Source organism: Solanum stenotomum, chromosome 8 (assembly GCF_019186545.1).
Source record: "Solanum stenotomum isolate F172 chromosome 8, ASM1918654v1, whole genome shotgun sequence".
In the NCBI taxonomy this organism is placed as follows: Eukaryota; Viridiplantae; Streptophyta; class Magnoliopsida; order Solanales; family Solanaceae; genus Solanum; species Solanum stenotomum.
Window position 1 is genome coordinate 30,351,157 of NC_064289.1, and position 61,718 is coordinate 30,412,874.

Sequence of the window (61,718 nt, forward strand, 5' to 3'; positions counted from 1 at the left end):
TGTAACTCAATCTCTTTATCTATTCAGATAGCTCATACCTTGAAGATTTTTATGAATTCACGTATCTTAACTTATCATCGATCACCTCTTCATCGATCTTGTCATACCCTTAGCTAAAAATCCAGCCGTAGTCATTAATAAACTCAAAACAATAAGAGAACTTATCATCACACTCGAGCTGAAAGTATGTACACTCATTTCTTAAGTCTTTATTACCATACAAAAGTTGTTTAACCAACAATTTGTATTCTATAGTTGCATCTCAATCACAACCCATCACTAACTCGTATTACCATCATGCTCAACAAGCCTTTGTCATCACCACGAAGTGAACATTTTCCTCGACATGACGCCTCAACCCAATTATACCAATTAGATCCAAAGGACTAACCCAATTTTATACACACTTTCTAACTAAAATCTCCAATTGCATTCACCCAAGTATAATCAGTGACTCTCTTTATCCATAAATTTGTCATTCCAGTATCAATCCACTCCTTTGGAGTTTAAGATAAAACAACCAGTCCTCCTTTAAAATCATCAAGATACATTTCACAACCTAAATGCATTAATACCGTACCAAATATCCACCATTCTTAAAAATAATGCTTAACCCAAGCATCCGTAGTAACAAATTAGTTGATTTCTCAAATATGAATGCAACACCGTATCTCATTATCTGAATATGTCATACAACTGTTAACTCCTTTAGTAGTTAGAATTTATACTTGTCAATTGATGTATTAGTTTCCACATACCAGTGGTACCACACCGTGAAAGTTCGTTAGATCCATCACTAAAACACATCATACCTATCGAGAAGATTGTACCCAAATAGCCACACATTTCTATCCATTGAATAACTGAAAAAAAACATTATCTAATTTGCTCTGTCTCTAGACCAAGCGATTTGCATTCTTTCTTATATCAGGTCAATAACAAAAGTAACACATTTCATAACCCTATCCAAGTAAGCATTGATACGGTTGTAGTAATGGTACCATGATCCTCTTTGATATACACATCTATGAAATCGTAGTAGAGATTCTGACCACAATTGGCGCAACCTAATTTCATCATTCGCTAAACAATCCAAACATGTTATGACCACTTTACTAACTGTATTTTCCAAAGTAATGGTGTTCATTATCTAGTCATTCCTTACGAAACTTCTTGAATGTTATCACATTGACAAAGCCATCCGACTTCACCCCCTTTATCTTTATTACAAATCAACCACTTCCTCAAAGAATTTTGCTAAAGCAGCCACATATAAAGCTTGAATCTACAATTCAGACCTTAATCCCTTCACAATGTAGCGAATCCACTCTTTCGTACTGAAGCAAAGCTAAGTCCCACAACTAAAATAAGCATAAAATTTGGCTTCATAGATTGCAACAGATAACTTCCGTTGCTCTATATTAAGGAACTCATCTCTCCTCATATTCCTCATAGTATGGGGTATATATTTCTCCATCAAAAGACTAGAAAATGCTTTTCAAGTCATAGGTAGTGTCATTACTGGTAGGACTTAACATGAGGCCGCCACCACATTTTTGCATCTCCTCAAAATTAGTATGTCAAAAAATCAACGTCCAATCACTCTACTATATCCATCTTATGAAACAACTCATGACAATCAACAAGGAAATCATAAGCATCTTCATATTCAGTACCCATGAAGAATGGGGGTTTTAACTTCAAGAACTTAATATAAAGATCATCCTAGTCACTAGTCATTACATGCCTATAGTGAATCGGGGAAAAATATCTATTTCTAAGGACATATCCTCTCTTGTTGGCGTTGATGTTTCCAATTATACTACTCTAGTACTAAACATATGCGAAGTAGAGTGAAGAAGATCAGATACCAATTTGTATCACCTAGATACCAATTGGATTCAAGTAGTAGCATGAAACAAAGAAGGAGAAGAGTTTTCTAAAGTCGTATAGCCTCTCGAAGAAAAGTAAAGGCGTCCCCGTACCATTCCGCAAGATTCTACTAGACCTGTCCTTGTCTGATGAGATCATCGAACCTAAAGCTCTAATACCAAATTTGTCACGACACAAACTGATTCATGAGTGGCACCCACACTTAAACTCCTAGGTGGACGAACCAATGAATTCAACCCCAATATATATTTACCATTCAACTCACAAGATACTAACCATAATGCGGAAACTTAAATCTTATTAGTGTAAGAAACACAAATCCATTAAGTCTACTATATGTCATTCCCAAAACCTGAAAGTCATCACATCAAAGACATCTAATCTTCAAATACTAAGTCTAAGAGTATTAAAGACATCAAATTAAATAAAATAGTTTATGTCCGAAAACTAAGGACATCATGCCATGACCAAGAGAATCCAACACGAGCTTGAATGAATAGCTCATCGTAAACCTAATATGCTAGAGATTGGCTAGAGCTGAGGGAAAGTCAAAGTCTTTGGTACACTCGCTACACTCCACAAGAAAAACAAAGAAGATCACAAGTAGGGCTTAGTATAGGGCAACATGTACTGAGTAGATATCATCAGCCGACTCAAGATAGTAATTTATATGCATAAAGTAATAGTATAAAATCAACTATAGCACTTAGCAAGTGATAAACAACAAACAACATGAACAAGTGACAAACGAAGCAAGTACGTAATCAATCACAATATCAAGCACACACACGAGGACTTATGCCTCCACACCACGCTCGTTTGGGAAATGAGTTCTTTGAGATTGAGTACATTCAGTTAATTCAATATGTTTTCCTCTTTAATGTTACCGTGTCGGAACGTGACACCCGATCCAATAATACCATATCGGAATGTGACACCCGATCTAATAATATCGTATCAGAATATGACACCCTGATCCAATAATACCGTGTTGGAACATGACACCTCGATCCAATAATAGCGTGTCGGAACGTGACACCACGATCCAATAACACCGTTAAATTATCACTTATTAACACCACTTTTCACTTCATTAACAATAGTTCATCAAGCCTTCTTTATTCAAGGCATCACTTCGGTAGAGAGGGTTCAAGATTATAAATTTCACGGTCTCAAAATTTCAGACCAATCACAAACCACACAACCAAGCCACACAACCACACAATCAAGTACATAGAGGACTTCACAATATCACTGAATGCATATCAATCACTATTAAGAGTCTATCTATCAAATAAAATAAATCATAACCTACCTCTATCGTCAAGCAAACTACTTCTCCAATAGTTTCCTTTCCTCAATGCCTCCGAACCTTTTCAATCTATATAGTGTATATGCATAATTTGTAAGTTAACGAGTCTATAGACACCCCTGTTACTATATGTCTAGCATAGACCCAAAAATTCAACAAGCACAAATCTATATTCAAGTTCTTAATCTTGAGGTCAATTAATATGCCAAGTCTCCTATTTCTTAAATTCAAGCCTAGGGTTAAGTCTTAATTCATCCAAATAACATAACCTTAATAGTATTCAAATACTACAATATACCTAATATTTAATTACCTACCTCAATATATCAAAACTTGAATTATAATATGATAAACGTAAGAAAATTTAAAGGTCGAAATGACATATTTAAACTTTACTGTAATCAACAATTGCCAAACTCATATTCCATGTAGCCTATACTTCTATAAAGTATTCCCAACAATCACTACCCCATCATTGGTCACAATCATTATGAACTAAAAATGGCATCAAGACTTTGTCATTAGTTCCTAATTATACTTTCTATTAGCCGTAGCAAAATTCTAACAATTATAAACCTAGCCCCTCAATTCATTAGCATTTATCAATTTTATTTATACATATATTTGTTGACACAAATTTCTACAGAAGCCCAATTGAAAATTTGATGCCACACATATGGCCGTGTAAAGACAAATTTTTTATGAAATCTAAACATACTAAATATTAACCTACTAATTAAATTATGAATCCTCCTCACCATCACACAGTTAATGCTTTCCATATATATATACCTCTGTGTTAACAAATTACATTCCAACGAACATTAAGATTTAAAAAACATAGTTTTACCTTGATCCAAACTTGCTGCTCCTCATGTCATCTTCAGGTAAGTCTTATTCTCAATTTGATTTTAACGCTCGAGCATTACTGCCCTAATTGTTATATGTAACTAATTATAAAAGTAGACCACTACTAATTTTAATTTTATCTTCTTTAACCACCAACTAAATTAATTATTAAAACCGCCCCACTAATTTCATAATTGTAGTTACGAATAGTCTAAAATACCCATTTTGAATCTATCGAAAGAGTCTTTTATGAAATAAAATGTTCTACTACTCAAAACGACCAAACGGGTCGTTACAAAAACTTTTTAAGATATTAAAAATAAAATAAATAAATAATGAAGGAAAATGGTGAAAAAAAGAAGAAATTGATAAATATGAATTGAATCTATAGAGAAGTGTCACATTACCTTCTCTATGTTTCTTCTTTATATATATATAAATATATATTAAATTCAAGTTTCTTTTTTTTTCTTGACTGATTATCTGTTCAACTAACCTTTATTTCTTCCATTCCCATCTCTTATATCTCATCTATATTACTTTTGTATTGTTTAATTTCGCATTAGATTTCAATTAGTTTCATCCCCAATTGGATTTCTTATAATTTGGTATCAGAGCCAAATCTAGGTTTGTTTTCACAAATCAAAGTATTGATAATTTGATCTACTCAAAAATTTAAAAAATCCATATAAATATATGTATTAATTTATTGCTGTTGACACTAGATCCTTGTTCACTAGTATTTTTTGAGTCTAGATTTCAAATTTCGTTCAATTTGAAGTTGTAGAAGTGAAGTTGCTATTGAACAATTTTTAGCTTTTGAAACATTTCAAATTTTGAAAGTGGATCTTGTGATTGAATAGAAATTGGAGGTTAATAACCATTGGGGTTCGTTCTCTAAGACAAGGGAAGATAATCCTAATGTTTGAGCTAATTTAAAGTTGTTTTAAAGGTATTGAGAAGTAGTAGGTGTTCTTAGTGTTCTATGTGTTTTTCTAGTTGTTGTTGAAGAAGAAGAGGAAAGAAAGTACATTTGATCCAACATTTTCAAGTCAAAGTTGGTTAAAAGTGTTTTTGGTCCTTTAGTAGAAATTTATAAAAAAATACAAAGACAAAAAAATGTTAATTTGAAATTTCAGGTGGACATGCCACGTAACTGTCAAAGGTAAAAGTCAACCGTTGACTGTCGAATCAGCCGGCACACGGGCGCCAAGTCAACTCCAACACAGGTCCACGCTAGTAGCTGCATGTCAAGCCATTTTTTATATACTACGTGGCACTTGTATAACAACTTCAGAGGCTGTTTCTTTATGAAAGAAGTGTCTTCTTTATTTTCTTGATATAAATAGTAGTTTTTATCATTTTAGAAGACTTAGATTATAAAATTTTTGAATGTTGAATGAAAAAATCTCTCAAAGTGTAGTTTAAGGGTAAAACCCCTTTGTTTAGTCTAGCTTAGTGTAGGCTAGTTTGAGGGGTTAGGAGTTTAGCAACACCCCTAGGCCTTATCATGAATAAACAAAACAAAATACATAGAGGGGGACATAAACCTTACCTCTAAGCTTATGATGGTTCATAAGTCAACCTTCTATCTAAGGATAGTCAACTCATCCCCGTACAAGAGAGATGCTACCTAGCTTCTATGCACCTACAGAGAGGATTCCTCTCAATACAGAGATTCTAGGAAACATAAATAAGGGAGACTCTCCCTTTACAGATAGAAGAAAAGGCAAAAAACCTAACTAATTACTAATGAACAGGAAGCCATCAAGGTGGTTCTTTTATTCTCTTAGTTTTTCTTCTTCTGAAATTTGCCATCTCTATCATGTCCAACTAATGATAAGCTTTTGTTTCCTTTGGTAATTGCTGCTCATTGAGATAAAGTTGGGGACTTGTAATTGTATGACTATGCTTTGAAAGAGAGTCATCAACAAAATTAGCTTCCCTGAAGGTATGTTTGCATCTGCTATCAGTGTTGAGTTTAATCTAGTGATCAAGAGGTTTTTTGCCAGAAAACAATAGTTATCTTGGTCTCATGGACATACTTCTCTATCAGCAGAATAAGGTCTTTCCAGTTGGAAGGCAATTTGATGTGAGGAAAACAGTACTCATAAGCTTGTAGTTGTCCTTGTAAATAGCATACATAACTCTAGAAGCATTGGACTGGGTCCCCCATACTTACTAGCACACCTATTTTTCCATAGGTTTCAACAAATGAATATTGGAGTGGCCTGAAGAATCAACTTATGAGCCTCAGTTTTATATTTAGTAGACCACCAGCAGTGTCAGCAAAATATTTCCACACATATGCTGCAAACTTTCCATTATTGAAGGTGTGCTCAATAGTATCCCAACCTAGTGTGTTACAACAAAAACATGTAGCAGGATCACTACCAAATTTGGTAGTTTTTTCATTAGTGGGTAATTTGCCTCTTAACATTCTCCAAATTATAAAAGAACATTTGAATGGGATGCTTCTATGCCAAGTGAAAGAGTTGACCTGAGTTTTGGTTTTCTTTTCCCTGATTTCATTCCATGCTGAGGAACGAGTAAACTGTCCATCAGAATTTAGTTTCCACACTGCCTGATTAGGGGTTTCATGTTGAATCTGCAATTGGGTAGCTAAAATGTTAGCTACTTAACTTTGAGGGGCCTGTTGAGTTACCATTTCTATGTTCCATTGTCCCTCCACCTAGAATTCTGCCACAGTGCTGTTGTTGAGCCTATTACAGTTAGCTAGTGGTCCCACTCCTAGCCAATTATCCCACCAAAAGGAGCAATTTCGAGAATAAATTTTCCATTGTATGCGCTTTTCAACTTTGTGCTTATTTTGTGTCAAGTATCTCCAAGTTGAGGAATCACAAGGTCCCTTTTTCCTGCTGATAGGATCAGACCTCTGACAGTATTTGGCCTTTAGAAAGTCACCCCAAAGAGTGTATTTAGCTCTAAATATCCACCACTGCTTGTATTGGAATGCCATACATACATCCTTTAGATTTCTCACACCAATTACTCCTTCATCAAAAGGAAAGCTCAAGTTCTTCCAAGAAGACCAATGATATTTTTTCCTATCGTTTCTCCATCCCCAGAAAAAATCAGCCACGAGGCTTTGGATTTGCTTGATAATGGTAGAGGGAGGTGATATAGAAAATATCAAATAAATAGGAAGAGATTGAAGCACATGTTTGATAAGAGTTGCTCTACCTCCATAGCTTAACACCTTTGTTTGCCAGCCTGTAATTCTGTTAATAACTTTCCCAATAAGGTCAGAAAAGTAGCTAAGTCTAGGTCTACCAATATACAGTGGGCACCTAAGATAGGTGATAGGTCCCTCCTTCTGTTTGTACCCAGTAATTCTCCTGATTTTGTCCTTTGTGCTATTGAATGCATTGGAATGGACCATGAAGTGGCTCTTGTCTTTGTTTACCAGCTGACCTGAAGTCTCTTCATAGGTATTCAGAATGTGCATAATAAGCTTGAGAGATTTTTGTCTGCCAGAGGTAAATATGATAATGTCTTCTGCAAAACTCAGATGGTTAACTTGTGGTCCTCTCTTTTCCATGAAAAAGCCATAATACTCTGGGTTGTTGTGAAGTCTATTCAGTGATCTTGAAATAATCTCTGCTCCTAAAATAAATAGGGCAGGGGAGAGGGGATCACCTTGCTTAAGGCCCCTAGTAGAGTTGAAGAAACCATGCTTTTTTCCATTGACAATAATAGAGTACCAATTATTATCCATGATCCTTCATACCATATCAATGAAAACTTCATCAAACCCCATTCTTCTCAGAACTAGACATAAATATGACCATGAGACCCTGTCATAAGCCTTTGCCATGTCCAGTTTAATAACCACATTGATTCCAATATTAGGTTTTTTAATTTGATGGATAATCTCTTGAGTAAGCATAATGTTTTCAACAATACTTCTACCTTTGACAAAGCCTGCTTGATTAGAAGAAATCAAGCTAGGTAGAATAAGACCCAATCTCAAGCTCAAGAGTTTAGAAATGATCTTACTAGTGAAGTTATTCAAGCTGATGGGCCTAAATTTATATAATTTATTTGGATTGTTCACCTTGGGAAGCCACACAATGCAAGAATGAGAGAAGTATTTAGGAATCATCTGACCACTGAAGAATGCCTGACTAACACTCAAGAGATCATGTTTGATAATGTGCCAATATTTCTGAAAAAAATAACCATTCATTCCATCAAGACCTACTGCAGAATTGGGATTCATAGCAAAAACTACCTCCTTTAATTCATCAAGACATGGCATAGTAGTCAGACTGTCATTCTGAGCATGAGTGAACATTCTGGGAATACAATCAAGAGGGCCTTCATTAATGAACTTGTCCTCCCCTGTAAAGATCTCCTGAAAATGGTCACTTGCTGCTTCTGAAATAGTCTCATCACCTTGTATCCATACCCCATCCTCTCTTAAAATTTTGTGGATAAACAGTCTCATTCTTCTTCCTATGATGATAGAATAAAAGTATTTTGTGTTGCCATCACCCTCCTTGAACCATTGAAGCTGAGTTTTTTGTTTGAGCATGGAGTCCTCAAGTTTCAAAAATTTGATATATTCAGCATTCAACTCATGCAGAGTGATTATGTTATCTTCTGTATTGTTCTGAATAAGATTATCTTTAGCACTTCTGACCTTCTCTTCATACTCCCTGACCTTGATAAAAATGTCAACCAATTCTCCCCTGGACCAGGAGCTTAGAGTACCAGCCAGTCTCTTTAATTTTTGGTGGAATTTCCACACACTGTTCCCCTCTACAGATCTCTCCTAACAAGCTTTAACTATATTAATAAAGTTTGGCTGTTCTGTCCAGCAGTTTAGGAACTTGAAGTATTTAATGTGATTATCCTCTCTTGCTTGCATTTCCATCAATAGAGGGCAGTGATCTGATCCCACAGAAGGGAGGTGAGTAATAATAGTTTGAGGCATTTTCTCCACCCAAGGATTATTAACCATTGCCTTGTCAAGTCTCATTCAAACTCTAGAATTTATACCCGTTTTGTTAGACCATGAGAACTTTTGCCCATTAAAACCTAAGTCCATAAGACTACAAGCTTCAATTACTGCAATAAATTCTAAGCTTTTCCTCATGTTGTAAGGGACCCCCCTTAGTTTCTCTTCAATGGAAGTAATGACATTATAGTCACCTAATGAGCAGGAGAGTTGGTTTTAGCAGTAGCATGATGTAGCATTCTATCCCACAAAGGTCTTCTGAGTTGTTCTTTACACTTGGCATAGACAAAGGTTGTAGTAAACTGAGTATGGAGTACATTATGAACTATATCACACGTAACTTGCTGATCATCCTCCTCTAACACAGTGTAGTCAATGTCCAAGATCTAGAACAACCAGATTTTGCCATTACAATTACTAACAACATGATCCAAAGCAAGGTGGTTCTTAAAACTTTGGACATGGATAGTGTCTGAAAAAGGTTGAAGAATAGCTATGATAGAAAGGTGATGCATCTTTTTGAGCATTTTGAGTCTTTTAAGGACACTTTGGGTGTTGATCCCCCTAATATTCCATATGAGTGTACTTATCATTGGGATGATCTGGAGGTAAAGAGTCTAGTGTTTGGTCTGCCTGCTGTGACAAAGTTGATGTGCTGAGATTTGTTGGCTGAAAATCTATCATAATGAAACCCTCTGGGAGATAATCCCTGCTTACTAGAAACCTGCTGAATTTCCTCCTCCAGTCCATTATCATTCTTAGGACTGAAAGCTTTGATCAGGAGTTCACTAGTTTCATCATCATCTGTATCTTTTATGGATTGATTATCCATATCCATTTCATCTTCAGAATTATCCACCCCATATTCATTAAACTCTGGAATTATGTTGACATGGCAAACTGTTGGTCTTTTGTCTGGAGGTACATTTAGGGGAGGGGAAATATATTGAGTCTGTAGAGGAGTAATGTCCATTCCCTATTGATCATCAATCATAATAAACTTTTTGCATGCACTATCTTGACACTCTTGTTCACCCTACTGCATTTGATCATTGTTCTGGTTTTCACCCTGTTTTTTCTTTGCTGCATCTCTTTTCTTTTTACTTGGTTTATTTTTGCTCTTAGGTGTCATTTCCAGGTTGCTTGTGCTAGCTCTAGATCCCAAGTCTTTTGCCATTGATCCCTTATTTTGTTTACCATTTTCCTTGTTACCTATTTGCTGCTTGTTGATTTCATCTTCAGAAGCTGACTTTTTCTGATTGTTGTGCCCCTTGATTTTCTTAAGTCTTTTCTCTGCATTTACAACCTTTGTTCGTTCATGTTGATGTTCATTAGCTTGTCTTGGACTGTTTTGCTGAGCTCTAGGGGTTGCAGGGGCTCTAAGGTCTTAACTATGGTCTATGTGAAAAACCTCATGCAGAACATGAGTCAAATTCCCCCCTTTGGTTACCCCTTCCAGCAGGTTAGTATGGTTCTCCTGACATCCCCCTTCAATCCCTCCTTCAACTTCAACATCAATGATAGAATGATACATAACATTGGGGTTTGTGGGAATTGGGAGCATAAAGTCAATACATGTGCCTTTGGTAACCTCTTTATTCTTATTTTGATTGCCCTTGTCATGTTGATTTTGCTTTGATTCTTGTCCTGTTTGTATTCCCTGTGGTGGTGTCCTTCCATTTCTAGTAGTCTCTTCCCTGTTTTCACTGTGGTGTTCCTGTGTATCTAAGTTAGCATAATAATTTTGATGAGAATCGATAGGCATACCTGTTTGCTGTGCTGTTTTTTGTTGATGATCCTTGGCCATCCTATTTTGTGGTGAGGTTGGTCTCTATACTGTTTTCTGAATTTTCTCTTCTTGTTGTTTGTTTTGTCAACTTTTTTGCATCTGCCATCCTTCCTCTTGATGATGAGCTGGTTGCTCCTGTTTCTTTTGGCTCTTACCATTTGGATAATTTTCCCCTTCTTTGCCTTTGTTTGTAGTTTAGCTAATAACATGTTCTGTTTGTGCATGCTCCCTTTTTCTCTTATTCTTTTTTTTTAGCTTCCAGTTCTTTTCTTTTTCTGTATTTTTCATCTCTTATTTTGTTGTTGCATTCTTGTATCATATGGCCCTGGTATCTGCAATATACACAATAGTTTGGCGCATCTTCATACTCAATAGCTTGCCATCTCCCAATAGTAAGGTCTTCCTCATCTAGACCCAACCATACATGTGGGGGTCTTTCCTTGGTGAGATCCAACTGTATTTTTGCCTTTGCCATGCTACCTCTGTTTTTTTGAACAAAGGTTGTGTCCATGTATAAAACTTTGCCAATAGGGGATAATAATGTTGTCACAAACTGTTTCTTATAGCAATGCCATGGTAGATCAGGCAACAGGACCCATACAAGCACTATAGGAATTTCTTCCTCAGGTCTAAAATTAGGAGTCCAAGTCTGTATCCTCATTAACTTACCCTCAATACTCATCCTTTGTTTTGTCCATACTGTGATATAATCTAGTTCATTTTCCAAGTCTATATAGACATGTCTTGTATTGTAGTGAGCTATGCCCACTCCCCCTGTTAGTTGAGTTTGCTGAATAAAACTTTTCCTTGTAAGCTCAATCTTAGGCATAGTATTGGTGAACTTTCCAACTAAGGTATACTTACAGTCCACAACCAGTTTCACCATAAAATCATCCATATCAAATATGACTGTAGGTAGACCTTGCTTAGTGGTATCCTTAGGAGTGACCATGTCTATAGGAACCTCAGTTTTAGCCTGATTATGCCTGAGTTTAGCAGCAAAACTTTGCAAGACCGTATAAGGAGCTGGTTCATTGGTCTGGTCTTTTTTGGTGGTTCCTTGGGGGTTGGGATTAGGGATTGCAGTAGGTTGGGTATTTTGGTTGATCTGCTGGCTTTTTTGACTGTTAGGAATAAATTTCTCAAAAATTACTGGATATTTTTGGGAAGGCATTCTGGTAGCTTTGTTGATAAGGAGAGGTTCTTTGTTGAGCCTACTGAATTTGAACCTTGGTACCCATTTCAGTACCCTTGTTCTCCTTATCAAGCTGTTTGGATTTTGAAATATCAATTCCCTGGACCTGCTCATGTACATTACCATCTATCTGTCCATTTGCATTGAACTGCATTTAGACTTCACTACTACTAAGACTTTCAACATTAGGATCAGTTGATGCAGAGTTAGGAAGCTTACTTGATTGTTCCTTTTCCTTGCTTGATGTCTTATTCTGCATCCCCTCATTTGTAGTGTGTTGTTTCTTCATAGGTTTAGTTTTAAGGATAGACTCAAAACTTATTGATTTACCTGGTTTTGGTTGTTCTTCCAGGTTGGTTGGGACATGATCAAAAGCTTTTACTCCAAAGGAGAATTGAGATGAACTCTCCACATCAGTCAATTCTACATTGGCTTGGTCGACTTTATGTAGCTGCATTTCATTCCTTTGTTCCACCACCTTGCCTTGAGTGCCTACATTCATGCTTGCACTGGCATGTTTATGGTTGGTTATGTGCTGCGACTGATCTCTAATTTGCATAGATAATTCTTCCTCTTGGATATGTTCCTGCATCAATTGAGTAGAAATTTGTGTAGGATGAACATCCATATTAGGAAAATAGTCTTCACTGTCCGTTCCTCTTGAAGGTTTTGCGAATGTCAAACTTTTTTCGCCGGAATCTTTGTCGCCGGCGATACTACTGTCCATTTTGCTTGATATTTAAGTGAGGTGTACTTCCTTGTTAGGGGAGTAATCTCTACTAGTTGACTCGCCTCAAAGTTCCTGGGAACCTGTTCGAATTTGAGGGCGCCTCTCATGTGATTCAATCGCGATCCTCTCAGAATTCGTCTCACCAATTCTCGCATTTGGCTCGATGGAATGCAGTGAGTTTTTAGTATGATGTAGTTCTTGGTTGTATGAGTCAATCCCCCTAACCAATTTTTCATGAATCAAAACATTGCCTTCTAGGAAATAATTTTGCGAGCTCCATCTAACTCCTTCTTAGAAATCGCAGTATTGACCGCTTCACTATTCAGCAAATTAACAGAGTTGTTGGAAGAATTTGTGGGCGATTCTTGGTGGGTTTTGTTGCTATTATCATAACACTCACTATGGGATTGGTCTGGTGGCCTAAAGAGTCCTACTGGTGGCTCACGCGCCATTCCGGTAGCTCAGCTAACAGTTAGGAATATAGCCGTTAAGGCTGTCTTTTGAGAGCATTCATATTAGAGAGAGAAATTAGAGAGAGAAGAAATTAGGAGAGTGTGGAAGCGATTTGATTTCATATTTAATCACTTATTTGTGAATTTAAGTAAGTTTCTATTTTATATTGAGTTCAAATTTCTTTTTCTTCCTTGATTGGTTGTTTGTTCAATTAGCTTTTCTTTCTTCCCTTCTCATCTCTTATCATCTATATTACTTTTGTATTGTTTGACCAATTGAAATTCTTATAATTTGGTATCGGAGCCAAATTTATATTTGTTTTCACAAATTTAAGTCTTGAAATTTTGATTCACTTAAATTTTTTTAAAAAAATGCATAAAAAGATGGGAAAAGGCCTATATTCACCCCTGAACTTGTCCCGAAAAGTAGTTACATGCTTAAACTAATATGGTGACCTATTACACACCTCTGCTACTAAATAGTGAATTTTTTTTACCCATTGAGATGTGTAGCACCACTCTCACAATGGGAGGTGTATCACATTTGCGCCATATCAATGACTAAAATTCTCCATGTCTTTCAATTGTTTCTTCTTCAATGAACACCACCATGAAACCACTACCATTGCCGCAATATTACTATCAAATCTATATATTTCACCAAATCAAAATAGTCATCAGAAATTTCACCATCGAAATCATATTGTCACCATTATCCCCACAAAAATTATAAAGATCCATCACAAAATTTGACACCCATAAACAAACTCATCACCAAAATTATATCATCACCATCAAAAGGTACAAATCCACCATCAAATATCATTATCACCATTGTCAATATTGATTTTATCTTCTCCATCACCTTCAATTCCCGCTTCTTTTTCACCACTCACCAACAAATCCATCATTATATTTTATTTTTAAAACTTAATCATCAATTTTGTCAACCACCAACAAAGCCGAAGAGAAAAATCAAACATAATGAAAATGGTGAAATCGAATAAGCATTAAAATAAGATATGATGAGGGGTGAGGGAGAGGATTTTGGTGGAGTGGATAGAAATTGGGTATGAAAAAAATAAAGAAGAAGAAGACAACGGTTGCTTGTGAAAAAGAAGAAGAGGCGTGGGGGGTGGAAGGTGGGGATAGTATGGTAGTACAAAGACGATTTTAATTTAATTAATTTTACTTTATTTACCGTCAAACAAACTTTTCTTTTTTTATTTTTTATTTTTTAAATTTTTTTGTCACATCAGTTTTAGGGGTGAAAAATTCATTTTTAAATAGTAAATGTGTGTAAGAGATCGTCATGATAGTTTAAGCATGACTGGCCTTTGGAGTCAAAAGTTCACAGGTGAATTTATACATTTTTTCTAATAATATTTGGTTTGATTTATTGCTTTTAACATTAGATATTTATTCCGTAGTGTTTTTTGAGTCTAGATTTCAAATTTCTTTCAATTTGGAGTTGTAGAATTGAAGTTGCCATTGAAAGATTTTTAGCTTTTGAAAATTTCCAAATTTTGAAAGTGGGTCTTGTGATTGAGGATAAATTGGAAGTTGATAACCATTGTGGTTTTTTCTCTAAGTCAAGGGGAAGATAATTCTAAAGTTTAAGCTAATTCCTAGTTATGTTGAAGAAATTGAGAATTAATAGTTGTTCTTAGTGTTTATGTGTTCTTCAAGTTGTTATTGAAAAAAGGAAGATAGAAAGTACATTTGATCCAATATTTTCAAGTCAAAGTTGGTCAAAAGTGTTTTTTGGTCCATTAGTAGATTTTTTTTAAAAATTAAACAATATAAAAATAAAAAAATATTAATTTGAAATTCCACATGGACATGCCATGTAATAGTCAAAGGTAAAAGTCAACTGTTGATTGCTGAGTTAGCAATTACGCGGGCGCCAAGTTAGTGCCAACACAAGGCCACGTCAGCATCTGCATGTCAAGCCAATTCTGATGCGCCACGTGTACAACAACTTCAGAGGCTATTTTCTTTATCAAGGAAGTGTCTTTCTTATTTTTCTTAGAATAAATAGTACTCCCTCTGTTTCATAAAGAATGACCTGGTTTGACTTGGCACGGAGTTTAAGTAAATAAAGAAGACTTTTGAATCTTGTGGTCCTAAATTAAAGTTATGTCAAATGTACAAAATTGCCCTTAATCTTGTGGTCTTAAATATGTCATGTGGAAAGCAAAAAGTAAGATGTTACCAAAAAAGGAAAGAGGTCATTCTTTTTTAAACTGACTAAAAAAGAAAGGAGGTCATTTTTTATAAAACGGAGGGAGTAGTTTTTATCATTTTGGAAGACATAACTTATAAAGATTTTGAATGTTGAATGAAAAAACTCTCTCAAGAGTGTAGATTAAGTGTGAAATCCCTTAGTTTAGTCTAGCTTAGTGTAGGCTAGTTTGATGGGTGATTACCATTGTTGATTGAAGACTCCATGTTCTTGATTTCATATTGAATCACTTATTTGTGAATTTAAGTAAGTTTCTATTTTATATTGAAGTCAAGTTTGTTTTTCTTCCTTGATTGATTGTTTGTTCAATTAATCATTCTTTCTTCCCTTCTCATCTATATTACTTTTGTTTGTTTAATATTGCATTTGACTTCAATTGGATTCATCACCAATTGGAATTCTTATAATTTGATATCAGAGCCAAGTTTAAGTTTGTTTTCAGAAATCTAAGTTTTTAAATTTTGATTTACTCAAAATTTAAAAAAATGCATAAAAAGATGGGAAAACACTTATATTCACTCCTGGATTTGTCTGGAAAAGTCAGCTACATGCTTAAACTAATATGGTGACCTATTACACACCTCTGCTATCGAATAGTAATTTTTTTTACTCCCTGAGATGTGTAGCACCACTCTCACAATGGGAGGTGTATCACACTTGCGCTACATCAATGCCATGTCACAGCCACATCAGACGCCATATCAAATTTTGACTAAAATTCTCCATGTCACTCAATTGTTTCTTCTTCAATGAACACCACCATGATACCACTACCATTGCCGCAGTATTACTACCAAAATCTATATCTTTCACCATGAAAATTATAATAGTCACCATAAATTTCACCATCTACGATCAAATTCACCATCAAAATTATACTATCACCATTATCCCCACAAAAATTATAAAGGTCCGCCACAAAATTTGACACTCATAAACAAACTCATCACCAAAATTGCATCATCACCATCAAAAGGTATAAACCACCACCAAATATCACTACCACCATTCTCAATATAGATTTTTTCTTCTCCACCACTTTCAATTCCCATTTCTTTGTCACCCTCACCAACAAATCGATCATTATATTTATTTTTAAAACTTAATCATCAATTTTATCAACCACCAACATAGCCTAAGAGAAAAATCAAATATAATGAAAATGGTGAAATCGAATAAGCATTAAAATAAGATATGATGAGGGGGTGGGGGAGAGAATTTTGGTGGAGGTATAGTGCGGTGGATGGAAATTGGATATGAAATAATGATGAAAAAATAAAGAAGAAGAACAAGAAAAAGAAGAAGACAGTTGCTTGTGAAGAAGAAGAGAGACGTGGGGGGGGGGTGGACGGTGGGGGTAGGATGGTAGTAAATAGAGGATTTTAATTTATTTATTTTTAAATTTTTGTCACGTCAGTTTTAGGGTAAAAAAATTTATTTTTAAATAGTAAAGGTGTGTAATAGGTTGTCATAATAGTTTAAGCATATAACTGACTTTTCGAGACAAGTTCAAGAGTGAATTTATGTTTTTTTCCTAAAAATTATTTGTTTTGAGTTATTGCTTTTGACATTAGATCCTTGATCCATAGTGTTTTTTGAGTATAAATTTAAATTTCGTTCAATTTGGAGTTGTAGAAATGAAGTTGCCATTGGATTTTTTTAGCTTTTGAAACTCTCCAAATTTTGAAAGTGTGTCTTGTGATTGAGGAGAAATTGAAGGTTAATAACCATTGAGTTTTGTTCTCTAAGTCAAGGGGAAGCTAATCCTAAAGTTTAAGCTAATTCCTAGTTGTTTTGAAGAAATTGAAAATTAGTATGTGTTTTTCAAGTTGTTCTTGACAAAGAAGAAGAAAGAAAGTACATTTGATCCAATTTTCAAGTCAAAGTTGGTCAAAAGTATTTTTTGGTCCATTAGTAGATATTTTTTTAAAAAATTTAAAAATATAAAGATAAAAAAAATATAAAATTGAAATTCCATGTGAACATGCCACATATTAATCAATGTCAAAGTCAACCGTTGACACCAAGTGAGAAGCCACGCGGGTGCCTAGTCAGTGCCAACACATGGCCTCGTTAGCAGCTGCATGTCAAGCCATTTCTGACGCGCCATGTGACGCGTGTACAACAACTTTTGAGGTTATTTTCTTTATCAAAAAAGTGTCTTCTTTATTTTTTTAGTGTAAATAGTAGTTTTTATCATTTTGGAATGCTTAGATTTTAAAAAGTTTGAATGTTGAATGAAAAAGCTCTTTCAAATGTATAGTTTTAGGTTGGAATCCCTTTAGTTTAGTCTAGCTTATTGTAGGCTAATTTGATGGGTGATTCCTATTGTTGATTGAAGACTCTATGTTTTTAATTCCATATTGAGTCACTTATTAGTGAATTTAAGTAAGTTTCTATTTTATATTGAATTCTAGTTTATTTTCTTCCTTGGTTGATTGTTTGTTCAATTAACCTTTCTTTCTTTCCTTCTCATCTCTTATTTCTCATCCATCTTACTTTTGTATCATTTGATTTCACTCCCCCAATTGGAATTCTTATAATTTGGAATTTCAATCTACTAAATTTTTAAAAAAAAATTCATAAAAGATTCATTTAGATTTATTTGCTTTTGACACTAGATCCTTGTTAACTAGTATTTTTTTAGTCTAGATTTCAAATTTTGTTTAATTTGAAGTTGTTGAAGTGAAGTTGCCATCGAAGAATTTTTATCTTCTGAAACTTTTCAAATTTTGAAAGTGGGTGTTGTGATTGAGGAGAAATTGGAGGTTAATAACCACTAATACTAAATTTTGAGCTAATTCGAAGTTGTTTTGAAAGTCTTGAGAATTAGTAGGTGTTCTTGTTGTTCTATGTGTTCTTCAAGTTGTTCTGGAATAAGAAGAAGAAAGAAAATACATTTGATCCAACATTTTCAAGTCAAAGTTGATCAAAAGTATTTTTTTGTCCATTAGTGGAATTTGTAATAAAAAATTGAAAATATGAAATATATATATTTATTAGATTGAAATTCCACATGGTCATGCCGCATAACAGTCAAAGGTCAAAGTCAATCGTTGACTGCTAAGTCAGTAGCCATGCGGGCTCCAAGTCAGCGCTAACACCGAGCTATGTCAGCAGTTAATTGTCAAGCAATTTATGATGCGCCACATGGCGCGTGTAAAACAACTTTAGAGGCTATTTTGTGCAGAGTTTTAAAGGGCCAAAATTTGGCTAAGTATGAGAAGTGTTTTGAACCTAATTTTTTTTAAGTGTCCAAACTTTGTGACTTTTTTCCTACAATTTCTCAACTATTTATTAATTAATTAACATATTTAATTAGTTGTTAACTAGTTTAAATCATCAAATCATCCAATCAAAGTATTGCAAGTGATGGACTTCTTTGAGGCATCAAATTTTTTCTAAGTGTCCAAACTCACTTCTTCTTCTTTTAAACTCATTTTTATTTCATTTCTCAACTATTTAATAATTAGTTAACATCTATAATTACTTGTTAAATAGTTTTAATCATCAAATTATTTCTTTGATCCTTCAAACTAAACAACAACATGTAATTCTTGTACTTTGGTTAGTTTGTTTTGAGTTCAAATCTTTTGGTTCTTCTTTCTTCTACTATTCTCATCTTAATTCGTTGATAACCTTCTTGATTCAAGTCCTTTAACTTTTTGGGTCATTCTTCTTTCAAGAGTCACAAGAATCCACTCCACCACAATGAATTAGTGATCTTGTTAATTGATTGGACAAAGATAGTTCTCTATGAATTTTGAGAAGACACTTTAGGAAGGTAAGTGTGATATCAAAACCAAGAGGTGTGGGGAATTTTGCCACTCACCTTGTTTTCTAAGTTTTGTAGGTACGCAAGGTGATTACAAGAAAGAATGTCATCTGTAACTTCTGAATATTGTGGAGATGACATTTGTGAATATGATCGTATCAATATGAGCTACGAGCATGGTGAAAATGAGTTTTGTGAGAACTATGTTGGTCCTTATGAGCATGGTAATGGGGATCTTGAGTATGATGGTGATTCATAGGAGGACTATGATGGTCCATGGGATAATGAACAACAAGGTGGTTAAAACTACTACTTCGGAGACGATTATGAGATGAATTAAGCTTATGACTCTTGTGATGATGTTGAAGGGGTAGAAGAACCTTATGGGGTATAACTTTGTGAAGATAAAGGTTTTCATGCTTCACACCATGGTTATGCTGGCGATGTGAGGTACAATTGTTTCTCCCATAGGTCTTATGAATCATTTTAATGGAATCTAGATAGAAATGGAAGTTATGAGGTTTAATTTCCCTCCTCATGTTGTGCTACTTCCTATCCTGAGAAAGAAGGCATATATATTTGGACGGGACCATTTCAAAGTCATCGTGTGGACTATAGAAGAGGTACATTCCCAACTTATCGAAATATGATAACTTATTATTTTCATCCTAGTTCTAATGTTTCTTATTCTCCGTATGTTGATGAGGTTGGAGGTAGAACGGGAGGAATATTAAGACATGAAGTAATAGAGTTAAGAGAATCCTTTACCACGTTGAGTGAAAATTTTGATGATTTCATACATATATTTGAAAAGGTCAGTCTATGGCACAAAAGAGGCATGTTATTCATCATGAAGATAAACCTAAGGAGTTACCCTTTGGAAGCAAAACAAAATACTCCTTCTAAGGATGTCACTAAGGAGTTGAACATAGAAGTCAAAACACCCACTCCTTGTGCACCGAAATGGAATTTAAACTTGAAGGGATCTTCTAACCCTTCACAAGAAATCCTTGGAACTTGTCCTAACTCCCATAAAATTAAGACACAAAAATCTTGAGAGAAGTAAGGGTGTGAAAAGTGACAACTCTAGAGTAGAAAAATTAGAGGTTCGGCGGAGTGATGTGAGAGGGTTGTCACATTTTTCTCCTAACTTCATGTAACTTTTCTTTCTCTAGTCGTTTGAAAAATTGTGCAGGTATTCTTGGAAGCAAGCCTAGTGAGGCACCTCAAAATGTGAAGAATCATGAGGTTCTTGAAAGCTTCCAAAAGGCGCAAATGTGCTCCAATGTCGATAACCAAGGTGAAGACACTTCTTTCTATGAGCTACAAGGTAAAAATGCTAACTTGTAGACTTCCTTGAACTTGGAACATCATTGTATGGCTAGTAGCCCATGAGTGTAAATGATAGCTTGTCTATATGTGAGCATAGTGAGTCTTTACCTTGTGATGTTCTTTATAGCGCTTTGTTGTGTGCTGATAATATCATTGTTATGAGTGAGCAATCACTAGTTTATCCTATTGATGACCAAATTGACTCTTTTAGTAAAGTCAATTTGTGTCCACCTAGTGTTGACACTTATAGCTTGAATGAGGGTACATGGTCATGCGATGAAAGTGATGCTACACTAGTTGATTCCATTGATTACCAAGTTGATTGTTATCGAAAGATTGATTTGTGTCTACCTAGTGTTGACATTAATGATTTGAATGAATCCTTTGACTGTCACGACCCAGCCCGTCATGATTGGCACCCACGCTAACCCTCCGATGGGAGAACCATTACTACAACCCAACTAAAGTCACTTAAAGAAGCTAAACCATTTAAAGATATGGAAGCATATTTAAATGATGGATAAAAACGGAGTTCCCATAAACTCCAAAGGTTTTAAATAAATATATAAACAAACTATTGCGGAAGTCAACCCCTAGAACCTGAAAGTCATGTACCAAAACTCTACTAACGACAAGTCTAAGAACAAGCGGTGAAACCCCAAAAATTAAACATAACAGCCTAATAGATAGTCTGAGTCCGAAAAGAGAGGACTTAAACAAGAAAGATCCATTAAAGCCTGAAAGAACTGGCTCACCCTTGATTCCGGTCACGATCAATAGTCTCCTAACTGAGGTCTGTTAGTAGTCGCCTGAAGATGCCTTGTACTCAACAAAGAAAGAGCAAGTGCACTATCAGTACACAACCACAGTGTACTGGTAGGATCACGCTGCTACTCCCATAACCACAATATACAACGAACAAATACAACAGAGTAAGCACACATATACACAATAGATCAATCATCATGTTAGTGACAACATACAATTCCCCAATATCAATGTCAGGTAACAAGAACATAATAATCACAAGTGGTCCTCTCATGGAACACACACCCAAACTGCTAGTGTGTCGAAACGTGACACCCGATCGAATATATGTGTCAGAACGTGACACCCGATCCAATGTATGTGTCAGAACGTGACACCCGTTCCAATATATGTGTCAAAACATGATACTCGATCCAAATTAGCACAACTACAGTCACAATCACATCCACAATGAACAATTAAGTAACAGTTCATGGCATGTATTGATTACACATCATCATTTCATTAGATTGATTCACATTCCCTATTCACATACATACACGCATATAATGAAGCATTTATCCGACATATATCACACAACAGGAAATCAAGCCATAACCTACCTCGAAACCAAGCTTGAATCCTCCTAAGACACTTGAGTCTTTCCTTTCCGAATTCTTTCCGCTTGTTCTTGGTCTAAACACAAGCAAAATATGCAAGGATCAATAAACAAGGCCTAATTTACTTGGAATATAACAAACTTAATAACCCAAGACCAAACCTATGATCTTAATGTTCAGCTAGGGCTTTTTCCCACCATCAACTTTAGGCCAAAACTCTTACCCTATGATAATTACCCAAGAATCTAAGTTCTACGGAACGAAAAATGGATTAGAGGAGTAAAATCCTTATCTTTAGCACCAAAAGTCGTGGAAAACTATCAAGAAATCGCCCTGGGTCATCTTCTAACTCTTAAGAACGAAGTTTGCAGAAAAATAACGAAATTGGGATTTTTCCCGACTGAAGTTCACGACTGGTCCGCCACAGCGAACCCCATCCCGCCACAACGTCCCCGCCCTGACGGCTTACATGAAGACAGAAGCTCGGAATTTGAGTTACAAGCTCCTATTTCACAATACAGCTTCAACCCTTGACGTTCAGAAACTACCCTTTCAGGTCAAGATTAGTTTCGGGAGTTCTACTCGCTCGAATTCAATTCCGTAAAATCGTACGAGCTCCTTTACGTCTTAGCTATCCACTCATCTGATTAAATTCATAATCAGATCCCCTATTTATTACTAAATTTCTCTAGACCTCACCTGACTCAGATTTTTTCCAAATCTGGACTAGGCTACAATTTTCCATGTTACTACAAAAAAATTTCTTGCCCAAATTCTTTCCCCATTGGCTTTTCCATAACGTCGGGAACATGTCGCTACAATAGAGAACAATTTAACCATCACTCGTCCCCGAGTGATAAACTAGGAGAACTGGATAAGGCAAACGTAGAGCAGTATCTGAATCGTCGAATAACTGGGGATACTTGTCTCGCATGTTCTTCTCGGTTTCCCAAGTAGCTTCCTCAACTGGACGATGATTCCATTGGACTTCAACGTACTTTATTTCCTTGGTCCTCATGATACTTTTTCAACATGTACACATAGAACACTGAATGGACTCTAGATAGGCTAGGCGGTAAAGCTAACCTATAAGCCACTGGCCCTTCACAATTAAGAATCTCAAATGGCCCGATGTATCGAGGATTAAGCTTGCCCTTCTTGCCGAATCTCATCACCCCCTTTATGGGTGACATTTTTAGAAGAACTCGCTCACCATTCTGAAATGTCGACTCTGGATTGCTAGAAACTTAGCTTGGATGCTTCTCACCTTATCTTGAGCATCTTTCACCAAATCAACCCCCTAAGGGTTTCACATCTCCAACCTCAAACAAACTAATTGAATACCTACACATCCTCCCATACAATGCCTCAATGAAGTCATCTCAATACTCGAGTGACAAATATTGTTGTATGTAAACTTAACTAACAACAAAAGCGATTCCTAACAACCACCAACGTTGATCGTAAACACGTCTGCAATATGTTATCAAGGACCTTGCACTACTAAAAAACAAGAGAAAATTGATGGGCAAAAGCGAAGGAATGTGTCGATTTTTTGGTCAAAATCGACGGAAAAGTGTTGCAATCAAGTTCGTCTCATTTTGGCTCGACACTTTTCAAAAAGCGACGTAAAGCGACGGACTGCGTCTTTTTTTATTTTTTTTTTTAAATTATTATCTTGAATAATGTGACGCCGTTCGTGGCATTTTCATATTTTTTATTTTTTTTCATTTCCACAAAACGACGCAGACCGTCGTTTATTTCAATTTATTTTTTAAAATCTTGAAAAGCAACGGACAAAGAGACATAGTCCGTCGCTTTTTTTTTTTTTAAATTCCAAAAAGAGACACCGTCTATCGCTTTTCTGCAAATTATATTTATTTAAAACCCATAAAAGTGACGGACAAAAGGACCCTGGCCGTCACTTTTTTGGGTTTTTTGAAAAAAAAATGCAGAAAAGCGACGGACAAAACCACCCTGTTCGTCGCTTTTTCTGCACCTTTTTTACTTCAGAAACTGCAGTTTCTGCTGCCCACCTGCAAATTAAATTAATTTCAATATCAAATCAATTCAGCCCATTCAAGCAAAAACACATAATTAACATGCTACACAAAATATAAACTAACAAGCTTAATCGAACCTTCAAAAATATATAAATCAGAATTTAAAGACTTATAAAGTCTTTCAAAATTCAAAATTAGTTCATAAATACTACATTTCAATATCTACAGAGTTCAAGTTTAACTAATTCATAAACAATAATTAAGTTTAAGATTTCAAATAATTAATTATATTCCTAATTATGTTCAAGTTATTATAAATGAAGTTCAAAGTTCTAACTAAGTTCAAATATTAAGATCAATAAGATTTTAAGTACTTCAAAGTTCTAATTAAGTTTAATTATTAAGTTCCAATTAAGCTCAACAAGATTTTAAGTTCATATTCTTAATTAAGTTCAAGTTGTTATAAATTAAGCTCAAAGTTCTAATTAAATTCAAATACATACCAAGGTCAACAAGATTTTAAGTAATTCAAACTTCAAATTAAGTTCAAACTTTTAATTAAGTTCAAATTATGTTCAAGCATAATTAAATAGTTCAAAGAGACTACATTTTATCAAGATTTCTAAAGTTCAACATAATAATTAGTTCATAAATTCTACAAATCAAGATTTCTAAAGTTCACAACCTAAAGTTCTAAAATCCTACAATAATTCAAAATTTCAAAAGTTCACAACTTAAAGTTCTAAATCCTACAATAATTTAAGATTTCTAAAGTTCACAACTTAAAGTTCTAAAATTCAACAATAATTCAAGATTTCTAATGTTCACAACCTAAATTTCTAAAATCCTACAAAAATTCAAGCACTCTAAAGTTCTAAAATCCTCCGAAAATTCAAGTTCTCTAAAGTTCACAACTTAAAGTTCTAAAATTCTACAATAGTTCAAGATTTCTAACATTCATAACCTACAGTTCAAAAATCCTACAAAAATTTAAGTTCTCCAAAGTTTACAACTTAAAGTTCTACAATTCTACAATAATTCAAGATTTCTAACGTTCACAACCTAAAATTCTAAAATCCTACAAAAATTCAAGCTCTCTAAAGTTCACAACTTAACAAAAGTAGCTTTTAAGTCAAAAATAAAAAGTCAAACTGTAATGACTTTTAAGTCAAAAAATCAAAAGTAGGAAGATACCTACTTTTGGTTTTTGACTTAGTTTAAGTCATTTTAAACTTATTTTAAGTCATTTCTTACCTTGACAAACACTTCCCAACTTATTTTAAGTCATTTTTTATTTATTTGAAGTTATTTTTTATATTTGCCAAACACTTTCAGAAGTAAAAAACTGACTTAAAAGTATGTTTGACTAACTTTTAAGCCAATCCAAACACCCTCTTAAAGTTCTAAAATCCTACAATGATTCAAGATTTTTCTAAGGTTCTAAAATCCAACAAAAGTTCAATTTCTCTAAAGTTCACAACTTAAAGTTCTAAAATCCTACAATAATTCAAGTTCTCTAAAGTTCACAACCTAAAGTTATAAATCCTGTAAAAATTCAAGTTCTCTAACGTTCACAATCTAAAGTTCTAAAATCCTACAATAATTCAAGATTTCTAAAATTTCCAACCTAAAGTTCTAAAATCCTACAATAAATTCAAGATTTCTAAAGTTCACAACCTAAAGTTCTAAAATCCTACAATAATTCAAGATTCTAACGTTCACAACCTAAAGTTCTAAAATCCTACAATAATTCAAGGTTTCTTAAGTTCACAACCTAAAGTTCTAAAATCCTACAAAAATTTAAGTTCTCAAAAGTTTTAAAATCCTACGATAATTCAAGATTTCTAAATTTCACAACCCAATGTTCTAACATACTACCAAAATTTAAGTTCTCAAAAGTTCTAAAATCTTACAATAATTCAAGATTTCTAAAGTTCACAACTTAAGTTCTAAAATCCTACAAAAATTCAAGTTCATATCTAATTTCTAAAATTAGTTATATATAAACTTCAAATTCAAGAATTTCTAAGTTCAAGAATTCAAGTAACCTAATTTCAACTTTCATATACTATCCAATATTTTTCTAACTTCAAAGTAATCTAACTTTCATGTACAATCTAATATTTTTCTAATTTCAACTTTCAAACTTATAAATTCAAGAATTTCCAAGTTGGAAAATGCATCTTATCTAATTTTAACTTTCATATAATATCCAATATTTTTCTAACTTCAAAATAATCCAACTTTCATATACAATTCAATATTGTTCTAACTTCAACTTTCAAAAATAATAAATTTAAGAATTTCAAAGTTGGAAAATGCAATTAATTTAACTTCTAACTTATAATTATTTGTTAATTCTAACTTCTAATACTCAATTCACAATCATATTAAAAAATCCTCAATTTAAAGAAAAATCCTAAAATAAAAAATCTTCAATTCTCTTCCTAACTAACAATAATCAAATATACAAATTAACAATTGAATAACACAATTTAACAAACTAAAACAATATACCAACTTATAACAAATCAAATATTACTAGAATTGAAAAAAACTAAAATTAAACCCTAATCTTAACAAGCTAAGGAAAAGAGGAAGTGGGGACGACGGGTGGTGGCACCGGCGGGAAAAGGCGGCGACGGGACTAGTGCTCGGGGAGAGAATGGCGAAGTGGGGCGATGGCGGCGCATCTAGTTTTAGAGAGAAGGGAGAGAAGAGAGAAGAGAGAAGAGAGAAGAGGGAGAAAGTGAGATGGGAAAATGGGGAAAAACCCATTTTTAGTACAACATAATTTAAAAAAGCGACAGACAATGTCTCTTTGTCCGTCGCTTTTTAAAAAATATTTGACCAACATTTTGACCAAAAAGCGATGGACGAAGAGACGATGTCCATCGCTTTTTAAAAATGTTTGACTGGATATTTTGACCGAAAAGCGACGAACTAAGAGATGCCGTCCGTTGCTTTTAAAAAAAAATATTAATAAATAAAACAAATTAAAAACGATGGACAATGTGGTTATTGTTTAATTTATAAATATTATTTTTAAAATAAAAAGTGACGGACGACGTCTCTATATATATTAAATAAATAATTATTAATTATATATATATTTGGCGCAAAAATCTGCGAAAAAAGCGACGGACTAAGAGATGTCGTCCGTCGCTTTTTGTAAAATAATTATTTTTATTAGAAGTGAACCTGAACCAACCAACACACACTCATAATACCCAAACAATCATAGTTCTTAACAACATCTCCATCCCACAACATAAATTCACACGAGCTTAAGTTATAAAATTTTTATCTTTAGACATCAAATACTCATCGAGGGATATGTCCAAGCTTACAAACCCCTTAACAACACTATTGAAATGCTAGATTTAGCAATTGTGATTGTAGATTACCCTTAAGAACAATAGAATTGGACCCAATGATCCCCACATTCAACCTAGAGAACATCGCAGTATTGGTACACTTGATCCACCACCAAGGATCTACCCACAAAAGTAAAAACACACGCGAGCATAACTAGTGAATCATACTCTCAACCATGTACAAAATGAAACAGATGGTCACATAAGAATTTACGGAATAATTATTGAATAACACTAAATGTTTTCTTCCAAGAGCCGATACCAGCCCTTTCCATTCATTTGACTCCACATACTCTTCATATCATTCCACTGAAGCCCACACTCTCAATACTAACAATCATCATAAACACTTCGACCATTTACCTTACTATAAACCAACACTTTTAAATGAAACCCTTCTTAAGTACTTAACAATCAACAATAATAAACTTTATGACTCAACCCAGGTGTAAGTCCTTTCAAATGCTTAATACCTGATACAATTGATCATTTCTCACCTTGCCAACTCATACCTTGATAACATATATCACCACGAATGTAGACTTACAATGAAAAATATGAATTGTAAATTCAACCGTATAACACAATCCCCTTATCTATCAACATTAGCTTGTACCTTGAAGATTTTTATAAATTCATGAATCTTCGCTTATCATTGATTGCATCTCCATCTATCTTACAATATCCTTCGGTAAAAATTCACTTGTACTCATTACTAAACTCAAAAACAAAACCTAAGCACTTATCATCACACTTGAGCTAATGTCTGTACAGTCCTTTCTCAAGTTTTTTCCCATAGTTTTTGAATCAATTTGATGGGCCCGTGACACTATTACCATAGCCATAACAACGAATAAATTCACGCGTCTCTGAATCCAATTTTCTACCCCTCTGAAGACATCTCTTTTTGCTTTGCAATCAAATAAAATATTCTTGCTCTCGCTTCTCTTTAAAGGTTGTTCTACATCCCACTATTTTTCATCAATATGACTATAGCTCTTTTAAATTCTATGTGAGTGGTGTCCCACCATCTCTTAAAACCTTCTATACAACCACGTTACTCACCAAATATTAGGAAACCACAACCTTAGATACTTGTGAGTCGTAATTACTATGCAAAATTTGCTTAACCGCAATCTTATTATATATTTGCATCCCATCACAATCCATTACGAACTCTTATGACCATTATGCTCAGTCTGCCCTGACTATCACTACGAAGTCAACCTTTTTATCAACATGACACCTCAAACTCAGGTATACTCATCAAATTCAATGGAATAACCCAATTTTTATACGCACTTTCTTACTAAAATCTTCAATTTCCTTCACCTAGGGCTACTCAATGGGACTTTCTTTATCCATAAACTTGTCATTTCGGTATCAATCCACTCCCTCATGGCTTAAGATAAAATCACCAGTCCTCATACTACCATCATTCTTCTTAACAAACAAGACAGGAGCACCCCACGGGGAAGCACTAGAATGGATGAAACATTTATCAAGAAGCTCTTGGATTTAGTCTTTAAGCTCTCTCAATTCTGCTGGAGCCATGCGAAAAGGAGAAATGGAGATGGGGCGAGTGACAGGTTTCAAGTCAATGCAGAAATCTATATCTCTATCCGGGGGCATACCAGGAAAATTGGTAGGAAACACTTCCTTGAATTCAGACACTACAGGAATAGACTCAATAGAGGGAGGCTCAACATCAACCTCTCGAATATGAGCCAAAAATGTCAAACACCCCTACCCCATCAGTTTCCTAGCCCGTAAGAAAGATATGACCCTAACTGACATAGGATTGTACACCCCTTCCCCCTCTAACTTTTCCCTACCCGGGATCTCTAGAGTCACAAACTTAGCATTACAATTAAGCACAACATAATAGGGGGACAACAAATTCATGCCTAAGATTATATCGAAGTCAGTCATATCCAAAATAACCAAATCAGCCCAAGTCTGAAAACCATAAACAAAATAGGACAACCACGATATACCTGGTGTCTATGACTGACTCTCCAACTGGGGTAGAAATATAGATGGGGGCATCAAGCACATCACAAACCGCATCAAATCCCATGGCAAACTGAACTGACACATATGAATAAGTAGAACCCGGATCAAACAAAATGGTAGTCATTCAGTCACAGACAAGAATAACACTTGTGACCACTATATCAGAAACCTCAGGCTTGGTCTTGCCGGGAAAAGCATAAAATTGAGCCCTGTCATCTTGACGGGCAACCTCCTTGCCTGGCGGTACTGCTCCCCTACCTGCATTACCATTTCTCCGGCCTCCATGACCTCGTTGATTTCTTCCTCATATGCCTAGGTTCTCCACAATTTTAACACACTTAATAACTTAACCAAGTAAGCATTGCTACTATTGTAGTAGTCATTTTATGACTCTATTTGATATACATTCAATCTAGGAAATCACAGTAGATATTCTAACTTCAATTGTCGTAACATAATTTCATCATTTACTAAGCAACCCATACATGTTATGACAACAATACTAAATGCATTTTTCAAAGTAATGGTGTTCATTATCTAGCCTTACCATTCAAAATATCTTGAATGTTGTTACCTTGGCAAAGTCTTCTGACTTTACCCCTTCTACATCCGTCACAAAATCAACTTCCTGAAAAGATTTTGCTAAAACAACCACTTATAAGCTTGAATATGCAAATCTAACCTTAATCCCTTCACAACATGACGAATTTACTCTTCTAGACGGAAGCGAAGTGGAGTACAATATTTGGATAAACACAAACTTTTGCCTTAAAGGCTGCAACAAATATATTATGTTGCTTTATATTCAGGAGCTCATTTATCCTCTTATCCCTCAAAGTTCAGGGTATATACTTCTTCATAAAGAAATCTATAAAATGTTTCCCAAATCATGAGTAGTGCATTTACTAGTCGGCACTCAACATGAGCCGCTACCACCTTTTGGTGTCTCCCTTGAACTGGTATTTCATAAACTCAATGCCAAATCACTATACCATATCCATCTTATGAAGCACCTCATGACAATCAACAAGAAAATCATAAGAATATTCAGATTCAGTACCCAAGAAAAATGAAGGTTTCAACCTTAAGAACATAATAAAAACCTTATGTCTGTCACTTGTCATTACCTGCCCACATTGAATCGGGGAGACATGCTTATTTGGAAGGACACATCCTCTCTTGCTAGTGTCGGTGTTACCACTTCTACGGACCGAAGAGTGAAAGAGATTAGATACTAATTTGAATCACCAGATACCCATTGGAATCAAGTCATAGCACGAAATAAGAAAAGACAGAGAGATTTCCTAAAGTCTTATAGCCTCTCGAAGAAAAGTACAGACATCTCTGTACCGTTCCACAAAACTCTACTAGACTCGTTTTGGTACAATGAGATCAATGAATCTAGGGCTCTGATACCAACTTTGTCATGACCCATCTCGCTGTGATTGTGTCACAACCTAGGGGTACCCCCTAGATATTACAAGGCACATAGAACCCCGAAAGGCACCATGTAAGCCACTTAGCATATCATAACATAAAGCATTAGAACAATAAGAGTAAAAACACATTTCAAGTCCAATATTTTCACAAAGGAAAGCGGAAGTCACGACTTGTCTCAATATAGCCATTTATTACAATACTTGAATCAAATAGGGATACAACCCTTACAACATAGTCTGAAAAGAAAATACAAGAATTAAACTACTAAATGAAAATATTCATCCTCGAATCATGAGAACTCACCAACTAGCAAGGAGAAATGATCAATTCCAAGTTCTAGCCACAATGAGGACCACCATGAGAACCGGACCCTACACTTGGGGAAAAGATGTAGGAAAATATGGGTTAGTACAAAAATGCACTAAATATGATAGTCATGCATAAAAACCTTGAAAATATGCAAAAAGGGACATTTTAGTTGAATGCATGCAATTTACTAAGTTAAAGCATCATTTTGAAGGTAGTGGAACAACATAAATCATAAGCATAGTCAACTCATATATCATCATATCATAAGAGGAAGATATCATAAATACCCTCAAAGCATACTTGTGCAATGCATGAATAAGATCCCGTAATCTCACCCATACTAAGTAAAGCTTCTTGAGTAGCCATAGTTCATAATTCATGTTCTTGTTCATAGTTCATAAGTAATAGTGGGAATAATCCTTAATCAACATAGACCATGTGATCTTAACATGGAATCCGGTGTTACTCACACCGAAAAGGGTTGTCCTACTTGCCTAAGGTAAGACCATGGTTTGTTAGCTTTAGGTGGATACACTAGCTTAATGTCCTACGTGGGCACTTAGTTTATGGGATAAGGAGATTGCTACTAGAAACTCGGACTCAACTAAGGTAGAAGGTCTCCCTCTCATGAGATACAGACTTTGGGAACCCGAACTCAACTAGTGTAGAGGTACTATTGGGAAGTCGAACTCAACTTGTGTAAAAGCTTCCATCTCATATTCAATATTCACTCAGTGCTAAGCATTACTTCCCATTGATTACATATTTATTCTTGACTTAAGTTCATATTTATGGAAGAATGCCTTGACACTCAATCCAACATGATTCATAAGATAACTCATAGATTCAATAGTTGAGAATAGCCTTTCAACCTTAGAACAATCATATTGTGAGAAATACTTTCACATCATATCATATTCATACATAGGTGTGTATATGAGCATAACCTTTCAACAACACAACAACTAGATCATAATCATAATCACTTTACTTTCAAAGTGTTCATAAAGCATATACATAAATCTCATAATCATGCATAATTCTCATACTTTACCCTTCAAGGATCAAGGAACAAGGATCAAGGATCATATTCGATCCACATATCTAGAATTCACTACATTAGGCATGTATATAATCATAATTCAAGTAATCAATCCATTTCATACACAATCTACTAATACTCTTCTTTAATCAACAAACCCACATCTCAAGATCATAATTGGGAACTATGGGGGTTTCATGGGTTCTTGGGAAATTCATCATAAAAACATCAATATTCATCAATTTCATTCATAATATATCATAATTAAAGCATCAAAATCGTTTTAGAAAGGAACCCATGAATTTGGAGTAAAACACTAGCTTTTAGGGATTTCTAACTTTGAATTTTGGAGTTTGAAGGGACTACATGGATGAAAGATATCCATGGATGAAGGACTACCATACCTTAGCTATGAATCTCCAAAGAAATTGACTAGATAACCTTGCTCATTCAAACCCTAGCTTAAACTTTCTTCTTATTCCTTGAAGTTCTAGAGAGAGAAATTTTGGGAGAGGAGATGAACTTTGGGAAATTATTTGGGTGTATGGAAAATATGACTTAACTTCAGTGGATTTGACTTAAAAATAACTTATATAGTGACCCTAAACTTACCCAAAACGACTCCACTTCAATTGGACTTAAATCGAAATTACCCAAAATAACCACACTTAAAGTGAGCTTCTAGGGACCACGTGGGGATCCATGAGCCGTGGTCCCATCCGTGGACTTGATGCAGTGGCTAGGCATTTGTGCCTTTAGCTCACATGCCCAAGGCAACCTCACGAAGGGCTCCACGAGCTGTGGTCCCTCTCGTGGGCCTTGAGGAAGTGGCTTACCACTTCCTTACCATACTCACACCTCCAAGGCATGACCAAGGCCACTCCAACGAGCCGTCTAAGGTTTCATGAGCCGTGAAGAGGCTCGTGTGGAGAAGCCAAGTTGGGGAAGCCTTAAGGAGGCTATTGCCTCACCACCACGAGTGGCACCACGACTCGTGGTGGCAACCACTAGTCGCAAAGAACCTCGTGATCATGGTGCGCAATGCCTTGGCCAAAATTGGGCAGCCTTGGCCCTTGTCCGTATTCCTTGGCTCTTACCCTCATGTTTAGAACTAGTTTAGCTCTAGTCTAGCCTACTAGTTTCCGGGGTGTTGTAATATCTTCCCCTTGGGAACATTCATCCTTGAATAAAGATCTAGAGACCTTACGGAAGAAAGGACTCAAGACTAGAAGCCCATCATGCATGAAACATCAAAATAATGCACAATTCAAAGAAGGAAGCTTCAACTCCATCTCAAACATAATCAATGCAACATAAGGAAGTAGGAACTACATCTAACAACTCATTATGCATGAAACTCAACATTTCTCACATTAATAGGAGGAACTACCTTCTTCAACCAAAAGCATGCTCAACACAATATCATGGAGCCAATATGCAATTACTCTCAAAATCATACTAAAACATGCTCATCAACTCATCTCATGAAGTCAAATAGGCAACTCATACTAAATGTGCAACAACATGAGGAACATAAATCATAAAAACTCATTTTCTTACTAATCAAGAATTTCTCAAGAACATGAATAACATAAGGAAATCATGGAAAGTACTTATAACACACATGAGTCCAAAAACACTAAAATTCAAGAGGAACTACTTACCTCAAGTTTGTATAAGAGTAGAAGGAAAGAGATGGGGGATATAGGGACTTCATATCGTCCTCGGTCTCCCAAGTAGCACCCTCAACTAAATGATTTCTCCATAAAACCTTCACGGAAGGTATTTCCTTATTTCTCAATCTCTTGACTTGACGGTCTAGGACCTCTATCGGAACCTCTTCATATGAAAGACTTTCGACGATTTCCAACCCTTCTAGGGAAATAATGGATATCAGATCTCCAATACACTTCTTAAGAATAGAAACATGAAATACCGAATGAATTGGGGCCAACTCATTTGGTAAATCCAACTCATAGGAAACTTTACAAACTCGTTTCAAAATTTTATATAGGCCAACATACCGGGGACTAAGCTTCCCTTTCTTGCCAAATCTCATCACACCCTTCATGGATGAGATTTTCAAATAGACCCAATCATTAACTTCATATTCTGGATTCCTTCTTCTCACATCGGCATAAGACTTTTGTCTACTTTGAGTCGTTCTCAACCTCTCTTTAATAAGCCAAACTTTCTCAATGGCTTGATAAACTAGCTCGGGACCTATCAAAGCAAATTTACCTACTTCAAACCAACCAACCAAAGACTTACATCTCCTACCATACAGGGCTTCAAAAGAAGCCATACCGATACTTAAGTTATAGCTACTACGTAAACTCAATTAACGGAAAGTGGTCATCTCAATTACCTTTAAAATCTATCACGCATGCCCTCAACATGTCTTCTAGGGTCTGAATGGTGCGTTTTGCTTAACCATCCGTTTGAGGGTGGAAAGCGGTGCTAAGCTTCATCTTAGTACCAAGCCCTTTTTGGAACGACTTCCAAAAGTGAGATGTAAATTAAGTATTCCGATCGGAAATGATAGATAGAGGAACTCCATGCGACTTCACAATTTCCCTTATATAAAATTTGGCATAGTTTACTGCCGACAAATAAACCTTAACAGGAATAAAGTGGGCTGATTTTGTCATCCTATCTATAATGACCCAAATAGAATCATGTTGCCTTCGGGTGCGAGGCAAATCCATAATAAAATCCATATTTACATCTTCCCACTTCCAAGTGGGAATACTTATATCTTGGGACAAGCCTCCCAGCCATTAATGCTCAACCTTAACTTGTTCACAATCAAGACATTTGGTTACAAATCCCGCGATATATTTCTTCATACCATTCCACCAATAGACTTCTCGTAGATCACGATACATCTTGGTTACTCCCGGATGAATAGAATATCGAGAACTATGAGCTTTCTTTAAAATTTGTTCCCTCAAACCATCAACATTCTGAACACATAACCAACCTTGGTACCTTAGCACCCCGTCTTCCCCTAAGGAGAAAGCATCTACGGACTCTTTGAGTACCGACTCTTTCAACTCAACTAACATAGGATCAAGACCCTATTTAGACTTCACATCCATCACAAAGGAAGAATCAAAACCATTATGAACCATGACACCACCCTTGGTGGAATCCACTAGTTGGACAAATAGTCGGGCCAACCTATGCACCTTATGAACAAACTATTTCTTGTCATCCTTTACATGAGCCACACTACCCATGGACAACCTACTAAGTGCATCCGCTACCACATTAGCTTTGTCGTGGTCCCTCTCGTGGGCCTTGAGGCAGTGGATTGACACTTTCTTACCATGCTCACACCTCCAAGGCATGACCAAGGCCACTCCTACGAGCCGTCTAAGGCTTCACGAGCCGTGAAGTGGCTCGTGTGGAGAAGCCAAGTTGGGGCAGCCTTAAGAAGGGTACTGCCTCACCACCACGAGTTGCACCACGACTTGTGGTGACAACCACTAGTCGTGAAGACCCTCGTGGTCATGATGGGCAGTGCCTTGGCCAAAATTGGGTAGCCCGGCCCCTTTGCCTTGGCCCTTTTCCATTTTCCTTGGCTCTTACCCTCACTTTTAGTTCTAGTTTAGCTTACTAGTTTCTGGAGAGTTACAATATATCCCCCTAGGGAACATTCATCCTCGAATGACGATCTAGACACTTTACGGAATAAAAGACTCAAGACTAGCAGTCCATTATGCATGAAACATCAAAATAATGCACAATTCAAAGGAGGAAGCTTCAACTCCATCTCAAACATAATCAATGCAACATAAGAAAGTATGAACTACATCTAACAACCCATTACGCATGAAACTCAACATTTCTCATATTCATAAGAGGAACTACCTTCTCCAACCAAAAGCATGCTCAACAAAATATCATGGAGCCAATATGCAATTACTCTCAAAAGCATACTAAAACATGCTCATCAACTCATCTCATGAACTCAAATAGGCAACTTCTACTAAATGCACAACAACATGAGGACATAAATCATAAAAACTCATTTTCTTACTAATCAAGAATTTCTCAAGAACATGCATAACATAAGGAAATCATGGAAAGTACATATAACACACCTGACTCCCAAAACACTAAAACTCAAGTGGAACTAGTCACCTCAAGTTTGAATAAGAGTAGAAGGAAAGGGATGAGGCTATCGGGACTTTGTATCGGCCTCGGTCTCCCAAGTAGCACCCTCAACTAAATGATTTCTCCATAAAACATTCATGGAAGTTATTTCCTTATTTCTTAATCTCTTGACTTGCCGTCAAGGATCTCTACCGGAACCTCTTCATATGAAAGACTTTCATGATTTCCAACCCTTCTAGGGTAATAATGGATACCGAATCTTCAATACACTTATTAAGCATAGAAACATGAAACGCCGAATAAACTGGACTAACTCATTTGGCAAATCCAACTCATAGGCAACTTTACCAACTCGTTTCAAAATTTTATAAAGGTAAACATACCGGGGACTAAGTTTTCCTTTCTTGCCAAATCTCCTCACACCCTTCATGGGTGAGATTTTCAAATAGACCCAATCATTAACTTCAAATTCTAGACCCATTCTTCTCACATCAGCATAAGACTTTTGTCTACTTTGAGTCATTCTCAACCTTTCTCTAATAAGCCAAACTTTCTCAATGGCTTCATAAACTAGCTTGGGACCTATCAAAGCAACTTCACCTACTTCAAACCAACCAACTGGAGACCTATATCTCCTTCCATACAAGGTTTCAAAAGAGCCATACCGATACTTGAGTGATACCTTTTATTGTAGGCAAACTCTATTAACAGCAGGTGGTCATCCAAATTACCTTTAAAATATATCATGAATGCCCTCAACATGTCCTCTAGGGTCTGAATGGTACGTTTCGCTTGACCATCCGTTTAAGGGTGGAAAGCGGCGCTAAGCTTCACCTTAGTACCAAGCTCTTTTTGGAATGACTTCCAAAAGTGAGATGTAAATTGGGTACCCTAATAGGAAATGATAGCTAGAGGAACTCCATGCAACTTCACTATTTCCCGTATATACAGCTTGGCATAGCCTTCCGCCAAAAAAAGAAACCTTAATGGGAATAAAGTGGGCTGATTTTTTCATCCTATCTATAATGACCCAAATAGAATCATGTTGCCTTCGGGTGCGAGGCAAACCCACAATAAAATCCATATTTACATCTTCCTAGTTCCAAGTGAGAATACTTATATCTTGAGACAACCCTACCAGCCTTTGATGCTCAACCTTAACTTGTTGACAATTAGGACTTTTGGTTACAAATCCTGCGATATCTTTCTTCATACATTTCCACCAATAGACTTCATGTAGATCACGGTACATCTTTGTGGCTCCCGGATGAATATAATATCGAGAACTATGAGCTTCCTCTAAAAAAAATTCCCTCAAACTATCAACATCCGAAACTCATAACCGACCTTGGAACTTTAGCACCCCATCTCCCTCTTGGGAGAAATCCTCTACGGACTTTTATAGTACAGACTCTTTCAACTAGACTAACATAGGATTAAGGCCCTATTTAGACTTTACATCCATCACAAAGGACGATTCTGAACCATTATGGACCATGACACCACTCTTGGTGGAATCCACTCGTTGGACACCTAGTTGGGCCAAAGTATACACCTCACGAACCAACTCTTTCTTGCTATCCTCTACATGAGCCACACTATCCATGGACAACCTATTAAGTGTGTCCGCTACCACATTAGCTTTGCCGGGGTGATAAAGGACACTCATTTCATAATACTTCAATAATTCTAACTACCTTCATTGACGAAGATTCAAGTCCTTTTGACTAAACACATATTGAAGACTCTTGTGATCGGTGAAAACATCAACATGGACCTCATACAAATAATGCCTCCATATTTTCAAGGCAAACACGACCGCCGCTAATTCTAGGTCATGGGTAGGATAATTCTTCTTATGAACTTTAAGTTGCCTTGAAGAATAGGCAATCACCTTACCATTTTGCATAAGCACACATCCCAACCCAATTCTACAAGCATCACAATACACCACAAAACCATATGTACCTTCCGGCAAAGTCAACACCGGGGCGGAAGTAAGTCTATCTTTCAACTTTTGGAAACTTTCCTCACAAGCTTCCGACAACAAAAACTTAGGTTTCTTTTGAGTCAAAGTCGTCGAAAGGAGAAGCAAAGGAGGAGAACCCCTCAACAAACCTCCTATAGTAACCGGCCAAACCCAAAAAGATTCTAATATCGAAATGAGTTAGAGATCTAGGCCAACTCTTGACCGAATCCGTCTTTTTAGGATCTACCTTAATACCCTTGCTTAACACATTATGACCAAGGAAAGCTACAGATCTTAGCCAAAATTCACACTAGCTAAACTTTGCAAAAAGTTGGTGGTCTTTAAGAATTTGCAACACAATTCTCAAATGGTCAACATGTTCATTCTCACTTCTTGAATAGATCAAAATATCATCGATGAACACAATCACAAACATGTCTAGGTATTGCCTAAACACTCTATTCATTAGGTCCATAAATTCTGTTGGGGCATTACAACACAAGGAATTCATAATGTCCATACCGAGTTTGGAAAGCCGTCTTGGGAATATCATCCCCTCACCCTCAACTGGTAGTACCCCGAACAAAGGTCAATTTTTGAGAAGTAACTAGCCCCTTGAAGTTGATCAAACAAGTCATTGATTCTCGAAAGAGGATATTTATTCTTAATGGTCACTTTGTTTGATTGACGATAATCGATGCACATTCTAAGAGACCCATTCCATGGAGAGATACTCGGTCGAATGAAACCCTTATCTAGCAAATCCTTTAATTGTGTTTTCAATTCTTTTAACTCGGCCGGAGCCATTCTATAAGGAGGAATAGAGATAGGTTGCGTATCCGGAAAAAGGTCAATACCAAAATTTATTTCTCGCTCGAGAAGAATACCGAGAAAATCATCGTGAAAAACTTTTGAGAACTCGTTCACTACCAGAACTGACTCTAGAGAAAGGGTTTCGGATTCAACATCCCTCACCCTAACAAAATGGTAAATACACACTTTGGAGATCATCTTCCTAGCTATAAGTCAAGAGACAAATTGACCTCTAGGTATTGAATTTCCCCCCTTCCACTCTAAGATAGGCTCATTTGGAAATTATAATTTAACCACCTGAGTCCTACAATCGATAAAGGCATAACATGCATGCAACCAATCCATACCCAAAATCACATCAAAGTCTAACATGTACAACTCTACCAAATCCACCAAGGTAACTCTATGGGATAGGGAAACGGGATACCCTCTATACACCTTCTTAGCCACCACCGAATCACCAACCGAGGTAGAAACCGAAAAAGTGTCTAATAAGACTTCGGGGAGCATATCAAACTTGACGGCTACATAAGGTGTCACAAAGGACAAAGTAGTAACAAGGCATAAACATTAATATGAAATACTTCTAACATACCGGTCACAACATCTGCAAATCTATCTTGGTCACCTCGTGATTGAAGAGCATAAAAGTGGTTTTGCTTTAGGGCATTGGAGTTCGAACCACTTGGAGGAGTTTGCTAATCTTCTCTCCCCTTAAGCTTGAGCATCAGGAAATATTTCATCTTGTGGCAAATCTTCCCACAACCATAACACCCATCAGTGCCAACTAAGCACTTACCATCATGTTTCTTCCCACGTTTGGCACAAGTAGGCCTTGCCATAGTAGGTCCCTTACCATTACCTCATTGAGGTTTAGGGTTAGACACCCTATATATCCTTGTCGACCCTTAGGTTAGCATTTGAGGAACCTTGGTTGGAGAACCTTTGTTTGAACCTTGGTCAACCTTGTCCATCAGACCTAGCATTAGAGAAGTTCCCATCACCGGTTCTAGCTCTTTTCACCTCTCTATTGTTTTCCTTGAGTTGGGAATCCTCGATTTATTGAGCATACACCATAAGCCTTGAGATATCCATGTCATGGAGGACAACTGCCATACGAAACTCTTTTTCAACCAAGTCGGATACACCCAACATAAACCTACTCATCTTAGCCCTTGAGTTTGCCACCATGCTTGGAACATATTTGGAGAGTTGGGTGAACTTTAGAGCATACTCCCTAACACTCAAACTTCCTTAACGAAGGTTGATGAACTATTGTACCTTAGCCTCCCTCAACTCTAGAGGGAAGAACCTATCAAGAAATGTCTTTTTGAACAATTTCCATTCTACCGGGACCGCTCCTACCGGTCTCTCACCGTTCCACTGATCATACCAAACTTGAGCCACATCTTTTAGTTGGTAGGCGGCTAACTCCGCATTCTCTTCTGAATACACCCCCATAATAGCAAAAACTTTATAAACCTCATCGATAAACCTTTGGGGATTCTCTTCCACTTTAGAGCCATAAAATTCTAGAGGGTTCATTCGAGCAAAATCCCTAACCCTTGAAGCAGCCGAATTCACATTAGGATTCACCGGGGTTACAACTTCTCTATTGGCTTGAGCCGTCACGGCTTGAGCCAACATTTGTAAAGTAGACCTACACTCTGCATGGGTCACATTCTCAACCACGGGATCAACCGGAGCTAGATTAGCTGCAAGAGGAGCTTCTTCATTCACATTGTCACCCTCCATTCTTCTTGCGTTAGCCCTTCGGGTATTCATATCCTGAAGACACAAGAGAAGGATTATGATAGGTACTTTATAGAGCGAAACTCTATGGCACAACTTAATGGTAATGAAAGAAATGAAATTTCCTAAGCATCTTATAGCCTCTCTTTTATAAATGTGCCATGTTTCACACTCATAAACAATACTCTACTAGACGTGGCTTATGAGACATCATCCTAGAATCATTCTAAACCTCATACTCTGATTACCAAGTTTGTCATGACCCAGGGGTACCCCCTAAATGTAACAAGGCATATAGAACCCTGAAAGGCACCATGTAAGCCACTTAGCATATCATAACATAAAGCATTAGAAAAATAAGAGTAAAAACCCATTTCAAGTCCAAAATTTTCATAAAAGAAACTGTAAGTCTAGACTTGTCTCAATATAGCCATCTATTACAATACTTGAATCAAATAGGGACACAACCATTTTAACATTGTCCGAAAAGAAAATATAATAATGAAACTACTAAATGAAAAAATTCATCCTCGAATCATGAGAACTCACCAACTAGCAAGGAGAAATGATCAATTCCAAGCTCTAGCCACAATGAGGACCGCCTTGAGAACTGGACCCTACACTTGGGGGAAAGATGTACAAAAATATTGGTTAGTACAAAAAAAACACTAAATATGATAGCCATGCATAAAAACCTTGAAAACATGCAAAAAGGGACATTTTAGTTGAATGCATGCAATTTACTAAGTTAAAGCATCATTTTGAAGGTAGTGGAACAACACAAGTCATAAGCATAATCAACTCATAGATCATCATATCATAGGAGGAACATATCAAAAATACCCTCAAAGCATATTTGTTCAATGCATGAATAAGATCTCATAATCTCACTCATACTAAGTAAAGCTTCTTAAGTAGCCATAGTTCATAATTCATGTTCTTGTTCATAGTTCATAAGTAATGGTGGGAATAAGCCTTAACTGACATAGACCATGTTAGCTTAACATGGAATCCGGTGTTACCCACACCGAAAAGGGTCCTACTTGCCTAAGGTAAGATCGTGGCTTTTTTTAGCTTTAGGTGAATCCACTCTAAATGTCTTATGGGGGCACGTAGTTTATCGGATAAGGAGATTGCTACTAGAAACCTGGACTTAACTAAGGTAGAAGGTCTCCATCTCATGAGATACATACTTTGGGAACCCAGACTCAACTAGTGTAGAAGGTCCCATTGGGAAGCCGGACTCAACTTGTGTAAAAGCTTCCATCTCATATTCAACATCCACTCGATGCTAAGAATTACTTCCCACGAATTACATATTTAGTCTTGAATTTTATGTAATTCATCATAAAAACATTAAAATTCATCAATTCATTCATAATTTATCATAATTAAAGCATCAAATCCATTTTAGAAAGGAACCCATGAATTTGGAGTAAAACCCTAGCTTTTAGGGATTTCTTACTTTGAAATTTAGAGTTTGAAGGGACTCCATGGATAAAAACTATCCATGGATGAAGGACTACAATACCTTAGCTATGAATCTCCAAAGAAATTGAGTGGAAAACCTTGCTCCTTCAAACCCTAGCTTCAACTTTCTTCTTCTTCTTCCTTAAAGTTCTAGAGAGAGAAATTTTGGGAGAGGAGATGAACTTTGGGAAATTATTTGGGTGTTTGGAAAATATGACTTAACTTGGGTGAATTAGACTAAAAAATAACTTATATAGTGACCCTAAACTTACCCAAAAGAACTCCACTTCAATTGGACTTAAGCCATTACCCAAAATAACCCTCACTTAAAGTGAGTTGTCAGGGACCACGTGGGGCTCCACAAGCCGTGGTTATGACCACGAGCCATGGTCTCATCCGCGGACTTGAGGCAGTGACTAGGCACTTGTGCCTTTAGCTCACACGCCCAAGGCAACCTCAAGAAGGGCTCCACGAGCCGTGGTTCCTCTTGTGGGCCTTGAGGCAGTGGCTTGCCACTTCCTTACCATGCTCACACCTCCAAGGCATGACCAAGGCCACTCCCACGAGCCGTCTAAGGCTTCACGAGCTGTGAAGTGGCTCGTGTGGAGAAGCCAAGTTGGGGCTGCCTTAAGGAGGCTACTGCCTCACCACCATAAGTGGCACCACAACTCGTGGTGGCCACCACTGGTCGTGAAAATCCTCGTGGTCATGGTGGGCAGTGCCTTGGCTAAAAATTGGGCAGCCTTGGCCCCTTTCCTTGGCCCTTGCCCATTTTCCTTGGCTCTTACCCTCACGTTTAGTTCTAGTTTAGCTCTAGTCTAGCCTACTAGTTTTCAGAGTGTTACAGATTGGCACCCACGCTAACCCTCCGATGGGAGAACCATTACTACAACCCAACTAAAGCCACTTAAAGACGCTAAACCATTTAAAGATATGGAAGCAAGTTTAAATGATGGATAAAAACAAAGTTCCCATAAACTCCAATGGTTTTAAATAAACAATTAAACAAACTATTGCGGAAGTCAACCCCTAGAACCTGAAAGTCATGTACCAAAACTCTACTAACGACAAGTCTAAGAACAAAACATAACAGCCTAATAGATAGTCTGAGTTCGAAAAGTATGGACTTAAACATTAAAAATCATGGCAGCCTGAAAGAACTGGCTCACCCTTGAATCTGGTCACGATCAATAGTCTCCTAACTGAGGTCTATCAGTAACCGTCTGAAGACGCCCTGTACTCAACAAAGAAAGTGCAAGTGCAGTATCAGTACACAACCATAGTGTACTAGTAGGATCACCCGGCTACTCTCATAAGCACAATATAAAACGAACAAATACAACACAGTAAGCAGACATATACACAATACATAGATCAATCATCATTTTAGGAACAACATAAAATTACCCAATATCAATGTCAGGTAACAAGAGCATAATAATCACAAGTGGTTCTCTCATGGAACCCACACCCAAACTATTAGTGTCTTGGAATGTGACACCCGATCTAATATATGTGTCGGAACATGACACCCTATCCAATATATGTGTCGGAACGTGACACCCTATCCAAATCAGCACAACCACAGTCACAATCACATCCACAATGAACAATACTCATAATCATACAATCAAGTTACAGTTCATTGTATATATTATTTACACATCATCATTTCGTTAGATTGATTCACATTCCCTATTCACATACATAAACGCATACAATGAAGCATTTATCTGACATATATCACACGAAAATCAAACCATCACCTACCTTGAAACCAAGCTTGAATCCTTCTAAGACACTTGAGTCTTCCCTTTCCGGATTCTTTTCGCTTGTTCTTGGTCTAAACACTAGCAAAATATGCAAGGATCACTAAACAAGAACTAATTTACCCGAATTATAACAAACTTAATAACCCAATACCAAACCCATGATCTTAATGTTTAGCTAGGGATTTTTCCCACTATCAACTTTAGGCCAAAACCCTCTCCCAAATGATAATTACCCAAGAATCTAATTTCTACGGATCGAAAAACGGATTAGAGGAGTAAAATCTTTACCTTTAGAACCAAAAGTCATGGAAAACTGTCTATAAATCGCCCTGGTTCGTCTCCTAATTCTTAAGAATGAAGTTTGCAGAAAAATAACGAAATTGGGGTCTTTCACAACTTAAGTTCGCGACTGGCCCGCCACAGCAGACCCCATCCTACCACAGCGGCCTCGCCCTGGCGGATTACATGGAGACATAAACTTGTAACCATTTCACAACACACCTTCAACCTTTGACATTCAAAAACTACTCTTTCACGTTAAGATCAGTTTTGGGAGTTCTACTCGCCCTAATTCGATTTCATAAAGTCATACGGGATCCTTAATGTCTTAGCTATCCACTCATGTTATCAAATTCATATTTAGATCCCTCATTTATTACCAAATTTTGCTAGACCTCACCTGACTCAGATTTCGTCCAAAACTGGACTAGGTTACAGTTTTCCAATTTACTACAAAAAGTTTTCTTGCTCAAATTCTTTTCCCATTGGCTTTTCCATAACGACGGGAACAGGTTGTTACATTGACCTTAACACCATTTCTTGTTTTTTCTCATGAGAATCTTGAGGTAGAATATTTGTTGAAGGATAATATTTTGTTTGATGATGATATGACTCTTGAGAGTGTGCATAGTGGAATGCTTTATAATGTTGGAAGTGAAGCCACTCTTGGAGGATATCAATTGTTTAAGAATCCACTATGGTGTGAAGACAGACTTTCCACAGAAGAAATATCTTTTATGAAGATGATAGTACATCTATTAGAGAGGGTAGTGTTAAGATGAAAGGGGATGTGTATGTGTTAATTGTTACTACTTCTTCCAATTCTTCATATGAGTTGTGATTATTTATTATATAAAGTGGAGGCTAAACTTAGGAACACCTTGATTAAAGTTCATTTACATGACACCTTTCTCTATTACTTGTTTGCATATGATGATGCTCACGCTTTTGAGTGAAGTGTGTTATTAGAAGATAAGAGTATCAACCGAGCAAAAAAAGTGTGTACTTGATCCATGTTCATAGATTTTCTTTCAATTTGACCCAGTAATGAGTTGAATTGTGGCACTTATGTACTAATGCTTAGTCAAGATGACAAGCATAATTTGGATGAATTTGTTGGCACCTTTTCCTACGATGGAAAGTCCTTGGGGGTTTACAATCCACTTGAGGGACCTACGCTGTGTATGAGGAAGGATAGTTTTCTAACCCCCTTTCTTTACTATCTCTTTACATATGATCTTGTTGTTGTGCATTTTATTGGGGTAGGAGTTATTTGTCAAGAGAATGTGAGGTTTATCCTAAACTTGGCATGTTGCCTCTATGTGTTCCATTTTGTGATGTAATGAGTGTGATGATCCTTGATCCTAATTGTGATCTTGCATATAGGAACACCTTAGATGACCCTGATGTGCATGATACCTTTCTCTACTATCTCTTTGCATATGATGAGTCTCATACTTGTCTTAGATGTGCATTGAATTTAGATCGGGATTTCATTAAGGTATATACTTGTTTGTATGACCCAATTATGTGGACATATTATAATTTTGACCCCGATGAGCATTTGAGAGTATTTGAGCTTATAGTAGTGCCATATTTTGGGTGGTATTATCCTTCTAATCTGAGGAATAGCCAATTTCCTTATTCTCCATATATGAGCTGAATAGTCATGATAGTAGAGGATACTTGGTTGTTCCTTGAGATTCAGTCTCCTTGGTGTAATGATTTTTGTGCTTACTATTGTACTAACCCTCATGCTATGAGGATATCTTGGTTGCTTGTCCGACTTATGTTTTTGTAAGGTTCGAATTCAAGCATGAATCCTTTTCAAGAAGGAGAGGATGATAACAACATGGATAACATAAATTATATTAAAGTTGTAGAAGAGCTTAATAGACACCAAATAAAGACATAATGTGTTGAAGGTCCATCAAAATGAAAAGGGTGAATAAAATATGTTATTTGTGCAAGTTCCATCTCTTAAATCTGTGAATTCACAAAAAAAAGGCAACCAAACAAAACCCTTATCTCATTATGGGTAACATTGTCAAAGAAGTGTCCTATGTATTTCCTTAGTATAAATTGTAGTTTTTATCATTTTGGAATACTTACATTATAAAATAACATATCACGAGTTTAAGGTTTGGACGCATATTTTGAACCGTAGACCTAAAACCACCACTTACTGCCATTGATAACCTTGGTGGCCGGCGGACAGCCTCCACCGGAGGCTGCTCCATCCACATCCACAATACAACCCTCTCCTCTCACCACAAAGTTCTCAGAAGTATTAAAACCAGATCACAACCCAATGCCAATTCAGAGGGAGATAATGGTTTACCTACATGGTGAGCCACAAATCATTAGGAAGTCATCAGAAGTTCAACAGATGATCATACAAGAGAATTTACATTATGCAATTCTAGGGAAGTTCTCTTATGATAAGCCAGATTTACATGAATTACGTAAAGTAATTCCAGTACAATGTGAGATCAAAGGGCCATGCAACATAGGGCTATTAGAAAACAAACATGTTTTAATACGATTATCTCTATTGGAGGATTATGTGAAGATGATGTCCACCCCATCATACTATTTGAAGGTGCACAACTTGTACTGTCAGATGAGACCATTGAAGTGGAATCCTTGGTTTGTTTCAGAAGAGGAGCCATCAATAGCAGTAGCATGGATTAGTTTTCCAGACTTGCCGCCTAATTTCTTTGCTCGAGAAGCAATATTCTCACTAGCCTCTGTAGTTGGAAAACCATTAACAATAATGCCTTTGCAACTCTACAAAACAATGACAAAATAGATGATACAAGGGATGCTACAAGTGCGACAAAGGGGACCAAGGAGACAGAAGAGAACAAGGAACGAGAAGGAGAACTTAGTAGGAACAAATTTGAAGAAGAAAGAGACATCAACAATAAAATGGGAACAAGGCAACGGGTGGATATTAATTTTTAAAAAGTCAAAGGGACAAAGGAGAATCAGATAACACAACCACAAGATAGTTCTAACAGTAAACAATGTAGGCAGTGAAACACCTACAAATAACACATGCACACAGGAGAAAAGCATATGTGAAATAAGTTCAAAGGAGAAAGTCATTCAAGAAAAGAAAACTCAAGGGGAAAATAAGATGGATGAGTTAGGAAACAGAGAGCGGACAACAAGTCAAAATCATCTTAAATTAAGAAAGCAACAAAACACACATGATGAAGAAAGGATAGAAGCAGTAGATACAACAGAAAAAGTCATTTTAGATCCTGACAAGGAAGAAATTGACGCTTCCTTGGAAGAAATAGAAATCCAAAACAACAACATCAGAAGTGAGAACACTGAGAAGGAAACATTGGAGAAGAATATAAAAGAGATGGTTAAAGAAGGAGACATTTCTCAAAGACATACAAGGGTAATGGAGGAGAGTCACCTAAAAAACAAAGGTGGAAAATCTCAAAAAGATACCTCACAAGCAACAAGACAACTACCAAAGAGGCAAGTTGCCTCAAAACTGACGAATAAGATCATTCTATGGAATATTAGGTCAGTCAATACTCAACAAGCATTGGAGAGACTGGCTAATTTAAATAGAAGAAACAATTATTGGTTAATAGGTCTGATGGAACCTTTTCAAGATTCATCAGATTGGGAGAGATATAGAAGAAGATTGGGTCATCATACTACTTTGGTAAATTGCTCAGGTTAAATATGGATATTCACAGAAGATGTACATGTAGATGTTATAGAAGATTCTATACAACAAATGACATTACAAGTAGCACATCAAAATATGGGAGTTGAGGCATTGGTCACTATAGTGTGTGTATCTTGTAATGCAATTAACAGGGAAGAGCTATGGAACTCGATACAACAGATCTCAAGTCACTTTTTCTTACCATGGTTGGTAGGAGGTGATTTCAATGTAATACTTTCTCTTGAAGAAAAATTAGGTGGGTTGCCAGTCTATTATCAGGAAACTGAAGATTTTGCCAATTGTATTGCTATTAGACCTAGGATACACTGGAAGCACTTACACATGGTGGAGTGGAAGATCGGAGGATGCATGCATCTTGAAAAGGTTAGATAGAATTTTAGGAAATCAAAGATTAATGAACTTGTTTCAAACAATGCAGGTCAAGCATCTTATAAAAAAAGGTTAGATCACTCTCCATTAGTGTCAGAAATGTTCACAGAATACTGAGGAAATTATCAAACCATTCAAGTTCTTAAAATTTTGAGCTATACATTCCTCTTTTGAAAAGCTAGTAGAGGAACACTGGAGACTTGATTTTTATGGTAACCCTTTTAAATGGTACAACAGAAATTGAAGAGGGTGAAACATGCTCTCAGATCATGGAGTAAGAAAACATATGGTGATGTGTTTCAGCAAATTGCAACACTAGAGGATGTAATACAGGCTCATGAAGTCACATTTGAAGAATCTCCAACCTTACATAACAGAGAAGAGTTACATAAAGATCAAGCAGAATTATGCAAATACTTACATCTTGAAGAAGAGTACTGGAGACAGAAATCAGGTCTGAAATGGTTTCAAGAGAGAGAAAAGAATACCAAATCTTTCATTAATATGTAACGGAAAAAAAGGAAGAAGTTGAAGCTAATTAGAATACAGAATACTCAAGGAGATTGGCTAACAGAGGAAAGAGACATAGCTATTGAAGCCATAAGATACTTCCAGGAGAAATTTACAGAGGATCAATGTCAAAAAGAATTCTCTTTATTAAATCATATTCCTAGTTTGGTAACAGAGGAGTCAATCAAAAGTTGGAGGAATTGCCAACAGAAGAAGAGGTTAAAGCAACAATATTTGGGTTAAATAAAGAAAGTGCATGTGGTCCAAATGGATTTACAGGTATTTTCTATCAGACATGCTGGAACATCATAAAGGAAGACATAATTAGAATGGTAAGGGCCTTCTTTGTAGGCCAAGAGATTCCCAGATATATTACTCACACAAATTTGGTCTTAATACCAAAAAAGACCAGGTGCATACCTATGCAGATGCAAGACCAATTAGCCTAAGTAACTTCAGTAATAACACAATTTATGGAGTTATACATGAAATATTAAAGAACATTCTGCCTACTATCATCTCTGGAAATCATACAAGTTTTGTTAAAAGAAGAAATATAGTGGAAAATATTCTTTTGGCACATGAGATTATAAGGGATATCAAGATGAGGACAAAACCAACAAATATGGAAGTAAAACTAGATATGACCAAGGCATAGGATAGGCTATCATGGCTATTCCTCACTAAAGTTCTGAGACAATTTGGGTTCTCTGAAGTTTTAATTAACATGGTATAAAGACTTTTGTCCAATAACTGGTACTCAATTCTGATAAATAGGCAGGCTCTTGAATTTTTCAAGTCATCTAGAGGAGTCAAGCAGGGAGATCCATTATCACCGGCTCTTTTTATAATTTAAGCACTAACGAGGAGTTTGAATGCTCTGTGGGAAAATGAAGAATTCAAAGGATATAGTCTACCCAAATTGAGCCCAAATATTAACCATCTTTCTTATGCAGATAATACAATTTTATTTGACAAGAAATCAATGAAGATGATGATTAGGGTACTAAGAAAATATGAAAACTCTTCAGGCAAGCTAATTAATTTGGAGAAGAATGCATTTTATGTACATGAAAAGGTGAATACAAGACTGATAGGGAGCATCAAAAGACTAAACAACATAAAACATGGAGCTTTCCCTTTCACATACTGGGGATGTCCTATGTTATATGGAAGAAATAATATTTCCCACTATGATTCAGTGATTAAAAAGGTAGGAAAAAAAATATAGGGATTGCAAGGAAAAATGTTATCATTTGGTGGAAGAGTTGTTATAATTCCTACACATTTATTGTCTGCTTTATCTCCTCCAAAAGGAGTGATAAGACACATACATATGATGCTCAATAGATTTTTCTGGAAAAACACTATAGACAGTAAAAGGAAGCACCGGATAAGTTGGGATAAATTATGTCTACCTAAGAAGGAAGGATGAATTAGTTTTAGATCTCTTGCTGATATATCTAAAGCTCTATTTTACAGATTATGGTGGATTTACAGAACAAAGACTACACTTTGGAGCTCTTACATGGGTAATAAATACTGTAAAAAGTTACATCCTGTAATTGCTCAGAGTAAGGGAGCCTCCACCACATGGAGAACAATGATCAAGATTAGAAAGTTGGTAGAACATCAAATATGGTGGCAAATTAAAGGAGGAGACTCAAGTTTTTGGTTTGATAATTGGACAACTCAAGGAGTGCTATATTACTTCAGTCATGAAACCAGTCAAGAGGAAGAGATAGACGTTAAGGAATTTTGTTATGAATCTTTAGGGAAGGATTGATTCACAGGGCAATATATAAATCAACTCGTTAAAGGGAGGCTGAAACCTTAGAGTTCATTAAAAGAGAGAACTCCGATCTGTTCAGCTCTTTAAAGGGAGACAGAAACCTTAGAGTTCAATGGAAGAGAGAACTTTGATCTCTTGCTTTTTGCTTAATTATGACTTACTGATTTATTCATCAAAAGCCCCTTTAAATAGGAGTCTTATTACATCAATAGGAAGTCTAATTCTTATGAAAGTAGGAGACCTAAATCCTATTCCAAACTAATAACTATAACTTAACCTGATCCTTATGAAACTATGAAACATAAATTCTATTCTAGAATAATAAATCAAACAACTAAAAATATAATTAAATACTTAATTTAAGGGCTTCCAACGCATCCACAACATTCCCTTTAAATAGGAGTCTTATTACATCAATAGGAAGTCTAATTCTTATGAAAGTAGGAGACCTAAATCCTATTCCAAACTAATAACTATAACTTAACCTAATCCTTATGAAACTATGAAACATAAATCCTATTCTAGAATAATAAATAAAACAACTAAAAATATAATTAAATACTTAATTTAAGGGCTTCCAACGCATCCACAACAAATTTGCAGATCAACATGACTGGAAAGTAGACAAACTAAAAAGATGACTATCAGAAGATATTATACAACACATACTGAAAACAATCCCAAGTCCAACTTCTGATGGTATACTGGACAGAACATGGTGGATGCTTGAAGAAAGTAGAAAATTCACAGTTAAAAGTGCCTGGGAGTATGTGAGACAGAGGACAGTAAGGTAAAGTAGATTTCTTAATATGTGGGAAAAGAGACTTCCATTCAAAAAAAATTCTTTATTTGGAGAGTTTGGAAATATAGAATACCCACTGATGATATATTGATGAGAATGGGGGTGAACATGTCATCAAGGTGTTGGTACTGTGATAATCCAACACAAGAAACGGTGGAACATCTTTTTTAACTTCTCCAATAGCTTATAAGCTAATGAGACTTTATCAAAATAGTTGGTTGTTAAGTAGTTAAGAGGTGGTTAGGATGATTAAGGGTAGTATAGTCTTTTCTCTTAAAGTTGTTATAACTAATCCTTTCAATAGTTAGTTACATAAACAACTATAATACATGTTCATGTAATTGTACAAGTTAGCCTTTTGAGCTCATAAATGAATTTCTTCTTTCTTCTCTTCTAGCAGCTTCTAGTAGCTTCTGTAAATCATGTCTACGTTCATGGTATCAAAGCTATACACAGTGACGAGCTGTGATAGGCGTTTAGGTTGAAGAATCAGAGAGTTGCTTTGTCGATTCACAGATTCGAATCAGAGAATTGCTTTATCAATTCACAGATTTATCAGATTCTCGGTTGATCTGCAGATTGGAGTTCAAGTCTGTTATTAACTGAGTTTGATTCTTATTCCGCAACAATTTTTGATTACTATGTCTCCAGATCGAGTAGTTGAAGAACTAAATCAAGGTATCAACAATGGAGAAATTGCTAGTTCTGGTTCCTTCGCTTTGCCTTCTAATACAGTCTCATCATCTCAAGGTATTGATTACAATCATCCTCTGTTTCTTAGTCCTACTGATGTGAGTGGTGTTAGCCTTATCTCTTTTCAATTACTTGGCATTGAGAATTATACATTGTGGAATCGATCTATTACACTAGCTCTATTGGGAAGAAATAAAATAGGATTGGTGGATGGATCCTGTAGAAAAGAAGTTTATGGTGAAGAACTGTGGGGGCAATGGGAGAGGGTAAATGCAATTGTGTTGTCTTGGTTAATGAACTCAGTCTCTAAGAGTCTTCTTAGTGGTGTTGCTTTTGCTTCGAGTGCTTTGCAAGTCTGGAATGACTTGAAAGAGAGATTTGATAGAGTAGATGGCTCTAGAACCTATAGTCTTCACAAAGACATTGTAACAATGCAACAAGGCACTAATTCAGTTTCTGAGTATTATACAACACTTAAAACCTTGTGGGATGAGTCTGAACTTTTAATGCCTGCACCTTGTTGCAACTGTGATAAATCGAAAGGATTTGTGGCTCACATGAATAGGCAGAAGTTGTATCAGTTTTTGATGGGGTTAAATGAGTCCTTTCAACAAGCCAGAAGTCAGATTCTGATGCTAAATCCTCTACCTACTATTAATCATGCTTATGCTATGATAGTAGGAGATGAAAGCCAAAAAGCAGTGATGTCTCACAGCAATAGCATGGGAATGAACACAGTTAGTGCTGACTCTGTGGCTATGTATTCTAAATCTGCATCCACCTCAGGTGTAAATCAGAGATTCAAAAGGAACTCAGTCTTGATTTGTGACTTTTGTAAGTGTAAAGGTCATAGCAAGGAGTATTGCTACAAGATAGTAGGGTATCCACCTGACTTCAAGTCAAAAAGGAAGCCACAAGGAAATGCATCAGATGGTACTCCTGATCAGGTTCACTTCTCCTATGGTATGAATACAAATGTGTAGGTACCAGGATGGGGAAGAAAAACTGATAGCTCTCAGAGTGATCATGGTGTAATAGGTCCTTCCAATTCTTCTAAGTTGCTGAGTCAAGCTGAACAGGATGTGAAGCAGTTGTTGAAGGGTTGCACTTTCACAAAGGATCAATATGATCACATTCTCAAAGGTTTGCAGCACAAGACAGACATTGCCTCATTGGATTGTAATGCTACACCTGCTGCTGCTCATACTGCAGGTAAATCATTACATGTTCCTGATATTAACAGAGTGTGGATTGTAGATACTGGTGCTACTAACCATATGGTATCTGATTTAGATATGTTTATCAAAGGCACTGTTTCGAAGTTGGAAGTTCCTAAGGTTGTGTACTTACCTAATGGAGATAGTACTCATGTGACACATGTAGGCTCATGTGCATTAGGAGATAATGGTATTATTTCCAATGTGTTGTATCTACCTGACTTCCAATACAATTTGCTGTCTGTCAGCAAATTAACAAAGGAGCTAGACTGCTCAGTTACTTTCTTTCCTAACTGCTGTGTTTTCCAGGAGCTTTACAGTGGAAAGGTGAAGCAAATTGGTGAAGAAACAGGTTGTCTGTATACTCAGAAGCATGTCAGTAATCAAAGGGATATAGCTTTAAGTGTGTCTCAAGTTTCTACAGATATGGAGTTGTGGCATCAACGGCTAGGACATGTCTCTTCTGGTGTTCTTGCTAGGATGTTTTCTATGAATAAAGAAAGTCAGTGTAAGGTGTCTAAGTGTTTAGTTTGTCCTTATGCTAAGCAAACTAGACTTAGTTTTCCTACTAGCAGTATCAAGAGTTGTGACTGTTTTGAGTTGATTCATGTAGACCTTTGGGGTCCATATAATACAACTACTTTTGATGGAAACAAGTATTTTCTTACTATAGTGGATGACTTCTCAAGAATGACTTGGTTGTTTCTTCTTAAACATAAATATGATGTTTGTGCTTCCTTACAATTGTTTGTACAATATGTTCATAATCAATTTGCCAAGACTGTTAAGACAATAAGGTCTGATAATGGCACTGAGTTTGTCAACTCTACTTGTGCAAGCATGTTTCAAAGGTTAGGTATTATAATCACATATCTTGTCCATATACACCCCAGCAGAATGTGGTAGCTGAAAGAAAACACAGGCATCTACTTGAAGTTACAAAAGCAATCAGATTTCAAGCAAAGATTCCTATCAAGTACTGGGGGCATTGTGTATTAGCAGCAGCCTACATTATCAATAGACTTCCTAGCAGTGTACTTGATTTTCAAACTCCCTATGAGAGATTATATGGTAGCAAACCATTACTGTCTCATTTTAAGACTATTAGTTGTTTATGCTTTGCCAAAAGTCTTACTGAACATGATAAACTAATGCCTAGAGCCAGGTCTGCTATTCATATGGGATATTCAGCAACACAAAAAGGGTACATTCTTCTGGATCTTACCACCAAAGTTTTTTTTGTAAGCAGAGATGTTATATTTAGAGAGGACATGTTTCCCTTTGCATCTGATAAGCATTCTGGAAGATACCAGCTATTCACAGATATATTCCAAGACAGTTCAGCTGTCAATTTTCAAAAGTTGTCTGAGCCAGCTTATGTATCTTATAATCCTGAGCATGAAGGTCCTGAACCTGACCTTGCAAATCAGGAGTTTGAACAATTTGGAGATTCAGAACCTATCCAGCATATGCCTGAGAAATCAGCTGATAACTTGACTGCAGTTTGTGATCCTTTAGCAGAACCAAGATCAGGTAGTTCTTCTTCTGGTAATGACACTCTTATGAATTCTAGTCAAGAGGGTCAAATGGTTGTTGTATCACCTGAGATCAGAAGGTCCACTAGAGCTAAGCAGTCTCCTGCTTGGCAGACTGATTTTGTTACACAAAAGGCAGTGAAGTATCCTCTGGGGAATTATGTGAGCTATAACCATCTCTCCTCCTCTTATCAGTGTTATATAGCTGCTTCTTCCTCATTGAAGGAACCTAGTACATATTCTGAAGCTGTGACAGATCAAAGGTGGATAGATGCTATGCAGTTGGAAATTCAGGCATTAGAAAGCAACAATACATGGGTGGTTACTGATCTTCCCCAAGGAAAGAAACCTATAGGTTGCAGATGGGTGTATAAGATTAAGTATAAAGCTACTGGTGAAATTGAGAGGTTCAAGGCAAGATTGGTGGCTAAAGGCTACAGTCAACAAGAATGAATAGATTACAAGGAGACTTTCTCCCCTGTGGTTAAGATGGTCACAGTGAGATCTATAGTCTCTCTTGCAGCATCTCGAAAATGGCATGTTCATCAGATGGATGTCTTTAATGCTTTTCTTCATGGTGATTTAGAGGATGAAATTTATATGCAGCTCCCTCAAGGTTTTGTCAGTCAAGGGGAGAAGGTTTGTAGACTGACTAAGTCCTTATATGGTCTCAAACAAGCACCAAGACAATGGAATCACAAGCTGACTGAAGCTCTTCTTGCTCTCAAATTCAGACAGAGTCAGTATGACTATTCTTTGTTCATTCGAGATTCTGAGGCTGGTATGGTCATTGTACTTGTGTATGTAGATGATATGTTGATTACTGGAAGCAGTCTAAAATTGATTGAAGAGACAAAGCAAGCCTTACAGAAGTGTTTCAAAATGAAGGACCTAGGTGAACTAAAGTATTTTCTGGGTATTGAGTTCGCTAGGACAGAACAAGGCATACTTATGCATCAAAGAAAGTATATCTTGGAGCTTATAGCTGAAGTAGGAATGTCAGCAGCAAAGCCTGCAGCAACTCCTATTGATGTTAATATCAAGTTAACATCAAAACAGTATGATGAGCAAATAAGGGACAAGAAGAATTCTGAAGATCAGCTGGTGGATCCAACATCATATCAAAAGCTAATTGGGAAATTGTTGTATCTTAATATGACAAGACCAGATATATCGTTTAGCACTCAGACTCTAAGTCAGTTCCTACAGCAGCCAAAGAAGTCACATATGGATGCAGCTTTAAGGGTGGTGAGATATCTCAAGAAACAGCCTGGACAGGGTCTGCTATTAACTAGTTCTTCAAATGAATTGGTTACTGCATGTTGTGATGCAGACTGGGCCTCTTGTCCACTTACCAAGAGGTCTGTTACAGGCTACATGATCAAGATAGGCAACTCTTTAGTGTCATGGAAAGCAAAGAAGCAAACCACAGTCTCCAAAAGTTCAGCTGAAGCTGAGTACAGAAGTCTTTCATCAACTGTATCAGAATTAGTATGGTTACTTGGGATGTTAAAGGAAGTAGGAATTGAAGTGCAGTTGCCAATACAAGTATACAGTGACAGTAAAGCAGCAATACAAATAGCTGCAAATCCAGTCTATCATGAGAGGACAAAACATATAGAGATTGACTGTCACTTCATAAGGGAAATGATACAACAAGGTTCAATCAAAGTGAATTATATCCCAACAAAAGAACAACCAGCAAATATTTTGACAAAGGGGCTGTCCAGAAGTCAACATGAGTATTTGTTATCCAAGCTAGGAGTGTTGAACATTTTTGCTCCTCCTAGCTTGAAGGGGAGTAATGAGACTTCATCAAAATAGTTGGTTGTTAAGTAGTTAAGAGGTGGTTAGGATGATTAAGGGTAGTATAGTCTTTTCTCTTAAAGTTGTTATAACTAATCCTTTCAATAGTTAGTTACATAAACAACTATAAATACATGTTCATGTAATTGTAAAAGTTAGCCTTTTGAGCTCATAAATGAATTTCTTCTTTCTTCTCTTCTAGCAGCTTCTAGTAGCTTCTGTAAATCGTGTCTACGTTCATAAGCTATGGAGGATGTTTGATCATTTTGCAGGTCTATGATTAGAAGGACAAAACCTAAACCAAGTGCTAATAACATGGTGGACAACACATGCAGGTCACAAACTTCCAACAAATTATGAAGATTATGCCTGCAATTATACGTTGGAAAATATGAAGAAATATCATCAGACATGGGGGAAAATGACATATATATAATAAACTTGTCTATCAGGTTACCCTCAATGTATAGCAATTTGCAAGGTCAAGCTTTCCAAGTCTGAAACAATTTCCCACCAACTGGTTAGATATGGTAAAATTCTTAGAGAACTACAAGCCAAGGATATCCTACTAAAAGATCATATGGATGCCCCCAAATTCAAATACTATAAAGTTAAGAGTTCTTATGCTTATTGCCTAAGAGATCGGGAAGGAAATTTAATCTTTGCACAAGCATATGAGATACCAGAAACAACTAACGTGGAAGCAGAAACAGTGGCAATAAAGGAAGCAATATATCACTGTACAACAGGAGGATTTTCGAGAGTAACAATAGAGACCGATTCATTGATATTGAAAAACATACTAAAAGGAAAGTGGGATATACCATGGAACATTAGAATTAAAATGGAAGACACTCTAACACTGATGCAATATTCTACTGTTAACATTGAACACATTTATAGGGAAGGGAATACATTAGCCGACTACTTAGCTAATTATACATTCGATATGACAGAGAGAACACAATTTAATACATACTGCGAGCTACCATTGCATGGGAGGAAAATACCCAACTTGGACAAACACTCGGTACCAAATTTAAGAATCAAGAACAAGGAAATCAGGTGAACAACATACAAATAATTGATGATCACGAGTAGATAAATTGCTAGAAGACAGTAAAGAGTTAACATGCATGGAAAACGAAGCCAGAGCATAACAACTACGCTACTCACGGAAAACAAAGCCAGAGCACAACAACTATGCTACTAACATAGGTTACAGATCTAAAAGAAGATAAGTGTAAGGCAAAAAACCAGGGTTCTGGAGACAATATTCAAAGAAGATAACTCTGGCATTGATGAAACCATATAACAACAAGGGACTACATGGAAAATCGACAAACAAAAAAGAAAACAATTGAGAAATGCAGATTGAGGATTTGAAAGGAAACGAAATGAGGTGAACTTACCAGTTAAACCCGCAAAAGCTCAAGATCATGCTTTGAATGAGACATCACTTTCCTAATTTCAAATGGGAGCTTCCAACAAGAGGAAATAAAGGACTTCTTCTAGAAAGATTGACGTTTTTAGGATATATATTTTTAGCTTTGTTTTTATTTTATTTTATTTTATTTTAGCTTTTGTTTGTTTTTCTTAGCTTTTGGGCCCACCACTATTGGGTTGGGCACAACTTTGTTCCCTTTTTCACTTAATCTATAAAACGGCCCATGGCCAATAGCTTAATTAAAAAAAAGCAACTTTCACATATAGCAAACACAAAATTCATATTTGTATGTTATAACAAAGTTTGTATAATTGCGCTCCATAGCAAACATATATATGTATAATTCGCTATACATATACAAAAAAAATAGTTATATAATTCGCTATACATATACAAAGAAAACTGTTGTATAATTCGCTATGCATATACAAAAAAAAACAGTTGTATACAAAAGATCAATTGTATAATCTGTGTATGTATAAAACGAGAAAGAGAGAAAGGCAAAAGAAATTGGACAGGGAAATATTTGTATTGTATAATTATAAGTGTATAGGACGAAGATATATGTATTTGCATGTGTATATACAATTTTCTCTCGCTTTATACAAACAGAAGCTCAATTTATACATTTCGTTTCTGTTTGTATAAGCGAAAGAGGCGAGGGTGGCGAGCGAGATCTGGGAGAGGAGAGAGAAAGGAACGAAAATATATGTATATATACAATTTCCTCTCGCTTTATACAAACACAAACACATTTTATACATTTGTGTTTGTATAAAAGCGAGAGAGGCGAGCGAGACTGCCACCAAACGAGAGTGGCGAGCGAGATTCCACCAGGGAGAGTGGCGAAAATAGCAATAGTTTGTTATAGGGTACGATTAAATCAAAGTATATTTATAGCATTTAATTTGAATTAATAGTTTGCTATTATGTACAATTATCCCTTAAAAAAAAGGAAGACGAGCATCTCCAACCTTATCCTTTATTTTATTCTCCAAATATAGAGTTCTCTATTTTTTCAGACAACCCAATTCTCTATTTTACTCTCTAAAAATGAATCTTTTTCTCTCTCTCTCTTCAATATTATATTATTATTTCTATTTCATTCTTATTTCATAATATAAATCCTTTATTTATTTTTTCCCAAATAATTACTTGGGAAGATGTCATCAGTCTGCTACATCCAGAGAACAGGACGGCGAAAGGCTAGATAGATATATTAAAGTCAAGGAATTTAGAGAAGAAAATAAAATTTTAATGACAAATTTAGAAACTATTAGTGATCCAAATGTTCGTGATTACCTGCATCGAGAACAACAACGAATATTTGAAAAAAGAAATCGACAATCACAATCGCAGTCACAACCGCAATCACAATCACAATCGCAACAATTCTCAGAATCATATCCTAATTTTTTTCCGAATAGTGCTAAATCTGGAAACGACCTACCGGATTACTAAATTATTGTTGTGATAAATTAATTATTATGTTATGTATTGTATTTTATCTTGTATTTAAATTATTATGTTATGTATTGTATTGTTATCTTGTATTTAAATTATTATGTTATGTATTGTATTGTTAACTTGTATTTAAATTATCATATCATGTATTGTATTTTTAAATTAAATTTTTTATCTTACCATTTTAATTTTGTGTATTCTTTATAATGAAAATTAATAATAAAATAAATTTTTATTATTGACGAAAATTAGAAAAAAATTAAAAATACTATTAATTTGAAATTAAAGTAATATATATTAAATAATATTTTATAAAATATTATATTACATTTAAAAAGAATTATGAATATTAGATATTTAATTAATGAAATTATATGTAAAATAATATGTTAATTAGAAAGAATAGAAATACTAATAAAATATTGAAAAAGTGAAATAGAGAGTGTGAATAATAGTTCTCCAAATTTGGAGAACTACTATTCAACTCTCTAAATTTGAAGAATAGAGAGTGATTTGGAGGTGGGTTGGAGTGCCCATTCTCTATTTTACTCTCAAAATATAGAGAATGAAGAGTAAAATAGAGGGGGGTTGGAGATGGTCATTATAAAGATTTTGAATTTTGAATGAAGAAATTTTTTCAAGAGTGTAGTTTAAGGGTGAAATCCATTTTGTTTAGTCTAGCTTAGTGTAGATTAGTTTGATGAGTGATTATCATTGTTGATTGAAGACTCACTGTTCTTGATTTCATATTGAGTCCCTTATTTGTGGATTTCAAGTAAGTTTCTCTTTTCTATTAAATTGAAGTGTCTCTTCTTCCTTGGTTGATTGTTTGTTCAATTAGTCTTTCTTTCTTTCTTCCCTTCTCATCTATCTTACTTTTGTGTTATTTAATTTCGCATTTAATTTTAATTGGTTTCATCCCCAACTAGAATTCTTATCACTGTTCAAGAGGAATAAAATTCAACACACATTTAAAAGAGAGAAGACAGACACTGATAATGGAGAGAGAGGGACATAGGGGAAAACATATATAGAGAGAAAAAAACAACGATGTTTGAACTTTACGAGGGAATAACTTAGTGCTTTAAAAATAGCCTGAATAGAAATAAGACTCTCATAGATCTGAACGAACCAGACTAGGTTTGTGCATTAATCGATTAAGTTCGATTTATATGTTATCAATCCGGTTTATCGATTTTCGGGTTTTAAGTATGCTAAACCAATAAGATATATTTTATTAGATTTTGGTGTATCGATTATGAATCTTAACGGTTCAGTTTTTAGTTTAAACAATAAGAAAATTTTCATAAAATAATTATATGAGTTCTCCAATAATTTGACATGATAAGACAATAATGTAACTTTACGAAATTCTCATACAATGGAAACAATGGTAATTAACATGAAAAGAACTATACAAGTGCAACAATATAAAAGAACTAAGACAAAAATGTGAATTGAAGGCCGCTAAAGGACAAATGTAGTAACAAATAAGGTATTGATATATATATATATATATATATACACACTAGTTTTTTCACACGTGTGTTGCACGTGATTACCAATTCCAAAAATATATATTATAGTAAATAGTATTGCTTATTTAAGCGAAAATTTGAATAATAAGCTTAGCAAAAAATAATATTGCAGATTTTTTTATGAATGTTCAACGTGGATCGTCATATATATCTCTTATTCACGAAACCTATGAAGATGGTCAATGAAATATTTTATTAGTTAAATGCAATAATGTATATATTTATTTCAATTTGATGAGGTTCAATTATATAATTAGCCTTATCTCACTAATATTACCTTATAGACAATATTCGCTTTGTATTTTTCTCGTCATCTAACCAGATGTGCTTGCATGTGTATTCCACGTTAAATTATTTAGATGTCATATCACAACCCTTCAAAAAAAAGTCACAACTTATTGAAAAAGTCACAACACATCGAAAAAGTCACAAGCTAGGTTAGGGATATTATAGTAATTTAACATTCAAGTTAGAAGTTCATGCTTTTAAGGTAATATATATATATATATATATATATATATATATATATATATATATATA

At 35.8% G+C, this 61,718-nt stretch overlaps 1 long non-coding RNA gene across 1 annotated transcript; it reads right to left on the reverse strand.

Moving 5' to 3' along the window:
* Positions 1–41,140: 41,140 nt before the first annotated feature.
* LOC125874201 (uncharacterized) lies at positions 41,141–58,259 on the reverse strand. Its single transcript, XR_007447244.1, has 3 exons — positions 58,142–58,259; positions 57,987–58,054; positions 41,141–41,383 (listed from the first exon to the last, which is right to left on the reverse strand). It is a non-coding gene; the product is annotated as an uncharacterized LOC125874201 (long non-coding RNA).
* Positions 58,260–61,718: the final 3,459 nt, after the last annotated feature.